The sequence below is a fragment of the Rutilus rutilus genome (assembly GCF_951802725.1).
Source record: "Rutilus rutilus genome assembly, chromosome: 5".
Taxonomy (NCBI): Eukaryota; Metazoa; Chordata; class Actinopteri; order Cypriniformes; family Leuciscidae; genus Rutilus; species Rutilus rutilus.
This window is the reverse complement of record NC_140213.1, coordinates 5,363,627-5,435,715: the sequence shown is the minus strand read 5'-3', so window position 1 is coordinate 5,435,715 and position 72,089 is coordinate 5,363,627. Positions and strand designations below refer to the sequence as shown.

Sequence of the window (72,089 nt, the reverse complement as noted above, 5' to 3'; positions counted from 1 at the left end):
TGACAGTTATTGAACCGAATTAAGCTGAATATTGATACTACTTTCTAGTGTAGAGATGCTGCTGTTTTACAGCTGAAACTGAATTTTGTTTCATAATTGGTGAACTTTGCAACACTGACTTATTGAACTGATTTGACACTACATTGAACTAAACTGAGCTGAATATTGTTATTTTCCTTGTTATTACAGTTAAGCTGCTTTAATAATGTGACAAATGCATCTAAAGGAACGTCACAGAGGGCTTGGGATCAGAAAAAACTACCATATGCATGTTGTTAATTCAGTTTTGCACCAATCCCTGGACATATTTCTGTGTATGAAATATGAGTGAAGATTAGAAACATTAAACAAATATTAAAGGGGTCATTAAAATTTACTATTATTAATATTTACTACTATTTAATATTAACTCAAGCCCTCCCTCCACGTCTGCATGTGTGTGTGTGTGTGTGTGTGTGTGTGTGTGTGTGTGTGTGTGTGTGTGTGCGTGCGTGTAACCTTTTACAACAATGTTTCCCATTCCTTTACAACACACTTTCGGGACCTCTGCTATGAAACGCGTTCTGGCTTCTTCTGTAGCGTTTATGGGCACAAATATTACAACATCTCAAAAGACAACATCACATGTTACACTTACCGATATAAGCTCTGCAATGTCTTGTAACAGAGGAAATACCCTTTTCAACACTGCAAAGAAGAAGGGAAAAAGAGAAAAAAGAAAATAAAGGAAGTGATCCATAAAATAGGCAAAGTATTTCATAATCATAATCTAGTGACTAAATGTATCTAAAGGTCCAAAAAGGTCAAAGCCAAAACATGGTGTGTTGAAAAATAATCAACACATCTGAGAAATAATATCAGTCTTAGTAGTGGTGTCTGGAAATGATTACTACTGCTTATTTTCAGGATTCTTAGGATTTATGGGGATAGTTCATCCAAATATTTATTTAAACATTGATCAACGCACATACTTTCTCACACGTCACACAAGCACGTTTGAGCTTCTACAAGGTTTGTTGTCGTGTGCAGTGTTGGGGTAACACATTAAAAGTAACACGAGTTATACCTAATCAGATTACTTTTTCAAGTAACGAGAAACGTAACGCATTACTTTACAATCATTAATAATTTAATCACTTACTACAAAATATCTGAGTTACTTTTTCAAATAGTTTTGCTTAATTTTCCCATTTATTGACTGACAGCTTTCCTGTCCCCATGCGTGAAATGTTGTGTGTGAACATGATGGTTATTGTAGTTCTAGACTAAATGTAAGCAAGCATTTACTCATCTCACTTGATCATCTCAAAATTAATGAAAACTATGAAATGCAAACCTGCAATAATGAAATATGTTAAATTACACAAATATACTTTGTGTATTTAATCTCACTTTCTGAACGAATGAATTTGCTGCTGACCTTCGATGATCCAGTTCAGCCATACTAATAAGCTGAAATGACTTTAGAAAAACATCACATTTGTTTCATTTTTTTGCTTTTATTGCTGAAGTAAGAGAGTTAAACTTCTCCAGTTCATCCCATAGACAGTAAAATAAATGGACACAGCGACACCCATTGGATTCAACGGAGAAAAGTGAAGTCAATTAGAAGCACTCACTTCCTGATGGCTGAGCGTACTGCGCAGACTCAAACTGAGCTTGACGACGTAGATGTGACGTGAGCAACCCGTCTGTCTTCTAGTAGCCGTGCCAAGAGAAATCTGAATCATTCTCTTCTGAAACTTGCAGAGACGGAGAGCGTGAGTAGGAGCTGTCCATGAGCTAGGAGCAGGAGCAACTTTTGCTAAGTATTCTGATGAATTATTTTGTCATTTTGCCTCCACGTCCCCCCGATTGCCCGCGAGCTTCTCCTCCTGTCCATACGGTAATCTCTCTACTGTGCGACAGAGAGTCGCGTGGTTATGACGCAATCGTTAGCCTATTTTTTACAAAAACTGCTTCTACGGGGCCATAACGTAAGCTACAAGGTAATGGAGCCTTTTATACATTTTCGTGTTTCTTTATAAATAAATAATGGACAAATGGAGTCTTTAAACGCCTCAGATGTAAAGTTATTTGCTGTCAAAGTGATGCCAAAATGAATGGGAGTCAATGGAATGCTAACAGCAGGTGATGGTCTGCTAATCAATGGCGGCGCCCGGGGAAGCTTCAGTTTCCGGCTGATAGATTACCCCCGTTTCATCCTCCTTCATCCTATTCTTCTGCAATCCAGAATGGCAGCAGAGCTGAATGGTTTGTTTCAGCTGCGCCCTCTACTGTACAGGCGTGAAATGGCATTTCCTTCAGTCTGAAGGCTGATTTATACTTCTGCGTCGGACCTACGCCGGAGCCTCTACGCTGTAGGCTATGCGTTGGTTTTCATTTATACTTCTGCGTCGTTGTCCGCATTGATGCGCAATTACACATGCAAGAGGGGGCATGTGAAACCCGAGGGAGCGGTTCTAGTAGACCAATCACAGGGCTTGTGGTTCGAGTAGAATTGACGCGTTGTTACATTTTTGGAGAGGTGCACGTCAGGGTACGCCGAAGGATATGCGTGCTACACACAGCCTACGAAGTAGCTACGGCGTGAATTCGACACAGAAGTATAAATTGGACTTGAGGCTCATTCATTTCACTTTTAGTATGAAAGGACCTTTGACATTTGCCAAAAATATAACAAGCAAACCCAGCCCAGGTGAGAAAAAGGAACTTAAGTTACATAACACATTACTTTCCTATAAAAAGTAACTAAGTAACGCAATTAGTTACTTTTTTAGGGAGTAACGCAATATTGTACCACATTACTTTTAAAAGTAACTTTCCCCAACACTACTCATGTGTCAGCTGAGCTTCAGAAAACTTTAATTAAACCACTGCATGCATTTGGGTTACTTTTACAATCTCTTTATGAACTTTTTGAAGCATCAAAGTTTTAATGGAACTGACTATTAAAGGAGGGACGGAAAGGTTTCATTAAAAAATATCTTAATTTGAGCTCCCTAGAATCTCACACCAGGGATTTCTTGGAGTTGGCGTGCCTAACACACTATCCCGACCACTCGCTGTGTGTGTTTTACATCTCCAGCCTCAGTGAGCAGTCCCAGGCACGCCTCCCAGAGAGCGGTCCTCTGTAAGATTTCGCCGCATGTGTGGAGTGGGTGCATTCACCATCGGCCTTGCAGAGCCTACCAACACTCCTCCACCAAATCCAGAGCCACGTCCCAAGATGGCCGGCATTCCTGAGTCTCTTCATGTCATGCCTGCCGATGCCTGAGTCTCTTCACGTCTTCACATCATGTCTGCCGAGCCTGAGCTTCTTCACGCCATGTCAGCTGCGCCTGTGTCTTCGGACGAGATGGCCGCCGTGCCTGAGTCGGCTACGGTGGATGCAGCGCTCATCATGGTCGCCACAGCTGTTTTGTGTGTGTGGGCAGCGCACACACCGGCTTCGGCAGCGCACACACCAGCTTCGGCCTCGCTTTTGAGGCCGCCGCCCTTCCAGAGTCTCGTTCCGCCACGCCCCAACCTGAGTCTTCGACCAAGATGGGCGCCACCGCGCCTCAAAATTCGCCTCTGGTCCCTGAGCCCGCTTCAGCTCACAAGCCAGCTCCAGAGCCCAAAACTTTTTTTGGGGGGGGGGGGGGGGGGGGGGTCTACCCGTCTACGGAGGCTGTCCCCAAAATGCTCAGCCCTGAAGGGTCATCTCCGCCCTGGCCGCCTGAAGGGTCGTCTCTGCCATGGCCGCCAGAAGGGCCGGCTCAGCCCTGGTCCCCCAAGCTGCCGGCTTCGCCCTGGACTCCTGAACCAGCGACGCCTTGGTGGCCCCCTGAACTGCCAGAACCTCCCTTGCTCCCTATATCACCGGTACCGCTCTGGAGGCATCCTGTCCTGCCTATGCCTCTCCTAGTCAGCCTCCAGGGTTTAATTTTTGCCAGCTCTATCCCTTTAAACAGACTACTTGCCTTTGGCTTGCTCAGTTGGGGATATTCTGGGGATATCTAATTTGATTTTATCAATAAATTCCACTAGAAACAAACCTTGTTGTATTATTTTAATTTAATACTGTGAAGCTGCTTTGATACAATCTGTATTGTGAAAAGCGCTATACAAATATACTTGACTTGACTTGACTTGACTACTACGGTTAGAACTTCAGTGCATTACTCATTTTGCAAGAGTTTGTGAATCATGGGGCTTGAGGACAGGTGTGTTATTGCTTTTCTGAGTGATCAGACTTGCCACAAGGACATTAGAAGGGCAAAAAATAGACTCCTCCAATAGACTTACACTGACATGCATACTGTATACAGAATACAGACATGAGAGTGCACCAGAACACAAATACTTTTGGTAAAATATTACTGGCAGATCAGATAGACTCTATTTACAACCAGAAAAGCTGAATTTATGTCTTTGGCTCCTTTACAAATACACCCTCATCAAGTAAGCCATGAAACGAAAACCCCACCTACGACTGAACATTTTGTCATTGATCTAATTCTAATGGTGTGAATGCACAGGGGAAAAAAAGGCAGAGTTAGAAAGGTTTATGGAGGGATTTTTCACTAAATGTATATCAAAGCTCAAGTGGTTCTCCGTGTGTGATTTTAAACATGCACAAGAGTATGCTTCTTAAAGTGTGCTTTGAGCTGACCTGGAGATAGTTTATGGGATGAGTGAGTGAGATTATCCAGGGTCTATCGAACTGAAGAGATTGCATCTCCTCAGAGATAAAAATCACAGTACAGTCACCACAGCAACAGATAGCAGGGTCCTAAAAACAGAAACACAAATCACTAAAGCTATTCTTTTCTCATGAATACATCTCTTTCCAACACATGTCCCTCTGTGTCATGTTGAAAACAAAATGACCTGGCATGCTCTAGGGGCCGTTTACACAACACCCTTCTCAACTAAAAATGTAGAAAAAGAATTGCGTTTTGGCCGTTTATTTACATGACAACAGTGTTTTGATGGCCTGAAAACGCAAGTTTTTGAAAATGGGTTTCAAAGTTCAAGTTTTTGAAAACAATAGTTTTCGCTCCATGTAAACTACAAAAACACGAATATGTGAAAACGGTGACGTCATGCACATACATATTACGTATTCAGTATAAAGGTGTGTAGTGTTTCTTTACAAAGTGCCACCAACCTGGCATGAATAATGCAGTGTTTTTAGTCGTTTTCGTGAATCCATGTGAACGGAGATCATTTTGACCATGTTGACGTCTATATGTGAAAAACAAAAAGGAATTTTGTTTTTGTTTTTAGTACTAATTGTGCTGTAAATGTACCCTAAATTCCAAAAGACCTTCAGAAGGAAAAGCATCTAGATCCTTATAAGACAACTTCATGTCCATGAGGTTAGTGGAGTGTGAAGCGCTTAGTTCTTGTTGTTCATCATCCGCCTATCTTAGCTTTAAAAGACTGCTATCTGACTCTGCAACAGCAGGTGCATGTGAGTCAGTCCACAGAGGATAAAAGGTCACAGATCAGCTGAGTTACAGTAAAGAAATCCACATCTTCACCGTTACACACCCACCACACAAAGTATGAGACATTCCATTAGAACTCGGACAAAAATTCATTCTGTGTGATTTCATCATTGCACATTCTGAACAGACAATTGGGAAATAGTGAATGTTGCCAGACCAAACACTGATTATTACCATCACTTTGTGCACTCTGTATTCTGTATTTGAATAGCAATTACCATCCATTTGGATTACAACATTTTAACATAAACTAATAAACTTACTGTAATGCATATGTGTCAGTGAATAAATGTAATACTAGTAAACCAAATGTGTTTTAAATACACAATAACCGGGTTTATATAAGTAGTGTCAATAAATAAAATGTGTTTCAATCTCCTGCATTTAACTAAATTAATATTGTTTGTTCCACTGCTAGTCATATTGTATCCATGTTTATACTTTTTAGCTGAATACTTTTTTTTTTTTTTTCACAATTAACAGGTTTATGCTGATTCTATGCAATTAGAATAAATGCATTTAGAAAGTAGAATAGATGAAAATAGTTAATAATAAACTATTCCATGTTTTTTTCATCTATGTATGACTGACATGCATCACAGTAAGTTAATGTTAAAACTGTGTAATCCAAATAGATGGACATTTTATATGCATTTTAAATAAATAAATCTTAAATTTAGTCCTAAATATTTTTTCAGTGTGATATCATAGACTAGAGTCTACTGAACTAACACTGAACTTGTGTCCAGAATAAAAAATGCATGCCAAACAGAAATGTTGAGTTTATGCACTGTGCTTCACACCACAAACCTATTGACAATAGTAAAATGGGCCAAATTTCACTACTGTGACCGCACCTTAAAGAACTATTTTTATTGAGTCAAAAAGACAAACAACCCTCAAACTCACTTGTAAGTTGACCTTGACTTGATGTCGATCCAAAATGAACCAAGACTTAGAAATATTTAATTATTTAATTATTATTTAACTCATTAATTATTATTTAACTCATTAAAAAAAAAAAAGTATATATTTTTTTAAATGCCTCTAAATAGGCAAAAACAGAGTGATATTTAGAGGTAAATTCAGGTATATTGAGACCCATTTTGCCATTGGGATGACTGGAAAAAAATGTCCCAATTATCCTGAATTAAAGGCAGGGTAGGCAGTTTGTTTTATAAACCCTTTTTGTTATAGGCTACTGGTTGAAGCTCTCTTCACATCCTCAATAATCAATAATAGAAGTGGTCTAAACATTAAAACATGGACATAAACTATCAACGCTGAAATTAATCTGCAGCAGTCATGTGGTGTAAGTCAGAGCTCTGTAAGTTGTTCACTTTCACTATTATTGTATGTGCTTTGAGACATGAGGTAATTTAACGCTGTCTCTCGTGATGTTTTGCTGGCACTGCTGTGTGCGTTCATGTGGTTTGGAGGAGGCGTGGCTTTGGAGACGCTCTGAAGGGAGGGTGGGATCTTATGCTTTCAAAGCTAGCTTGCTATTGCTAGCCTGTCCAAAATTGCCTACCCCACCTTTAACCCTACATGGTGCAAATACTATCAGGATCAAATTGGAAGTAATATGTATTAAATAGCTACAACTAGAAAACAGTAGTTTATAAAACTATAACATTATTGCAGTTATTGCACACTAAAACGCCGTCAACATCAGTGACTGTTGCTAAAGCAAGAAGCTTTGCAATCAAAGAACTGCAACTGTAATCGATGATTATGCAATTTTTCCATCTAAAAATTCATTTGTCTCCTAAACGTTTCATTTTAGGAACTCATGGTTCTCAAAAAAAACATTTCTTCATCTGGAGCCCTGCTTCGACATTTCAGGTTAATTGCAATGACAGAAAGATAATTTTTAGCGCAATTTTCCACCGGACAAAATTGCGATTAACAACTCATGATTTCTGTTCTGTTCTGTCTGTGCGCACCAATCTTGCACTTCTATCTACTCCTCAACCAGACCACCTAGAGACTTCGGGTTTTCGGCATTATGTTAAGGAAGGTCTAATCTCTGGAACGCCCAAAAAAAATCCAGGAAAAGATTTTGGATTTCCTGGAAATTCCAGAAAAAATTCAGTTTTTTGCAAATTTCTCGGCAACCATAATAGCTATCGAGTTGAAACAAATTGCAATCGATAGCTTCTAAAATTTACAATAATATTAGAAAAAAGAATTGATCAAAAATATTTCCTTTATGCTTCAAAAATTAATTAAAACTTTATATGAAGGGAAATAAGAAAAATATTGCCTTTTCACCTATAAAACTATTGTTCCACAGAAATACGTAAGGAAGGTATTCACAAGAGTCATGAGCACAATTAATTCCACTGAATTACGGCAAGAAATCAATGAAGGTATCGATCAAGAAAACGACAAGAGGTTGTTGCAAAATAAATGGAAGAACGTTCAGCAAAGCGACAAAAGATGGCGACATCCACACCAACGGCTTCCTCATCAGGCGTATCTGATTTCTACGATGACTCGTGGCTTTCAGAGGATGTTTTGGCAAATATCTCGAAAGCAGAAGAAGAGTTTACAAAGTCACAAGCCAATAGTCAAGCAGAAAAGAAGGAAGAATCTGAAGAGGACAAAGCAGAAAAGGAAGCTGATACAGAGAAAATCGAGGATATTGAGTGAACACAAGATGTAAAAAATAATGAGCTAATAAAAAAAAATGATGTTCAACTAGTCAAGTGATTGTGCCTGTTTTATTATCCATTGCTGATTTGATTTCAGAAAGTTCATTTGAATTTCAAGAGAAAGTTATATTCTCGAGCAACTTATTTTCTCTTTCATTTACTATCTCTTAGTGTTGTGATCCCATGACGTGAGAAAATTGCGCTAAAACACTCACTGAGTTTTTATTACTTGTTTACTTCTTCCTGAAGGATGGACAAGCACAGTGACTCCATTTCCAGCAAGAAAACACACTCACTCCATTCCCTTAACTGATAGGGTTGACACTCCAGTCATCTTACAGACATGTCATCTTACAGACATATACTGTACATGTTACCGAGAATTGATCCAGCAATATGTACGCACACTTTCTAGAGAAATCTCCCGTGCTGCTAATGCACAGTGCAGATTGGAAACTGTAATAATTCTGAAAAATTCTGAAAAAATGATTATACTCTAACATCGTCCCCCGTCCACACTCTTAAAAACAACCGTTCTTTACCTGCGTCTTTAAAAGAAACTGTAACATCCATGGAACCACAAAAGGGTTTTTATAGTGGAAATCGATTATTTTCTTCACAATAAGAAAAACTTATTCTTGTGCCATTGCTGCCAAAACCCCCTTTTAAAACCTTTATTTTTAAGAGTGTGGTAGTGGCCATTTGTCCCACATTCCTGTCCACCCCCCGTTCGTTCCTGCGCACCTAGAATCAAGTCACCCGGGGTGTGTGTGATTCGCTCAGGCGTTGCGCTTTCTGATGAGGTCACTGACCTTGCTGATAGAGGAGAGCGGTCCTGATACAGGGAGGAGAGGAAGGCGGTAACACAGACTGTGGGAACCAGAGTGTTGACTGTCTATTTTGTATCTGTTACACTAAATAGAAAAGCATTTTTTATCATAAGAAATCATCAAAAAGAGCCAGGAACATGTCTTTCAGTCTGGGGTGATCAAAAGCATCGTTAAGTAAGTTCCAACTTACTTCAGTGACTTGGTGCTTTCTGAAAACAGCAAACATTCGCAAACAACTTCACACAGTTGTGTGGTTTGGAACAGCTCTCCATCTGCATAGTTTCTTGATAGTTGCTGATAGTACGCCAAATGAGCAGAAAAAGTAAATGAATAGAAATAGTAGTTTCTTAAGTATTTTTCTTATTATGAATATATCCCAATTCCATCATTGAACCTTGTGAATAAATTGTAATAATCTCTTCAAGATTTAAACTCCTATGTTTATCCAACACAATCTCACAACATTTTGGCAAACTGGTGGCTAATTCGTATGAATTCATATTTGTGCGTTTTTGTCCGAGCTGCTTATGCCCTACTGACGGTTAGGGTAGGGGTGGAGCTTCATGCTCTATCTATCTATCTATCTATCTATCTATCTGTCTGTCTGTCTCTCACTCTATCTGTCTATCTATCTATCTTTGTATCTGTCTGTCTGTCTGTCTATCTCTCTATCTGTCTATATGTATTTCTGTCTGTCTGTCTGTCTATCTCTCTATCTGTCTATATGTATTTCTGTCTGTCTGTCTGTCTGTCTATCTCTCTATCTGTCTATATGTATTTCTGTCTGTCTGTCTGTCTGTCTGTCTATCTCTCTATCTGTCTGTCTATATGTATTTCTGTCTGTCTGTCTGTCTATCTCTCTATCTGTCTGTCTCTATGTATTTCTGTCTGTCTGTCTGTCTGTCTGTCTATTTATCTACCCGTCTTATCTGCATTGTAAAAACAGGTTACTTCAAAAACAAGAATTACAATTTTCAGGAAAAGTCAGGAAAAATAATAGTGCAAATAAATTCAAATAAAAATAAATAAAAAATGTGTTGTTTTTGAATCTATGGTTCCATCAGTTTTGGCTTGTGACACAAAAAGTGTAATGTTCTAAGTGGCATTCAAATTGAAAATAGAACAAAAGTGTTCCGTAGTTTTTAAACTACAGTGGTCTTTGATCCATTACTGTTATTTCCTCAATCTGTCAATGTTTCCACATTCTCTCTGGGATTGCGTGGAGGTCACTCATGTAACTTGGTCAGTATCTGCGACCGCTCCCTGTGACTCAATGTGAACAGCCAACCACACAGACCCAACATAAAATTGAAACTTTTACACCATTTCAGAAACAGTGAATAATCCTGAAAAGCCCCTAACACTCTTAGGGCAACAAACAACATGTCAATGATGCAAACTCTATTTCATTATTCCATGTTCAGCAAGATATTACATATCAGCAGTAACTCTAGCCAGACAATGGTGTATTCGCTCATTTAGACAGCTTTACTATATTTATAAGATCTGCCTCCTGTACCCCCAGCTTTGAGCTTTTCAAGAGAAAAACAGTAAGGAAAACCTACACCGCACTTAAAAGATATATTGAATTCCCAGAAGAAATATCCAAGGATTGGACAACGGAATTGCCTTGACCTGAGAGACACGCATAAATCCCTGGGTAGGAATACAACTGTCAAGGTGGTCCCATACTGGCGCTCGAAATGTAATACTATCATCTAACTTTCAAAAGACCATCACCCTTGTTGTTTTATGTGTCCAAGGTCAGGTTTGCTTTAATCTTTTAATTGCAAGATTGATAACCGGATGTTGGAAGAATTACACAGACACTGAGATAGAGCTTGTTTAGGGCCAGATGACTTACGTGACTCATAAACTTTAAACCCAGAATGACCTGCTGAATGCAGAATGCTTAAACTTTTACATACCTTACACTTGAATTCAGTGCCAGTAATTCCTGCCTGTACTTTTGGTTAGAAATGCAAGCATGATGTGCACCTAAAGGTTAAAAAATGTAAGCAATGCAATGCATTAAACACAGAAAATAACGCTGAACTGTAGAGTAAGATAAGATAAGATAAGCCTTTATTGTCTCCAATTGGAGAAATTCGTCTTGGGCATTCGAGAGAACAATGGCGACACATTACATATAACACACAGTTAACCTACACAAAACATGCTCATAATTATCCCATACAAAACTTCATTTAACATCCAACAACCACACACAGTAGGCTACTCCCCATAACTTTCCTCACATTCACAGCAACAGAAGAAACCCACATAGTAGTGAGTAGTCAGTCTGATCAGGTGTTCATCATATCTATGAGTGGGAAAGACATTATCTTTCTTATTAAAGGAAGTTCATATTTGCCTTGCTATGGTGCACTCAGCAAGTTTTTTCTCATTCAGTATGAAAAGAAATGAATAAGAAAATAAAAACTTTTGACATGTAACATTATCTCATCAAAACAATAAAATGTTATTAATAAGAGACAACATCTTCCAAACCATATATTTTACTTTACCCAAATACACTTTGATAACCTTAGTTATATAGGCCTAATAATGGTTTATATTTTAGATTTGTCCGGACGGATTTTGCATACGATACGTCATATGTTGCGTCACGTCAAATCCGTAGCTACACAGAGAAAAGGAGCTGAAGCTGAACGTTTTTTTGTCACAATGAATGAGGAACAATAAGCCATGGATAATTCAGAACGGAAACCCCTGTGGAATCACCTTTTGTAAAGAAAAAAATAATTTATTTGTCCATCCGCTCTGATAAGATGTCCTGTATCTGCGTTGCTACACCAGCGCCTTGAACCCTATGCTTGAACCACATTCTTCCGCGCAGAGGAGCAGAGCCGAAGCACAAACATGTTCTTCCGCGAGATACATGTAGTTTATTTTTTAACCACTAGAGGGCTACGACTGACGCAGTATGCTAGCTTTTTAACCGTGTTCACTGACACGAGATTTTTAAAGAAAATCCAGTCATTTCAGTAACTATGTTGAGATCACATGACCAGCCAAATTCTCCTCACTTTATGTTTAATAAAATGTGAGTTTCTATTCGTTTTTATTTACAATGAAAGCTGTGATCTGCTTTTGTGCGGTGCTGCTATTAGCAGTAGGCTATAAGAGCCATTCCACCGAATGGGTGACATTTCTGTCCCCAGAACATCATACTATATATAAAATTGCATGAAAATTAACTCTAAAATACAAATAAAATTAATAAAAACTACATAGAACACAAAAAAATAGCATTTTCTGCATGTCGCCACTCTCTGTCTCTAAACTTTGCCATGAAATATAATGATTAAAATCCTTTAGAAATCTTAATTTTGGGGGATTGTTGTGTGACTTTATATCCAATCTATGCTTTAAAATGTTTTTTGTTTGTTTTTTATGAGAAAAAAATATTTTATCTAATATTTTAGATAAAATACGCATTTTAGTCGTGTCCCCGGGTTTTCACTCAGTCCTGTTACCCTAAAACATTCCCCCCTCTGAAAAACTTGGAATATTCCACAAGACACATTTTCAACAGGAAGTTGCATCATCTTGATCTTCTAAAGGCAATGGGAAGACCATAAGTCCTCTCATTTAAATTTCTGTATATTTGATGAAATTGTAACTATGACTGAGACGGTCAATCTAAACATACTGTCCTGTTACCTAAATGATTTCTTAGAATTTATTTGTTTATTTTAAAAATATTAGCTTTTGTTAAGTTACTAGAATTTGCTCAGTGTCCTCATGCTATTAGCATGTACGCTATGTGGCCATATATCATGTATTTGATAACTTTTTGCTTAAAAACTCAATCCTGTTACTTATATAGTGAGTTAAAGTAACAGGAGTGAGTAGAGTCCTCTGTTCTGTTGATTTAATACTGTAAATATTAGTTGATATAATACTATTCACCTGAATTATGAGTTTTAAGGTTGCAATTACTTATATTGTAGACATGAGCATTAGTTTTACAATGTGAACACCGTACTTCCAGGAAGCCAGTCCACCACAAAGTGACTCAAACGTTTTGTCGTTGTCTTCCTTATATTTTGTAGAAGATGGGGAAAACCATGCAATGGAAGGAGCAAAACACACCCGCAACCCTCTCTTTTCTCCCTTTTTTGTCTTAACTTCCTCTTTCTCCCTCCCTCTCTCTTCTTCTCTCTCTCCTTCTTTCTCTTTCCACCTCATTTGCTGTGAAGTACTACTAGCACATAGTACATCACTTCAACACAGAAATCGTATGCACACACAGTCATGTACACTCTCTCTCATACACACACATGCACACACATATGGACACTCATTCCTGTTTCCTGTTCCTCATTCCTCATTCCTGTTATGAAATAGTTCATTCCTGTTACCAAGTGTTCATTCCTGTTACTATATATATATTTTTTTTTTAAATAAAGTTAAACCACTTTTTTTATCAGTTTTGTTGGTCCATCATTTATACAATTGTTTAATAAATTTAATTATAAAAAATATATTAACTTGAGGCTTCGGTCTTCTTTAAAATGAAATACACTTTGCAAAATACACTTTGCCTTAATATATATAGTGATTTTTTCCCACAAATATCAATTATTTGCACATATAACCAACAATTTCTTTAAAATAAACACTTTCTTGTGGAAAGGAAAACAAAGGAATTAATTGACATGCTTTTAAAATGCTTTTTAAATGTCACATGAGTTTCGGTAACAGGACTGAGAAAACATGTTTCCATCTTCTGCTTAGAAACCTTGTAGAAAATTAAATAAAGTTGCCTGAGATTGACCAATACACATTTTGAATAGTTAAATATTTGAGTATTAGATTCAGTGTTAAAAAAAATAAAAAAATAAAAAAATTAATTTTGCATTTTAGCCGTGCAACACTATAAAAATATATATATATACAAAAAACCACTAAAACCCTAACACCAAAAAGCACAATAAAAGTAGTCTGTAGTCCTTTCGACTTGTGCACTGTATTCCTCCTAGTCTTCTAATGTGAAACGCCATCTTCCCCAGTGAGCTCGACTGCTATGTACCGATTGTGACGTTCAACCCAGTAAGCTTAACTCCAGTTCAAAAACCAGCTCAAAAGAATGATTTATTAACTAATTCACAAGTGCAACCCACCCACTAAGCGAAATTATGTTCAAAAGACGTCTTTTCAACGTCTTTGTCACAAAAGCGTAGGCCTACGTTGAAAAGACGTCCACTGAGGAGCCAGAATGAAAGTTTTTATGACGTCTGTTTTTGACGTGTTCTGCACGTCCGATATAGACGTTCATGGCACCTCCGTACAAGGTTAAAAACTAGTTCAAATGTGGTCATTGTGGACATATAAGTCATTTAAGGTCTCATTTAGACAATTTATACTGTTTCTGGACCAAATAAACACTCTCAGGATGAATTAAATTAGAACTCACGTTTATTTCAATGTAATTTCCATCTGTAATTGCAAAGCAACTCCCAGATAGTGTGTGTTTGTCCAAAAATCATGAAAATAAAAGATACCACGCACCCCTTTAGACAACTTAACATCTATTTGAAGTCACCATTGTAGTGGGCTGTGTTTGCTTTATTGGTCCCTGTACTTCTTGTGTTAGCTTTTCTTTGGCTGCTGTAGCTGTGTGTTTGTAAGACACAATCAGGTGTTATCAGCTCCATGTTGATGATGATAAAATAATCACAAAATGAGCATCCAATGGTTTTTTTTTAATTTTGTGTTTATATTTGGCAATTATAGCAAGATTATGCATATGAATCACAACAATGACAATCAAAACAAAAAAGCATTGGAATCAGGGTATAAAGCCATACTATAAAGCCACCCATCATGCATTGCAGCATGAAGCTTTTTTTTTTGATTGTCACCGTTGTCGTGATTTATATGCAAAATCTTGATGTCTGTGTGTGACTACATGGTACACTTGCTCAAAACTTTATATCCACCTTCAGATAAGTGCAGTATTGGCACTAATAGCATTAAAATGATCAGTTTCATAAGGTTGGCAGCTATAAATGCCAAATAACACAAAATTAAAAACACAACATTTGATGCTCATGTTGTGATGATTTCGTCATCATCAACAAGGAGTTGACAACCCCTGATCTCACTTGATCTTGGCTTTCTTTGCCACAACAAATGTGTTTTACTCTTCAGAGCAAATACAGAGCGGTAACTCTCTCGAGGAATACTCGATTAACATCAGCCTTCTTGCAAACAGACAAGCGCCTAGCACTTGCCCCTCCCACAAGAACCAGATTTCGCCTCAGATGCACGTCAATTTCGCTTCAAACTTTTGCTTTTTACACGCGTCAATTTGGCTCTGGACGCGCAAATGGATTCAAAATGATCAAGCGTCCAACTAGACGTGGTAGGCGCGAATTTGACGCGCTATTCGCATTTGGTGTGAACGCACAGTTACAAACACACAGTTACAGCAGCCAAAGAAAAGCAAACATAGGGACCAAGATCCCAACTAATGCAAACACTGATCACCATAATGGTGACTTCAAATGAAACAAATATCAACATCTAAACCTCTGTTAATTCTCAGTAAGAACTTCTGTATCTGACTGAAATAGTCAAAGTATCTGTATTTTATGTCTGTGATTAAGAGCAGCATTAGTGGCTCATTGGGAAACACTGTCTGAGTCAGAAAGTCTTTCCTTCAGATCTGGTTTCTCTCACGATCCACAGATGTGTGAATTACAGATGCTAAGTTGTCTAAAGTTTTTAACCTATACTATCAGATTTCACTCTCTAAAATGTTGATTCTGTTTAAAAATACAACCTATAATATTCGACAGGCAATTTTCGGTCCATTGTATTTCTCTTTACAAATTTGCTTCCACAAATTCAGCAGTGCAAAATTCTTTTTCAAGCAGTGCAATTCAACAAGCTTCTTTGTTTCAAAAACATTTGTCATTATTTTACTTCCATAATTTTCACACGTATCAGATGTGGGCCAGATCTGGGCAGACACAATGTTGCTGTCTGGGAACTGACTCACTCACTCATCAGTGAATAAAGGCAAAGGGGAGTAGGGAGTCCGTGGAAATGTTTAGAGAAAAACGATGTAAAATAAATAAATAAATAAACAATTTAGATTAAAATAAACATTTATTATAAGAAATAAAATAAACAAAGAATAAAAACTGATTAAAACAAAGAAATATAGGCCTATAATACGTACACTAATAGTACTGTCTATCTATAGCCTAGTTAAAAAAAGATGTAACTTCATGAATCTAAATATTTTTTCAAATAATATTTAACACATTATTATACATAGCTGCCTTTTTAAGTTTTAGGATGCGGGTTCCTCACATGAGGATGGCCATATTGAGGGGCCTGTGGCTTCTAAAAGATTGTTATTCCACACCTGTGTTGGACAATATGATCTTGCATTGTATGAAGAAGATCCTTCTTTTGTGTTTCACTGAAAAAGTAAAATGGTAAACAAAAGTTTTTGTAATTGTTATTTTTCAATGGGGCCCATAAACTGTTTGGTTACCCATATTCTTCTAAATATCTTCTTTTGTGTTCAGCAGAAGAGAGAACTTAATACAGGTTTGGAACAACTTGAGGGTGAGTAAATGATGACAGAATTTACATGTTTGTGTGAACTATCCCTTTAAGCCTGTGACCCGGAAGTGCGTTAACATTACCGGCAAATATACAGATTCCCTTCCGGCCTGTGAAGCTAGGCTGCGAGCGTGGATTCTCATCTGTGCTCTTAAAATAGTAAAATAATGAGTGTGCCGGCGTTTATTGACATAACGGAGGAGGACCAGGTATGTTTAAGTAATTCACAAGCAGTTTTGCGTCGTTACACACGTAATTCAGCCAAGTAATAGGCCTACGGTTTAATCATGCTTTCAAATGCTAACATCTGTTAGCCTTTAGCTGGTCTCGATACCTACAACGGTCTGGTTCCGTTACTATCAATTTAACAGACATAAATAGATTTAAATTTGTGCATATTTATGATTCCTCGTGTTTGAGTTGGCGTGGATATGTGGCTTTGTTGAGGCTGACATCCTATTCTTAAACAGTCAGTGTGATATTGTGAAGCATCAGTCACGAATCTACAGTCTGACGACTGAAATCTCTCAACACACAAATATTACACAGTTTGTAACCTACTATGTCTTAAAGGGCTGGATGCTATTTTGGTCAGACATGCGTGTGTTTCCTGATGTGATTTAATGTCTAATAATGTCTTCATTTTTGTTGTGTCATTCATTTGTAGGCGTCAGAGCTTCGGTCCTATCTGAAATCTAAAGGAGCTGAGATCTCTGAGGAGAATTCAGAAGGAGGCCTCCATGTTGATCTGGCACAGATCATTGAAGCCTGTGACGTCTGCCTCAAAGACGATGATAAAGGTATGAATTAGCTGAAGTTAGAGCTTTAAGGCCTACATGTATGTGTGCCTTTTTTCAACCGCTCTTCTGTGTTCCTCTGCAGATGTTGAGAGTGTGATGAACAGCATTGTGTCCCTGTTGCTGATTCTGGAGACGGAGAAACAGGAAGCTCTCATTGAAAGTTTATGTGAGAAGCTGGTGAAGTTTCGTGAGGGGGAACGGCCCTCGCTCAGGATGCAGCTGTGAGTGCTTTTCACTCAGTTGTTGAGAACTTGCAATCTCTATCTTTCTAGTCTTGTTCATGTGCTTATATTAAACTCTTTGTTCAGCTTGAGCAATCTGTTCCACGGTATGGATGAGAACACACCCGTGAGGCACACTGTGTACTGCAGTCTGATTAAAGTGGCAGCCACCTGCAACGCCATTGCGTTCATTCCTACAGAGCTGGACCAGGTACAGACATCAGCGTGATGCAGAACCGATCTGTGTTTTTCCTTTTTCCTTAATCTACTCAAGATGTTTGGGGGAATCTCACAAAGAACTATCAATAAACGTCCAGCTCATATTTCATCTCAAACTTAACACAAAAAGCAAGTAATTAAACCCCCTTTCCCCAGTTGTCAGGAGCCCACTGTAAAAACTGATATATTTAAATACATTTGAACAATATGTTGTATATTATAAGATGTAGATTGTATCAATTTAATCGTTACGCCAGTAGCTGGCAACAAGTGAGTGTTAAAATATGTCATTGAATAGTTTCTACAAAGATTTGTTTGTCATTGAATCATTAATTTAACTCGTTTTTTTTTCTCTAAATAATGAATTCAAATCGATTTAAATATTTTTTTTAATGGACTGCTGCATTAACATAATCAGAATTGTGGGAGAATCATGATCTCTATAAAAACAATTTTAAAACGTGATTCTCATTTTATCCAGATTCGTGCAGCGTTAGTGTCCAGATGGGTGTGAATATTACAGTAAAGGAAAGGAGATTGTTTTGTGTGTTACCGTAATGAGAATTTGTAGTGGGAATGTGCTTAATTTCACTGAAAATAAGGTTATAATGCGATACATTTTGCCAGGAGTCAGCGAGAAATTAACCCATCTGTTTTCTAAATGCGTGTCATAGAACTTAGTGAACAATATATCATATGTTTCTTTTTTTTTTATGGACCTCATGATGATTAATCAAAATGTCACTTGGATCTTTTGGTGAGAAAGACTTCTCTCTGGTGATGTATGAAGGTCTTCTCCAATCATTTAATCTTAAATCCGCCCCTGCAAGATCACGTTTATCTGCCTCCACGTTTGACACCAATCAGAAAGTCCTGCCCTTACATTTTTTCTGCTTCAATAATGTTTCTCTCTGATGTGCATCACAAAATGAAAGAAAAGACTGTTTCATCATGACTTTGAATATGTATATTCGTTATGGAGGGTGGAATATGATCTGGAAACTTCTTTGTGAGATTAACCTATATAGCCATCATTAGCTTTAACCCTAAAACTGCTTATTTCTCTTAGTTCCACAGTGTTGATGTCATTATTCCTGACAATAAAAAGAGAAATCGTGAAGCTTGATTGGTGTTTTGTGTCGTGTGCAGGTGCGGAAGTGGATCACAGACTGGAATCTGAATACAGAGAAGAAACACACTCTGCTCCGCCTGGTGTATGAAGCGCTGGTCGACTGCAAGAAGAGGTACCCGTAGAAGAAGCACCTGCTCTTGAACATTTCAGGTCAGGGATTGTGTGTGTTTTGCTCATTTGACCTTTCTCTTGTCTCTTTCAGTGAAGCTGCAGCCAAAGTAATGGTGGAGTTGCTGGGCAGTTACACAGAGGACAATGCTTCCCAAGCCCGAGTGGATGCACACAGGTATGACTTTCTCTTTTCACTTCGCTCAGTTTTGATCTGTTGTCTTAGAGAATAACACATGCGGCCTGCTCTCCCAGGTGCATCGTCCGTGCCCTGAAAGACCCAAGCACCTATCTGTTCGACCATCTCCTGATTTTGAAACCGGTGCGTTTCCTGGAGGGAGAACTCATCCATGATGTAAGAAAATATATATATTTTTTTATTATTACATATTTAAATCGTTATATGTGTAGAAAGCCTCTGGAGTAAATGCCTTTTTCTCCTTGCAGCTCCTCACTATCTTTGTCAGCGCAAAGCTTGCTGCGTATGTGAAGTTTTACCAGAGCAACAAAGACTTCATTGAGTCTCTCGGTGAGTACAGTCTGAAGGGCTTTACAGTCATAACCGTGATGACACTCTTAACACCAGATGCGATTCGGCACGACAAATCATAGTTTTTGTCCTAACAAGCCACGTCAGTGAAACGCGATACTACTTTAGAAACAGTTGGTCACGGCTGGAACAACGACATATAAAGTGTGGCGATCTCAGATAATGTTTATGTGCTTAAAGTTCGAGTTTGAATATCATTTTGCGTGACCTTTTATAGCCACACTGAAAGCGACAATGGATAATTCAACTCAGATCTTGAAAATAAAGGAAACAAGAACCGTCTAATAATGTCTCTCAAACAGTCAACTCTGTATGTGTTTTTAATAATGTTAAAATGGTTATTTTTTTACCTTTCTGACTCGCTTGAATGGTGTAAATCTGAGTTAAAAGTGGTTGGGTGGGGCTGGTTACTGTATTATGATTGAAATTGTGAAATCTTTTTTTTGTAACATGCATACATTGTAATTTATCATGATTATTATTGATTATTTTTACAATGCAATAGATTATTGCAATACTATATTTCTTCGTTAATTTGATCAAATAAAGAATATTTTTTAATAATAATTATTAATATTCATTTTATAATGGTTCTATAATAATAAAATTATTTATTGTTTGTTAAATTTATTACTACTGTTAATTAGTTTTAAGGAGTGTTTATATTTAAAATAACATTTAATAAATTGTAATTTCTCTTCTGTCCGTCGCTGCTCCTCTCTAATTTGTTTTTAAATGCACTGGACTGTTCAGGCACGCACTCGCGTCTGGAGTCTGTGTTGCTGTTGTGTCGCTGGACTGGTGGAATTTGAGTCTCAGCAGTTTCAGTTCTTTTAAAAGGCAAACGTTAATTAGAGCAAAATCCTCCCTGCCATTGACCAGCGACAGCCAACTCAGACCAGTCCTGATGAAGTGTTGATCTAACAGTGAGAGCCCGCCGCACCTCCCTCTGAACCCTGAAGGAAATGGCTCATTTACCTTCTACTCATTGTGATTATTTTATAATTAATATAAACAGATTTTCTGTTGAGAGGGTGAAACCTGTTTACAGTCAACGTCAGCAGTAATCTTTTTTTACCTACATCCTATGACAAGAATAAGGTTAAAAAAAATCCCAAGTTGATTGATTACATTAAGACTCGCAGACTGAAATGGTATGTTTAAATATGCAAATGAGGCATTATCTAATTAAATATGCACCAATTTGAATAAGCTTCCAGATCAGATATCTGAACATTGGATAAAGCCATGGGATTTTTCACTCCATAAATTAGAGAATACTGTCAACATGTTTTCAGGAGTAGAATTTTTGTATAAAATCAAGCATATGAAGCAAACCTCTGTTAAAACTGTAAAGTTTGGTGTATGTGCTGCTGAAATGGATTTATGGCTCAGTGCAAGAGAAAAAACACTTTAAAGATATGTATTGCAATTGAAATCTACAGATGCAAATAGATAAAAGTACAAATGGATTTTGTATGTTTTCTTTTCCTCTAGTCTGAAACATGTTATGAAAAGCCAAATAGCCCAAAATATAAATTTGTTTTCTCCATCAGAAGCTTTGCGAACGATCTAATTGAATCACCAACTGTAAAATATTGTTTATTAAAAGACTACTGATTATAGTCATTGCCTATAAAATATAAATATTCAGTCAATATAGTTTAATTTACAGTTATTCATAATGCAAAAATGGCAAGAGAATGTTTTTTGTAACAATATTCAAAACAACTGTTACTAAGAAGTGCTAATGTAGAATTCTGTTCTTAATAAGTGTCATCATGTGACTTGTTCAAACCACACAAGTAAGGGATAATCCAGGGCTAGCAGTGCATTAAATTGTTTTAATGCACGACGTGGAGGAAAAGAACTGCCCGATGTGAAGCGGAGTTTTAATGCACAGCTAGCTGTGGATTATCACGCTTTTATACCATGGTCTGGGTGAATACTCGATTCTGATTGGCTGCAGGGTGTCCATTAAAAAGTGATAGAAGACACCTAGTAAATAAACCGTCAGGCGTAACCAGGGAAACCAAGTTATTGTTTGTAAAAACTTAAGATTTCGATTGTAAAACTAATTAAAATATAAACTGTTTTAAAAATGTATTATTTGGCAAGTGACCATGGTATAAGCGGGTTAATGCCCTTCGAGGTGTCCAATGTCAGGTATTAATGGACTTCGGTGGAGGCAACGCTCCGCTGCACGTTGGACGGTTCACGCCTCGCCGTCGTCCATTAATACCTGACAATGGACACCTCGTCGGGCATTAACCCTTACATACCATGTTCGTTTGCCAGCATTGACAAGTTAAAGCTGTTATTGATGTTTGCGGCGCATTGTGTGACTGGAAGGGTAAAAATTATTCAGTCAGTTATGGCTCGTTAGATCTAGCATTCTGCCCGCTTTGAATCAGACACAGAGATAAAGAAGTGCGTGAGATTACATTTATTTCAATGAATGATTACAGCATTTATTTGATTTAATTGTCGAGGGAGAGACAAAGAGAGAGACCTGCGTCTGTTCAGCGTCTCTCCCCTTGTTGCTGAAAAATACAATGTAGTGTTTCAGTACCGAAGCTATTTTATTAATAAAAGTCACGTTGAATTCACATGGGGCGTCTGTGTTAATGCATCTTCATTTACTTTGCTTGTGGCATTAGTTTTCAACTTTTCAAGCGCCAACGCAGGCGTCAGCCAATCGGATCGAAATACCCTAGCATGTTGCAGTCCAAGCTGGAAGTAATGGACTGGCTGGCATGGAATGGATTGGCTGTTGTCACTATTACGGTCACGTCAGCACCAGGCTTGAGTGCAGCGTTGATGACAAGTTTCTGTGCTCCTGAATGTTTCTGTCTGTGCGAAGCGTGACTTTGGTGTGCGCTTCAATGAAAACAGTGCATTAATATAGATTGCTGATTAAACTAACTGCACACCTTCCAGCCAATCAGAATTGAGTATTCAGACAGACCATGCTACTGTGCTTTAAGGATCAAACTACTGAGTACTGAATGCTTGGTGTTGTGTTTTCAGGTTTGTCGCACGAGCAGAACATGGCAAAAATGAGGCTGTTGACGTTCATGGGCATGGCGGTAGAGATGAAGGAGATCTTATTTGACACCATGCAGCAGGAGCTGCAGATCGGTGCTGAAGATGTGGAGGCCTTCGTCATTGACGGTATGTAAAATGAATGTTAAAAAAAGCTTGTTATTGGACAAAAACACACATCCTTTTATACATATTGTGTTTTTCTGTGAATTTCTAGCTGTTCGAACCAAAATGGTCTATTGCAAGATCGACCAGACACAGCGGAAGGTTGTGGTGAGGTAAGTCGGTACCTTCTTTCCGTTTCACTCAAAACAGGGGTTCTCAATTCCAGTCCTTATAAAATAGTTTAATAAAACATTTTTCATATAAAAAATATTAGGGCATATGATATTTTAAAAAGTCATTATTTTGTTTATTGGATGTAATAGAATAGGTTAACATGCTTTGATGGTCAAAACACATTATTTGTCACATGCCATACATTATTGCAGCTGCACTTTTCTGTCTGAAACAGCTGATTTCTATAAAGCCCCTCCTTCCAAAAGCACAGAGTGCTCTGATTGGCCAGCTGATCCAGTGCGTTGTGATTGGCCAAACACCTCGAGCGTGTCAGAAATGTAATGCCACTTATACCATAACCGTGAGTTTTAGCTTTTAAAGCAACTGTAAACACAAACAGGTAATAATGTTGTCAGTTTTATCAGTTCTAACCCGAATCAGATTCTGTAAATGCCGAAGCGTTTCCCAAAAACATCATTGGCCAACTATGATCACAAGTTCCATTGAATTGTGTTGTAACAACAATACTTGCAGCCACAGTTGGCTTTGGGAAATGTACCCCAGATCCATCGGTACCAACATTGGAACGCCACAACATGACGACAATACTACATTAATACGACTGAAGCTGATATCACATTGTGATGTAGAATATCTGGTCTTTAATCAGGGCTTTTAGCAGGTCTAGCAGTGTAGACCTGCCAGCTTTGTTACTTTGCAGATCTTATAACAGATGCACGCTAAAAGGAAAACATTAAAAAGCATCGTATGCAACAGACATTTATCGCATAGTTAAGCACTTTAAATATGACAATTTATGTGAATTAATTGAATAGTTATTTAATGTTTATATTCCAGGACTGGAATTGAGAGCCACTTCTCTAAAGGAATAAGTTTGTCTTGATCCGCAGCAGGTGTAGTGCTGATGTGATTGTGCTTCTGTCTCTCCTCCTGCAGCCACAGCACACACCGCACCTTTGGCAAACAGCAGTGGCAGCAGCTCTTCGACACACTGAGCTCCTGGAAACAGAATCTGGCTACCGTGAAGAGCAGCCTTCAGACGCTCTCTCCCACTGCCTGACACGGCAGCTTCAGTTTTATATACATCTAATAAAAGACTCATGAAGACCATTTTTGATTGTGCACCGTTTTTTCTTTTAATCAGTGATGTATAAAGGATGATGGGCAGTCAGATGGTCATCGTTGTAAAACCAACCCCTTTACGCTCCATGGAGCTTTTATCACTCTGAAAGGGTTTATTTATCATTTTGACCAGCTGAATGAACATCCCTCTTATCACAAGGCTACTCTTCAAATGAGTAAGTGGACATGCAGTATTGATTTGGTAATAAAAAATACAGAGCCTCTTAGGTGAGTTATGCACAAATGTTTAGCATTCAGTGTTATGGGTTTGTTCAAGTCCCTTAAATATGAGCAACAGGAATATTAAACCACTAAATATGACCTCATTTATCCTCTCGGACATTAACCATCAGGAATACACCTTGGCTGCATCCAAAATGGCATTCTTCTCTATGATATAATACGTGAAAAACAGGATGTGATGAAATGGTGTGCAAATAGTGTTTATAAATCAGCCGAAAAGAACCTACTACTTCCGGACAGTGTGCATCCGATGGACACTTTACTATCCCGTGAGGCCACGGGAGAGGATTTGTGAACTGTCGTAGGTCACATGACAATGACAACATGATGAATGTCGTACGTCCGGATTGACATTACAATCATTCATACTATATAGAAGATACTTTTGTTTTTAAAGTTGCCGTAAAATGTAAGTTGCAATAGTCTTTTATTCCCTATCGTGATGTTTATCTGAGTGAAACCCGAACAAGAAAAAATGTCCATGGGGAATTGATTGGATGGTTGTGGTGGTTTGCTATTGGTCGATCTTGTGAGTGACAGGTTGTCCCGCCCTCACACCAGTAAACATAATCAGAGAAGAGAAGAGATGTCGCTGCAAGAGGGAGGGGAAGATAATTTGATTAAAGATTACAAGGCATATGAATAAATAAAATGATGTGCACAGATAAATCATTTATAATAAATACTACAATATTTAATAAAAAAATAAAAGAATTGTCAGTTTTTACTTCTTTGTGACTTTAATGGTAATAATTTAGAAGAGATACCTACTCATAGAATATGCTTATTTCGGACGCAGCCTTCGAGTGTGAGACTGATGTAAATAATAAAGGATATCCTGGTGAAACTGGATGTGAATGTGAGAGACAGAATTCCCTGGTTAATGGATTCAACCAACCATTCAGTGTGTCTTTATTTAGCACAGGGGTGTCCAAACTCGGTCCCGGTCGCCACTGTCCTGCTGAGTTCAGCTCCAGCTTGCCTCTCAGGACAGTGGTCCACCAGGAGCAGGATTGGAGACCCCTGATTTAGCAGGACAAATATTAACTCTGGAAATTAGAGGATGATGATTAAGAAACTTTTTACCCTTTAGACATGTTAATAGTTGCATTAAATATTGTCAGATAAAAGTCAACACATTTTCAGCCCAGCTGATTTTGACGCTGAACACTGGAGCACGTGTTGAGCGAAAAACATGGTATATTAATGAACTGCAAGACTTTTCCTGTTCCTTCCCTTCTCCATTTGCACTCACTATCCCAGGTTAACAGTTCAGGCTCAAATGATGTGTTGTGTGAGATTTACCAGTTATCTCTCCTTCTCTCTATCCACTGTGTCCGATTTCACGACCCCGTTTTATCATGATCTGATACCGAATCATATTTCTGCTGAGAGAAGTCGTAGGTAATGTTTCTTATCTCTCTGATTAAATGGTGGCCCCACAAAGTATAAGCACTTAGAAATGGATTTCATTGCATTAGCGGATGAATGAAGTCTGTTTTTCTCAAGTTCACACAGGTGTAGTTCATCATAATCACATTAAAATAATATAGACACCACATGATCCTCTAATATTTGACAAGACATGTAATGAGGAGGATTGAGGAAAGGCCTGGCAACCTACCCCGGAAAAATCATCGGCAAGAAAATTTAATAACGCCATACGCGAGAGACTGTCCATGAAATTTCTTGGCAATGATTTTTTACAGGGATAGGTCCATAGAATCACCAAATGTCGGATTCGACTGAAATGGTCAATGAATGAAAAAAAAAATATATATATATATATAGCCTATATATATATATATATATATATATATATATATATATATATATATATATATATATATATATAGGCTACAGAAGTGATTACACGTAATCTGGATTACATAATCAGATTCCCAAAATTAAAAACAAAAAATATTTAACATATTATAAAAGAAGAATTAGGCAGAATCAACCAACTTTGTGATTATTGATTAATTTAGCCTAATTCTTCTTTTATAATATGTTAAATATTTTTTCTAAGAAAGCATATTGCTTATATCTTTTTATATTTAAAATATTTATTTTATTTGAAAATAATTAAGATTTAAATAATTATTAGCTTTTCATCTATTTACAAACCCCCGGTTTTGGGAAACCCTTGTGTAATGTAATGTAGTCACTTAATGTTGTTGATAATAAAGAATGGAATACATTTTCTTTCACTTTGTATTTGTATATCAATATAGTACAAATCAAGATTATCTTATTCAAATCAATGTGATAAATGATTTAGGTCAAAAGTAATCTAAAAGTAATTAAACAGTAGCCAGATTACATTACGTAAAATGTGTAATCTAATAGATTACATTACTAACTGCATTTTTATCATGGAAATTGTATTCAGTAATAGACTACAATTTGTAACTAATCTGCAGCACTCACTAATTTTGATATTCAGATTGATAAAATTAGATTTTGTGTCATCTACTGTATGTTCAAGACCTCTTGTTACAAACTTCTTTTTGCAAAATGTTTTGCTTTTTCTTTTCTTTTTTCTTTAAAATAAATTCCACTTGGTTTGATATTTTGTTAATGTAGTTCAATGACTTTCAGACTTTTTCAAGTTTATCTAAAGTGTTCAGAGCTCTTTTAGGGGGGGGACTCTGCATATAATTCATAACTTTATGTGTGAAAACACATTTTGTTTGTAATAAAATGCCTGCAGGCTGTTGAGTAATAGTTGGGTGATTTTCTGCTGAGCTTAAAACGCTTTGGCAAAGTTGGTGAAAAGTCGATATCTTAATTTCAGAGCATTATAAACAGAATAAATCATTTCCTCAGCGTGAGTTTATAAACTTGGCATACTTCCCCACACTATAAAACATGAATCTAGCAACATAGCAGGAGGTATTTCCCATTGTAGAGAAATTATCGCATTTCCAGCAGACCCTGCATGGTTTATCCATCATTATTCCTCCAGAGCGGAGCGCATGTTTCAAATCCTCAGGGGTTCTGACGAGTTCAACGTCGTCTGGTCTTACACAGCAGATAAAGACAGGAATGTGAGCTTTATATCAGCTCGGTGTGGACAGACGCTGCTTAACTGCATCAGCATTCTTGCAGCCGCTACAACAGTGTCCAGACCCCTGCTGAAGGACGGGGGAAATACTGAAGCCTATCACTGGTCAATTAGCACCAGTCTCCACGAGGAGCACAAATACATCACTGTTAAACTGGGGACTTTTCCAGGAGATCATCTGGGTGAGGCAGAAAATGAGTTGCTTTCCCCAGAAAGTTGTAAAGTGATGAGGTTTATCTGTGATGTTTGGTATTTTCAAGATGTTTATAAAAATGTAATTATTTTTTGTGGTCTCCATGGACCATTAAGTCATCTTGTCAGCTGCACCATGGATTATGTATGTTAATGCATTGCAAGCCTTGTTGATGTTAGATAAATGCCAAAAAATTGTTAAGTTGTGTCCTTAAACATATTACCATTAACGATATATACTCTTGGGAATGGTTTTTGGACTAGAAAAGGCTGAGATTATTACGAATCTGCGGCCTTTAATTATAACCCTGGACTCCTCAAAGGTCAAAAACAGCGCTTTAGTTTCCTGACACTGAACATGCCATCAGTTCAAGGCCTGTATGACTTACATAGAGGTTTTATGGGACAGCACTAAAGCAGCAGAAAATCAATCTAAATTTTAGTTTTACAGTTTTAAGATTTGAAACTCTAACCCCCTGGTTTCACAGACAAGGCTCATAACTGAAAGCAACTTGCACTGACAAACCTTAACATATGTCAGTGCCATTGTTTTGTCTCAAGAATAAATGCCCTAACTGAACTAAATCCCGACTTAATCTAAGCCCTGTCTGTGAAACCAGGCCTAAATGTTTGTTTTCTGTAGTGGTTATGTTGATCTCAGAATTCTTTTGTTTCTTCTGAACAAAAATGATATAAATTGTTGTAGTTGTTTGGTAAGCAAGGGAACACATTCAGATAAGAGTCATCTACATTATATGGACAAATGTATTGGGACACCTTGACCGTTACACCAACAGTGACTGTTATGAGATCTCATTCTAAATATAGACATTAATATGAGGCTGGCCTTTGCCGCTATAAAAGCTTCCACTCTTCTGGGAAGGCTTTCCACAAGATTTTGGAGTGTTTCTGTGGAAATTTTTGCCCATTCATCCAGTATTTGTGAGGTCAGACGCTGATGTTGGTCGAGAAGACTTGGCTCGCAAACTACGTTCCAGTTCATCCCAAAGGTGTTGGATGGAGTTGATGTCAGGGTTCTGTGTGAGTCAGTCACCAAACTCATCCAATCGTGTGTTCATGGACGTTGCTTTGAGCACTGGGGCACAGTCCATGCTGGAATAAAAAAGGGCCTTCCCTAAACTGTTCCCACAAAGATGAGAGCATAGCATTGCCTTGGAATGTTGCAGCATTAAGATTTCCCTTCACTGGAAGTACGGGCCTGGCCCAACCCCTGAAAAACAGCCCCACGCCAGTATCCCTCCTTCACCAAACTTTACAGTTGGCACAATGCAGTCAGTCAGGTAATGTTCTCCTGCTAATCACCAAACCCTGGCTCGCCCATCAGATTGACAGAAGTGTGTTCTGTGATTCGTCACTCCCCAGAACAGGTTTCCACCGCCGGCGTGTTAAACACACTCCATCCGACGCTTGGGATTGTACTTCGGGATGTGAGGCTCGCATGCAGCTGCTCGGCCATGGAAACCCATGAAGCTCCCGCCGCAGTTTTTGTGCTGATATTAATGCTGATTCTGATTAGGAAGTTTGGAACTCTGTGGAATCGTCAGAGAGCTGATGACTTTACGCACCATGCGCCTCAGCACTCAGTGACGCCGCTCTGTGACTATACGAGCTGCGTCCCGATTCAGAGGCTGCATCCTTCAAAGGCCGATTGCGTCTCAGCGGTGCGACGAAGGCTGTCCCAATTTGAAGGCTTCTTCAAATGTGGCCTCCAAATGCATCCTTCGTTTCCCGTGCAAAAGGACACAACAGATGGATCCTTCATGGCCTTGCCTACCCCAGAATTAATTGTGTGCCAGCGACGACAGGAGAAATTGCTGAATTACACCTTTAAGCGCAAGTATTGGGTTTCAGCTTACTCAAATATCAATGATACAAATGTAAAAATGAAGAGCTGTTCAAATGTTGACATAATATCTTACTAAGATGCAATTATATATAGTTTGTACTCTTTATTATGAACAGAAATGGACCATAGTGGACATATTTAGACAGTTTGTGAACCCTGTTTTGTTTTCAGACAGTTTAATATAACTTTCAAAAAAGTCTAGTACTCATCAACAACAGCTGTCACAGTTGCTAAATGACAAGAACAGTCCTCCATGCGCTAGACCGTCCTATTTAACAACACTCAGTCCAACCTGTGCCTTCAAAGGACACAGCCTCTGGATTGGGAACAGCTATGGTCGTCCTCTGAGTTGCTGCTGTTCCTAAATGTGTCCACTTTCTAATAATACCATTTACAGTTGACCAAATATCTAACAGGGATGGAATTTCTCAAACTGACTTTGGCACCCGGCATCCTATCACTGTACTAAGCTTGAATTCAATGAGCTCTTCAGAACGACCCACTTTATTCACAAATATTTGTTAATGTAGACTGCATGGCTGTGGCAATCTGATTGAAACACCTGAATTCAATAATTAAGAGGTGTATCCCGATATTTTTTTGTCCATACAGTGTATAATATAAAGATCTAAAAAGTTGCTCTCAGGACTGAGGTGTTTCTCGCCCAGTTGGGGCAAGTTTTCACATGCATTTTACATTTTGTAACTTTATACAATTCATTAGGCTAATTATTAATTTAATACTTACCTTTTCCATTGTGGCTGTCCAGAACAATAACTTTGGAAGTGTTCAAAATGTTTTATACAGAAGTTATACTGAACAACAAGTCCACTCTGAGTATAATATTCTCTGGATTTTAAATTGTGACAACTAGCTTCAATCTCCCCTATATTTTGGAAACTCTGTTAGTGTCAAATGAATAAATGAGAAGATTATGAAACTGAAATTTAACTTCTGCACAAGAACTGTGGACAGCAAGTTTTCACTGCCATCTAGTGGTTCATGTAAGTAACATCAACCTGTGGCTCAAATGCCTCTGCTATGGTTTAAAGTCCCCATGAAATCAAAATTGAACTTTTATTGGCTTTTAGTGTGAATATGTTAGCCTTATTGTTATAAGCTAGTGTGCTCCAAAACTACACGACAAAATTTGCGTTTAGAAGATATAAGCGTTCAAAACTTAGTCTCTCACTTCCACCAATAAGGATCAATGATTTGATGACATCATGCTGCACTTCAGCTTCTTATCAGATTTTCTGTCCAATCAAATGCTCTCTAGAATCTGAAGCTCCACCCCCTACATTATAAATAAACGCTGAAGCGGCGACTAAAATCAGTCATTTGTGGTGAATGGCACACACTGCACTATATAGGCGATTCAATCACTATAACGATTCAGACAGTGTAAATATGCTTTCCATTGGGGTGAATGAAGTCTGGTTTCACGTTAGTGTCACGCGAACCTCCACAGCTCGGGTCTAGAGACACGACAGCACAGAGTGGACGCAGACCAGAAAACATATCGGACCCATTTGAATTCTGCACAGAATGCTATATTTTAAAGCGATATAGAGGAGATTAGGAGGAGAAACGGTTAGAGATTAGGAGGAAACTGCAGCTTTACCGAGCTCAACGGCTCTGGCCGAGCTGTGATTTAAACGAAAAGCTATTGGCTATTTTTAAAAAGGGGAGGAGCTGCTCGATATGCCCCGCCCTGTCTTAAGACCCTTTTCACATTTCCAGGTTTCTCAGAACCGGAAGTCGTCATAGTCAGATAAAATGATATAGCAGTGAATGAGAGAATACATTAAACATATCTTTTGTGTTCCCATTTGCTCAGATAGCAAAAGAAAAACTCAACAACAGTGTTTTCACAACTTTCAAACAGAGGAAAAAAAATAGAGAGAGATTGATAATGGCAGAAGAGAGAAAGATGTCAACTTTACTTACTCTCCAGATAACCAGCTTCTTTTTTTTTTTTCTTTTTTTTGATGCAAATATAATAAAATACTAAGTAGGCTATAGTGTTATAATAGCCTCCTTTTTAAAAATGAAAATATAAAAAGGTTTGTGAGATTTATGATGCCGCTGACCGTTAAAACGCATCAACACAGCCTGTGAAAAGGTTTCAAGGCACTTCAGTGGGCCTTTAAGGGTCACAAATTTTTTAAAAACACTATATGAGGATATTTAATAAAATCAAAAACGATTAAGTATCTTCAGAAAATTTTAGTTGCGCAGCTGTCAATGATGGGAGAGACATTTTAAATTCTTCATTGTAACGACATGAGGGTGAGTAGCTAAATTGATGATTATTTTTGTATTTATTTTTTCATTTTTGAGTCAACTAACTCTTTAATTCCTCATGAATAGATTTGAAAAGTATTTTATGAATATGAAATTTGGCCAACAAAATAAAAGTTTAATATTCCTTGTCCTGCTTTGTTTTCGTAAAATATAATAATCTCACAGTGGTGAATAGGCTACATATTTCCCAAAGTTAAAATCAAAATATGAAATATAAATATGTTTATCAAAATTGTAGTCATAATTACATACATTAGCCTACAAACATCATGAATACCAGCACGTTCAGCAACCGAGGCGCTGGCAGCAGAACTTAAACTCATTAGCAGCAATAGTGAAGCCAGCCCAGGTTTGCGTGGGAAATTGGAATATATTAGGAATTCTACTATGGCGAGGCCAATGTTCTGAATATTCATAGACAAGTTCCCAAAGAATCCAACCAGTATTCATAAATGAGTCACAACGTCTGCCTTTCGTAAAACCAGGTAGGCGTCCTGAGGGAACGTCATGAAACTTAATAAATATTCATGAGCTAAGCCCTCGTCATAGTAGGTCTGGTGATGTGGTGAAGTCATTCGGGTTTGTTCTCTACTACTCTCTGACTCCTGGTACGACGATCGATTAGTCGGGTCTGAGCAGGTGTTTTTCCAACTCACCAGTTTGTGTGTGTATGTTGTAAACAGAAATTCATTTCCTGGAACACAACAAAATGGCATTTCGTCCAAACCATAAATGCCTTTAGGTGCTCTCTGGGAATTAATAAAAGTTGAACGCTAAACTTTGGAGATATACACTAATATTGAAAGGTAAGTCATCTGATAGCGTCCTTCACGTTCTTTCGATTTTGACTACCAAAGCTGAGGTCCATTTTTCCTACTAAAATGTAATTTGTCTTAGTGAAATTAAAACTAACACCGGAAGGAAGAACTGAAACTAGTGAAGCAATTGTGACTGATTTGTTTACTATAAATTCAGTCTGAGTCTTCTGAATTCTGAGTCTAAAATTCAGTCTGTCTGTCGTTCCTTGTCTTTGAGAAGCCTGATTTTTTTGTCCTTTTCCCCCGCAGTTGACTAGAAATGCTCATATTTATCCTCCTACTGTGTAATTTCACTTTATGTGGACACTGTGCTTGTACGAGAAAAACCCTTCAAGTACAAGCAGGTCAAGACAGTGAAGGTGGGCAATGCTTTTTCTCTCTCTCTCTCTCTCTCTTCTCAAACACTGATAAAAGCACATGCTCTTATTAAAATGCCATCATGATCTGGTGTCATAAGTGCACATTAATGAATTTTATAGTCAGGTAATGATTGTTTGTTTATGTTAGGTCATTATGTTTCTGTCAAATGATGTTGTCTAAGTCAGTCATCTCCATCTCTGTTTCAAGCTATACAGTGATATAATATTACTAATGGTTATTTCTGGATTATATATTTTTAGTCACATGTGGCATTTTGTTTGTGGCGTGTAGTGTTTGTTGTGGACCAGGAGGCCAACACTTTTTTAGGACGCCACCTGTTGTACAACCGCTTCGACTTTGAGATCTTCACCCCGGGTAATCTGGAACGGGAGTGTTACGAGGAGATATGCAACTATGAGGAGGCTCGGGAAGTCTTTGAGAATATCCCTGATACAGTTGAGTAATCCCTTAATTATTGTTATTGACTAATGAATCAACATTTAATTCATTACACAGCCTACGACAACCACTCCCAGTTAAAAGACATCGTCATATGTACTTACCCATGGGTTGGATTTGGGCAGATAAGTCTTATTTTTATTAAATGAAAATATGATACCAAAGTGTGTTTGGAGCGACACACTCCTTGCACTCCCAGCATCTGATGATCAGTTCTAAATATGTCTGCATTAACAAACACCCATTTGTTGATTTCATACTGGACATTAATTTAATTTGCATTTAATTTCTGTTTTGACAGAATACCTTTTGGAAAAGTTATACCGAGGGTAAGTTTTTGACGCACATACATACAGCTGAATAATTTGCCCTCAACAGAAACTGCAAGAAAAAACACTGAAAGCTTCTCATGCAGATGTTTATCTACTGAAAGAAACTTGTTCATCCAGAGTTGTTAGCATACTATTTTAATATTACCAGTTTGCCAAAGTTCCACTTCTTTTTAAACAGCTTCTGGATTGTGTCCTTGTGTTTGTCTGAATAAAAGAAAGAAAATGCTGTCATTTTTCTGTATATGTGGAATCCTTTCCTTGTACACTACCGGTCAAAAGTTTGGAATAATTAAGATTTTTTTAGGCCTGGTTTCACAGACAGGGCTCAGATTAAGCCAGGATTAGGCCTTTAATTTAGGTAGCTTTTATAAACATGCCTTAGAAATAAACATTACAGGTGTGCATCTTGGGACAAAATAACAATATTTTAAGATTTCAGTGCAAGTTGCTTTCAGTTAAAACAGCGCAGACATGCATTTTAGTATTGGACTAAACTTAAGCCTTGTCTGTGAAACCAGGGGTTAATGTTGTTGAAAGAAGTCTCACCACAGCTGCATGTATTTGATCGAAAATACAGAAAAATTATTTCAATTTGAAATAGCTGTTTTATTTATCTATATATATTCATCATTACTCCAGTCTTTCGTGTCACATGATCCTTCAGAAATCATTCTAATATGCTGATTTAGCACTCAAGAAACATTTCTTATTATTATCGTTGTTGAAACCAATAATATTTTTGTGGAAACCATGATATGCCAGTTAGGGGTAAGAAAGATTTAAGGGAAAAAAAACAAAACAAAAATTATACTTTTATTCAGCAAGGATGCATTAAATTAATCAAAAGTAACAGTTAAGACATTTATAATGTTAAAAAGATTTCTATTTCAGATACACTGAACAAAATTATAAACGCAACACTTTTGTTTTTGCCCCCATTGTTCACAAATCTGTCTACATCTGTGTTAGTGAGCACTTCTCCTTTGCCGAGATAATCCATCCACCTTTACAGGTGTGGCATTTCAAGATGCTGATTAGACAGCATGATTATTGCACAGGTGTGCCTTAGGCTGGCCACAATAAAAGGCCACTCTAAAATGTGCAGTTTTACTGTATTGGGGGGGTCTGGGGGGGTCCGAAATCCAGTCAGTATCTGGTGTGACCACCATTTGCCTCACGCAGTGTAACACATCTCCTTCGCATAGAGTTGATCAGGTTGTTGATTGTGGCCTGTGGAATATTGGTCCACTCCTCTTCAATGGCTGTGCGGAGTTGCTGGATATTGACAGGACCTGGAACAAGCTGTCGTATACGCTGATCCAGAGCATGTCCGGTGAGTATGTTGGCCATGCAAGAACTGGGATGTTTTTAGCTTCCAGGAATTGTGTACAGATCCTTACAACATGGTGCCGTGCATTATCATGCTGCAACATGAGGTGATGGTCGAGGATGAATGGCACAACAATGGGCCTCAGGATCTCGTCACGGTATCTCTGTGCATTCAAAATGCCATCAATAAAATGCACCTGTGTTCATTGTCCATAACATACGCCTGCCCATACCATAACCCCACCGCCACCATGGGCCACTCGATCCACAACGTTGACATCAGCAAACCGCTCACCCACACAGCGTCATACACGCTGTCTGCCATCTACCCTGTTCAGTGAAAACCGGGATTCATCCGTGAAGAGTACAGCTCTCCAAAGTGCCAGACACCATCGAATGTGAGCGTTTGCTCACTCAAGTTGGTTACGACGACGAACTTCAGTCAGGTCGCGACCCCAGTGAGGATGACGAGCACGCAGATGAGCTTCCCTGAGACGGTTTCTGACAGTTTGTGCAGAAATTCTTTGGTTATGCATATTGGTCCCCCGGACCCCCCCAATACAGTAAAACTGCACATTTTAGAGTGGCCTTTTATTGTGGCCAGCCTAAGGCACACCTGTGCAATAAGCATCTTGAAATGCCACACCTGTGAGGTGGAGGGATTATCTCGGCAACGGAGAAGTGTTCACTAACACAGATTTAGACAGATTTGTGTACAATATTTGAGAAAAATAGGCCTTTTGTGTACATAGAAAAAGTCTTAGATCTTTGAGTTCAGCTCATGAAAAAGGTGCTAAAACAAAATTGTTGTGTTTATAATTTTGTTCAGTGTAAATGCAAATGCTTGTATCACAGTTTCGACAAAAATAGTAAGCAGTTTTGAACATTTAATATCAATATTTGGTCACCAATAATTACTGATGAGAATAATTGAGCAGCAAATCAGCATATTAGAATGATTTCTGAAGGATCATGTGACACTGAAGACTGGAGTAATGATGCTGAAAATTCAGCATTGCATCACAGGAATAAATTACATTTTAAAATATATTACAATAGGAAACGGTTATTTTAAATTGTAATAATATTTCACAATATTACTGTTTTACTGTATTGATCAAATAAATACATAACCTTATATATTTTTTATATTGACCGGTTGTGTATGTACTTATTATTTCTGTAGTATTATATTGTAAAGAATGAACGTACAAAGCCCTGTCAGATATTTGTACTGTCAGAACCCTGTCGGAACCAAATTTTTTATTTTATTATTTATTTGTTTTCTTTTATTTTTAGATTTGATAACTTTTGGGCTTATTTCCACCTGTACTCACAGATAAAGGTGAATCCCAATCAAAAGTTGATGTAACAGCGCTGCTGGTTGGCATTATCTCCGCTGGAGTCTTTATTATAATAGTTGGCCTTGTTATCTGGTACTTCTGCCAGGGGAGGAATAAAGACCATGGCTTCCGAGGGTAAGGCTTTATAATAACAAGTGTGAACAACATTCTGCATGTTTGAGACAATTATCCTAAGAGTTGGTGCCTGAAGAGACTGAGAACAACGTTTTGCCTTTTAATTTCAGCTCCTTCAGACGTCGATCCAACCGAAGCAATGCCTCCGTGATAATCCGGAGACTGGAGGAGGTTTCTCTGCATCCTATTCCTCACACAGACTCCGATGGGAACCCAGGTGCTCCTGGATTACCTTCTTATGAACAGGCCATCGCCATCACTGGACCACATGATGCCCCACCTCCACCATACCCTGGGTACAGACACACAATTTCATTTCATGTGTTCCCTTATGTAACCTCTGTGTCATTTTTATAACACCTCTATTATGTCATTTAGTTATTTATTACCGACCATTTAACTTTTCTTAAACAATGTCAAAAACAATTTACAGTACACTAATTGCCATACCAGCAAGCAACTCATGGTTAATTGTAATCACTGTCGGTTTCTAATTACTTTCCAAAGAGAAAGTTGCTGCCTGTTTTGAAGTCTCTTCTACACCAGTGGTTCTCAATCTTTTTGATTTCAAGGCTTCCCATTGTCCACAGCAATTTTCAAAGGCCCCATGGGTCATTCTGTGTCAACTCAACTCAATCATTTTTTTTTTAATTTGTTAATATTTTTTCTTAACATAAATAGTGATGAAAGTGAAAATATTAAATGCCATGGAAAAATATTTACTGAGTGTCACTGTGTCACCTACAATTTAAAGGAACACTCCACCGTTTTTTTAAATAGGGCTTATTCACCTTCTTTCCTACATTTAGATAGGTGGGCAAATGCATTTTTGTCTCAGTGCATGCGTTGTTTTAGTTTGACAGGGTCGGCGTGAGCTTAGCTTAGCACAATGGATGGAATCCTTTGTTGCCAGCTAGCATGGCCTGAGTAAAAGTGATCTAAAAAAAAATAAACCCCACCTAATTACTTCTTGTGGCCTGCGTATTCACAACGAGTACAAATAGCGATGCTGATTAACACTAGGCGATTTCCTAGGCAGATATTAACTTGGGACTATATTAGGGGGAAGCACAGGCGAAGCACTGCTGCTTAGGCGAAGCACTGCTACTTGGGCGCAGAGATATCACGCAACACATGAAATGTGAATATGTGGTATAATATGTGAATGTGAATACAGGTATAATATGGGTCGATCTATACATCTAGAGAGGCCGCACTATGCTTAAATATATTTTTATTTGCACAGACGCGTTTCGCCGCGTGCCTTCTTCAGTGTGCACACTGTGAAACGCGTCTGTGCAAATAAAAATAAAAATATATTTAAGCATAGTGCGGCCTCTCTCCCACTTCATGTATTATAATTATCTAGGCCAGCACTCTTAAAATTGACAAGTGTACACATTGAGTGAAGCCTGCTCATATCCACATTTACTTTTCGATCTATACATGCGTCATGTTTAAAATAATCACTTACTCTGTGGACAGTTGTCCATTTGGTCCATTCGGCGTGGGGCTTTTTTTCCAGTTCACTTTATCACACCGGGAAAGAAAATAGAGTAAAAGTTACTGCAGAATGGATCAACGCCGTGAAATCCTCGGTAGCTGTGACACAACTGCCGGCACGCTCATCTTGATCTGACGCGCTGAGCCTGGTCATCGATGGATGGCAGAAACTTGTCCCACTCTCTACAGCACAGACACTATTTCAGTCGGGATAGATTGGCATATTCCCCCAGATTCACACCACCAGTTCGTGTTGGCTCTCATCCTCACGTCCTCCAGCTGTTGAGCGATCGCAACCTCCTCCTCCTGTCATTCTATTTCCAAAGCACGCATCTCGTCTTCTGAAAACTCAGGTATGGTTCTGGCTCTGGCTCTTGACTGTCTGAGAAGTCACCCTCTTCGTCTCTCTCAAAATTAGCCATGTTCATTGCCATTCATGTACTGTAGGAAAAATAGCCAGCTACTATTCACGCCGGTATGTTGACATTTCATGTGTTGCGTGATATCTCTGCGCCCAAGTAGCAGTGCTTCGCCTAAGCAGCAGTGCTTCGCCTGTGCTTCCCCCTAATATAGTCCCAAGTCAATATCTGCCTAGGAAATCGCCTAGTGTTAATCTGCATCTCTATTTGTACTTGTTGTGAATACGCAGGCCACAAGAAGTAATTAGGTGGGTTTAAAAAAAAATTTTTTTGCACTTTTACTCAGGACATGCTAGCTGGCAACAAAGGATTCCATTCATTGTGCTAAGCTAAGCTAGCGCCGACCCTGTCAAACTAAAACAACGCATGCACTGAGACAAAAATGCATTTGCCCACCTATCTAAATGTAGGAAAGAAGGTGAATAAGCCCTATTTCAAAAAACGGTGGAGTGTTCCTTTAAAGCCAAATTACAGGGGGGAGAAAATGTCTATTAGTAAATTCTGTTGTCTTTAACAATCCATGTGAAATTGTTTATCAATGCTGACAGTTCATGGGGAGAAGCTCTTTTCTTTTCTTTTCTTTTCTTTTCTTTTCTTTTCTTTTCTTTTCTTTTCTTTTCTTTTCTTTTCTTTCCAAAGTTGGCATGCCTGTAACTCAAAAAGTAATAAAGAGATCTCAATGTTTTTTTAGGTTTTTTTCTTCTGGTTCTTAACAAACCTTTCTTTTGGTGTCTTAATTTTTAAGGCTATATATGGTTCAATACCAGAGATATGGGGATCTCAATGTGGCTCTAGGAGTAAATTGTACATATTTTCAGTGGTCCAAAAAAATGTGGGTCACTTTGCAAACAGCTGAAAAATTTTTTTTTTTTTTTTTTTTTTAGAGGAATGTCTAAAGAACGTCTAATGAAGAATGTCTAAACATACTTTTAATAATGTTAAAAGTTAAAAAGTGCCTATATGTATTCACATAAAAAGATTAATGTGCCTCAACTTTGCTATTTCAGTGTTTTTTGGCTCTTAAATATTGTTAAAATTAGCATGTTCAATGCAGTTGTTTTGATAGAAGAAAAGAAAAAAACATTTCTAGTTTTTTTTCTTCTTCAGACATTCCTCAAACAGTATCAGCTGGTTTTCGACCATTGAAAATGGTAAAGTTCAACAGTTTGCAGATGGAGCCGCATTGAGATCTCTATCTCTGGGAATTAACCATATAGGGTCTTAAAACTGAACAAACCAAAAGAAAAGTTTAGGATAAATATCTAAAAAGATATTGAGATACTGTATCTTTATTACTTCTTGAGTAACAATCACACAAACTGGAAAAATGATATGTATGGCACTCAGACAGGGATGTTCTACACAATTATTTCGATAGAGGGAAACAGTTTTAATATTTTTTTTTTGTTATTTAGACATTTCTCTTTAAAAGAAAAAAGTATCAACTGTATGCAAAGTGACCCACATTTGTTTTTTGACCACTGAATGTGTGTACAATTTACTTACAGAGCCACATCGAGATCCCAATATCTCTGGGAATTACTCATATAGGGCCTTACAAATGAGCATACTAAAAGAAAAATTTGTTAAAAACAAAAATCTAAAAGGATATTTAGATATCTTTATTACATCTCGAGTTACAGGCATGCAAACTTGCCAAAGTCAACAGATTTTTACGAATTTGGCTCCAAATCTCAGGTGAAAATTGTCATTCTGACCCCCCTCTATAGTGGATTAGTAAATACTCATCCATGGCATTTAATATTTTGGCTTTCATCACTGTTTGTCTTTCTTCAGGAAAAAAAAAAAAGGACAAAATTGAAAATTTTAACTGGGGTCCCCCCCCCTCTCTCTGATTTGACACAGATTGACCCCTATGGCTTTTCCAGTTTTTCATGATTTACTGGATAAGGATTAAGGTTACATAAAAAAAATTCTATTCAAAGTATTGTAGAGCTTTGCTTAACTAGAAAAAATTATGTTCATTATAGATGTCCGTGGTGTTAAGAGATTGTGTTACTTTACATAACTTTTCCAGGTCTAGAAATGTTCAAATTGAAACTCCTCATATCTATCTATCTATCTATCTATCTATCTATCTATCTATCTATCTATCTATCTATCTATCTATCTATCTATCTATCTATCTATCTATCTATCTATCTAAAAGAAAAAATTAAATAAGTAAATTCAAATAAGAATTATCTAGATTTTTAGTTGTTTTGGCTCATTTTAAATCATTTTATGTCATAATGTCAGAAGTTTGAGACCCACTGGTCTACGCAAGAACGAAACAATTTTGCAATCTATTTTTAACTTTCAGTTCAAATGGTCACAAATCTAATTCCGCACATCTAATATCTGTCCGCAGTTCCAGGCCAGGCAGCACCAGAAGATAACCATTCATCATTTGCCAAAACTAAATCAGGATGGACTGGAAAGATAACTTTCTAAATCTAATCACTTGTTGTAAATTCTTTTTAATTGTGTTTATTTAAAGCTATAACCATTGAAAACCAGTTTTGATATGAATTATTTTATTATAACAATAAAAAGTTGATCGTTTTATTTAACATACTGGTTTATTATGAAGGACATACAGATACAAGTATACACGTAATTTTATCATTTTGTTTAAGGTGTTATAGATTGTAATAGAGATCTAGTAGAGTGTGACTTACAATTAGTGTATTTACTGGATCAATATTTGGTCTACATTTGTGAGAAATAATTCTGTGATCAGCACACCAAAAACAAGATTACCTCCTCTAACGTTATGACACTCATGCCAGGCGGTGTTGTTTGCACTTAACCTTGAGCATAAAGATAAATCATTTCTGTTGCTTTCATCTTAAGTCATGTCTTTTCGTTCTATTGGCAGATGTAGAGCATGCACACCCAGCAAGGCTGAGTCATGTTTCACAACGCGACTGACAGACACAGTTACTCTAGAGGTTTCTGGAGTCTCTTTGATGCATTTTACATGATAGGCTCTGGTGTTATCATCATAGGGATATTAACAGACTTTATAATAAAATTTCTGCTTTGACTATTTTTGTATCTTAGTGTTGTCTTGTTACATTTTGGTGCATGATGAAAACTATTGACATATTAATTACTATAGGTGATAGAAGTAACTTTTAGGTACAGTATTAATACATTTTCACACTCTGTTTGGAGATATCAAATATTGTATGCAGATGTTAGGCAGATTAGTGGGAAAGTGTCTGCTTGCAGTAAGCCTATTTAAGGGGGCGTTTTACACAACACAGTTTTCAACTAAAAACGGAAAACTTTATGCGTTTTGGTCGTTCATTTACACGACAACGCCATTTTGGGCGCATGAAAACGCAAACTTTTAAAAAACGGGTTTTTAAAATGCAAGTTTTTGAAAACGATACCGTTATCGTCTCCATATAAACTACAAAAATGCAAATTTGGGAAAACAGTGATGTCATGTGCATGCGTGTGTCACATGAACATTTTGTTTATATCATTTTATATCATCTGCTTCATTCCTATTTGCCTGGGTTCTTATTAGGGTGAATTTCAAACAGTGTTTTTGCACCCTTGAAGGGCACTTCGGGAAGGGGACGCCATTTGCAGAGGTGTTCCTAACGAAAGTGAACAATTGAATCCCTTCGTGAAGGGAACATGCGATTTAATCGTTCATGGTCATGTGACCCAGGGTGGCGAATCCTCACGATTCATTTTAAATTTAGATATGGCAGGAGAGTTGGAGTTAACATACAAACAGAATGTGATATATAGACACATTTGTCATGCATTTCATTTTTAGTTTCATAGGTAAAAATGTGTTTAATGCTTAACTTATAAAGTTAAGAGCAGATCGAGAACACGCACACATAAAGCATATTTTAAAAACTTCATTATAAATGTACATTTATTTGTATTTCGGAGTGATTAGGGCATAGGGATGCTCATTTCCGATTGGAAATTGCCCTTAGTCTTCTTGGTTACTCATTAGTCCCCTTGTTTGCTGCACTGTTTGTATGTCCAATCATCTTTGTCTAGTATTTTTATGCCTGTGTTTCTCCTCTTAGTTGTCGGTTCTCGTTAACGTTATAGCTATACTATAAGTTTGGTTACGTTATCTTCTGTTTATTTGTTAATAAAGTATTTTGCATTTATCTTCTTTGTCGTGTTGGATTACCTACACCACCCCTTGCTACGCCTGACAGCATGTTACGTGTTCAGGCTATAGGTGTGTATAGTGTTTCTTTACAAAGTGACATCGCCACCTACTGGCCTGGCAGCATAATACAACGTTTAGTCGTTCTTGCGGATCCATGTAAACGGGGATTGCTTTGACAACGTTGTCGTCTGTACAAACAGAATGTTTTGTTTTGTTGTGATATATAGACACATTTGTCATGCATTTCATATTTAGTTTCATAGGTAAAAAAAGTGTACTTGAAACTTTTCAAAAAGGCTTTTATTCATGTATGGATGAAATCTGAGAGCTTTCTGTCACTCCATTGACAGCTACGCAACTACCACTTCGATGCTTCAAAAAGTTCATACAGAGATCATAAAACTAATCCGTATGAATTCAGCGTTTTGTCAAAATTTTCTGAAAAGACTTGATCGCTTTGTATGATGAACAGATTGAATTTAGACTTTATTCTCATATAAACATTGATCAGCGAACACAAACAAGCTCAACTGAACCTGCTTGATGCACGAGAACAAACCTCATTGGTTCTCGCTGAAGCTCAAACGTGCTGCGTAACACGAGAATGAACATTAACTTTGGACAAAACTGCTCAAATTATATGGATTAGTTTTACGAAATGAAAGACTGTACATTTTTGGGTGAATTATCCCTTTAAATCAGCCAAACCACTTGGTATTCTTCACAAACCACAGCTTGAGAACCACTGTACTAACACACCTGTCTGAACTTGAAGGAAACTGTCTTCTTAAAAAAGACTTAGACAAACAACAAAATAATTTGATATTTAAATGCAATGGCATTAAGACATCATTGGGGCCCACTGTGTGTGAACATAAACATTTAGCTAATGCTGAGGTACACAGTTATCTAAATATCCTCAGAAGGAATGATCAAACGTAGCGTATAAGAACAATTGGGAAAAGTAGGGAACGTCCTGTACAATTATATTGACAACTTCTCCTGATGACTTTGTTAAGGTGTATGTAAAGTTATCGACAGGGAGAAGGTATAATAATTATGGTCACACTTTATATTAGGTGTCTCTTTACTACGTACATTAAAAAAACAAAATCATGTACAATGTACTTACTGCGTTCATGTTGAATTGCGAAACAGTTTGATACGGTTAGGACAGGTTTGATGGTTAGGTTTAAGGGTGGGTTAAGGTGTAAGGGAAGGGTTTACTACAGTGTAATTATAGATGTAATTACATAAATTAATAATAATGATATAAAAATAAGAATAATGTAAAAATTGGCTATGTGTACACAATAAGTGCATTGCATCAAATTATTAATTTAAATGTTAGTACATAGTAGTTAAAGACAGCACACAGACAGTTTATAAAGTGGAACCATATTAATGTTAGCAACAACAACACATACAAGTCTCCACAGGGATACACGCTGCGCGCGCGCGCGTGTGTGTGTATGTGTGTGAAGAGAGAGAGAGAAAGAGACAGAGGGGGGAGAAAAACAAAAAAAACTTCCATCTAAAGTTTGTCGGAACTCGGAAGTGAATGTTTGGGAGAAAAACGTCAATATGGGGACTCGATGCAGCAGCGCTTCTGACTCTGTGTGATTGTGTTCGGGGGCCGCGAGCAGTGATTCTCGCCCTGCGCTTATTAATCCACAGCACAAATCAGCCGTCCGACCCCCGGGACCAGCGCTCGGATCACCGCGGGGCCAACAACGTTTGGAGGAATATGTGATTTTGTCACGCTTGGTTGAATGTGTAGCTGTATCAGGGGACGCGCGTCATTCCCGATCCAAGGCGGATGATGGAGAGGAATTACCCGAGCTCCAGCTTCACAGAGCCGGTCAGCGCGGCGGCTCAGAGCGCGGGCTGGGCCTACAAACCCAGGTACGAGAGGGCGGGTCGCTTCCCGAAGAAAACTCCGGTGATGGAAGGCCTAGCGAAACAAACACACATGCAAAAGTGTCAAGACACATATCAAGGAAGTTTTAATATAGCTAACGCGTTTATAGCTTTAGGGACTCGTGCAGTAATACACCGTGATGCTTTTTGTAAATCTCACGAATGTGCTCAAATCACTGATCACCTTTCAATCCGCACTGCACTCACACCGTAATTCGTTATTATTCACTATGGTATGTGTTTTTTGTGCATGATTGATCAGAAAGTGCAGGTTAAGAACTGTGTCAGCTTGGTCTCTCGTGTGTAAACTTGTACACTGCAGTCACAGTGTGTTTGCAGACATGTAAACAATTGATCGATCAGTGTTGCAGAACACGTGTCTGCAACTTTACACAAAAGTGTCTTATTTAGGTCTGTCTGTCATTAATTAGCTTAATTTACACATTTATGGTGCCAATGCATCGTATTTATATGCATAAATTGCTTCAGTTTATCAGATCTACAGTTTTCAAGTCATTTAACGTAATCAGTATAACTGTTCTGTAAAATTAATTTAAGTGCAATAACAAAACCTAGGCAGGGTAGTTAGTCAGCAGCTCACTAGATTGTGAGATATGGCCTGTGTCTGACTGTGGACAGGCAGCAAACATCAAGAAAACATTATAACTGACCCACTATTAGAATTAATTAGTGATCTTATTTTGAAAATTCTCATGAAGTGTCTTTATTTACTGCATTGTCAACTACTGTTTTTTTTTCACACCTAAATGTTTCTAACACATCAACTTGGAAACTATGAAAACATAAAAACCACGGTTTCCCCCGGTTTCACAGACCAGGCTTAAGCCTAGTCCCAGACTAAAATGCATGTTTGAGCTGTTTTAACTGAAAGCAACTTGCACTGACATATCTTAAAATATGTCACTGCTATTCTATTGTTTTGTCTCAAGATGCACACCAGTAGTGTTTTTCCCCAAAAAAAGGAAAATTTCTAAAAGCTACTTAAATGTCCTAATTGAACTAAGGCCTACTAATCTAAACCCTGTCTGTGAAACCGGGCCTTAGTGTATTATTTATCACTATGATTATAATTATGATAACTTATTAGCTGTGTTATAATGCATTAGGAATGCATTTATAAAGCTTTTCGTTATGATATAGCCTACAATCCTGCTCGTCTAATAGTGCATGTTATCTTGTAAGAAATAAAAGCACCAGGTGGTGTGGCAGTCAGAACCAGGGACAGTTAGTTTATTACACTGTCGTAGCATGCAAATAATTGCCCGGGGAGCTCTGTTTACTCAAAAATCTGAAGTTCCCATCTTCTAACTTATGGTTTTGAATGGTTCTGTAGAAATTTACATTGACACCATACATCAGAAATCAGTGACGTTCATTTTATGGCTGGTGAAAAAGTACAAGATTTTGTGTTTTATCATAAGAAAACATGAATTGAGAATTAATAAATAAATACATATATTATTAACCTCCAGATAAATATTACCTGTGCATATCAGACTGGTGGCTAACGAAAACCTTGGTGGGAGCTGAAGTCTGTTCAGTAGTAGTTTGGATTCACTAGTTAAAATGATCAACTGTCTCCTTCAATAATTAAACATCCGAGTGTAAAACACTAGTCATGGACACTAAAGTCTTGTTTATTTTTCTGATCCTCCAGCGATGTGTTGCCACTTTAGTTTTCTGACTACTATTAACTGAAATAGATCATTTAACTGACTAGAACTAGCTGATGGTTATCATCTGTTAGTTTATGTAATATCTGTGCACACATCCATCAAAAACAGCTAGGAAACAAACTCAAAAATGAATCTTGTCTGGTGTGACATTTACTTATGCAGATGTTTATTTGGCAAAATATATTATGTAGTCAGACTTGCCTCTATTTAACAAGAGATGTGGCTTTGCTACAATCTTACCAGACAAACCAACTAAAATATTTTCCATGTGCTTTCTCTGTCCAGACTCTATAGTCTTTGTAGCTTGTGACTTTTTTGTCTCATTTGCTGTGAAGTGTGGCTATTTATTTATGACGGAGAACTTTTATAATTCACTTTAAATATGCAGACCATATAACTACCCAAACTATGCTACTTCTACCAGCCTATTATGTAGGCTACTACTACCAAACTAGGCTGCTTCACAGAGAACATGTGTGATGTCTGCTATTATGTTTAAAATAGTTTGTTTTTGTTATACTAAAGAGTTTGGTTTGCGTGTGACGTGTACAGAACCTCAAGAATAGGTTGCGTGTGAAGAGACTGTATACAAATGTGCCTGTCTTGTGTGAAGATTAAAGATCTTTGTGTGAGCTCAGTGAGAGGTTGTGGTCAGTTTTTTTATGTACTGTCTAAAAGTGACATTTGTACTTTAATAGTTCAAGTTATGGTTCTACACAATTGGACTCTGAGATCCTCCAACGGCAGACCTTTGCCTCTAGTCACCAGCCTACGTTTACCACCACCCACCACCCCACAGGTGAGCAAACGGTTCAGGCTGTAACGAAATATAGTCACTCATTTAAGTCACTGACAGCCTGTTATCTGTGTATGGTATCTCTCTCTTTTAGGAGTGTTTGACTCAAATCAGCACAGCACAGCCAGCAGCAACACTACTGAATCATCAGTCATGAACTTCCTCTCCGCTATCGAATCCCGAGGCCTTCAGGCTGGACCTGCTGGCTCTACTCTTCTCCCTCCATTTAGAAGCCCCTCTTGGCAAACAGGTAAATATGCATTAGGTCTCTGTTTTAGAGGAACCACTGAAGTTTTGGCCGCATCCTTTTTGCCAGTCATCCTTAATGGGTCATTAGGGCAATAGTTGGGGTCATATCATTGTGTTTTCTTTTCATTAAAATAAAATAAAATGTTATTTTTCCTAATCTCTATGTATAATATGTCATAATTTAGTTGTTCATGACCATTTACCACCCAAATTTATTTTTTATCTTTTGTAAACTCCCTCTTAGCATGTGAAATCAATTAGCGCAGTGCTGCACTCACGCATAGACTGCACCTTTTTTGTCTTTTTTGCACTGTCCCATCCTTCAATTAAATTGTATGACCCCCTTAAGTGTTGTTGTTACAGACCAAAGGCGTATTTTAGTGCAAAAGTAAATTGGTTTAGAGATGACATGTAGTTTAAATACTGCCTGCAGTTCATCAAACTTACATTTTTTCTGCTACAGGTGCAAACACTTCAACAGAACTTTTTCTCACCGGAGCCCTGCATTCATCGGGAACGTTCCCAACACCTTCTGCGCTCTCCTCCTACCAGCACCCTAGTGCCTTTCCTACAAGAAGTTTCACCACTACATCAGCACTTGCTGTTCAGGACAGCACTTTCATCTCTTCGAATGGCCTGCTATCCCCTAATGACCCTCTGCTCCAGTTCAAATCCTCCCAGAACACTGTGCCAACTTCACTTGCTTTTGGTGGTACGTCTCTAGGGGTTGGCTTGCCACCTCAGTCCTCCACGTATCGCTCAGCACAAGAGTCAGCCCCACACCTCCTTCAGCCTCAGTTCAGTCTGCTGTCCACATCTTTGGGCAGCTCCCAGCAGGCCCCTCAGCCTTACGGTGGCCCGGTTTTCTCAGGCTCCATCGAACGAGCACTTCAACGTGAATGTAGTGTGATCAAGCACCATCAGCGGCCTTCTAGCACCCAGCCAGTCCAGGAGCAGCTGGCTAGCAGTACTCAGCACTCCCTACAGGGTTACCTGCATGACGAGGATGACATTTCATATCAACAGGACCTTTCCCCGCACACACCTGTACCCTGCAGTCCTGCGGGTGACCCTTCACCCCTAAACGGCACTGCACAACAGAAGACTTCTAATACAGCGCTGCAGCAAACTCAGGCCTACGCTTCTTCTGTCCCCTCCCCTGGGTTTTCCAGCACATCTGGAGTAAAGGTTAAAGACGGTTCTTCCAAAATAGCTCAAAATCCCAATGAGAACACAGACACTCAAGCCCAGACAAGCTCTCCAGGCCTGCAGCTGCCGAGCTACTCTTCCTCACCCCAGAAACAAAGTTCAGTGATCGCTAGCCAATCACAACCATACACATCCACGCAGCTTTCAAGCCTGGTGTCCGTCAGTGCCTCGCATGCTTATATCACATCTCAAAGCCTGACGAGCAACCTGAGCCAAACACAGGCCTTCTCATCTAGTTTGCCTGAGAAGCTTCCTTCCATTTACAAGACTCTCTTGTCATACACTAGCCAATCTGAAGCAGAGACATCTGTGAGCCAGTCTCTTGTTTATTCCTCCAGTCAGCAGCAGGAATTGCCACATGTAGGAAACAGGGATGGGTATGAGACACCAGTGCAAACTCTTTGCATGGGAAGTCCTTCTCAAAACTATTCTTCCAGCCACTCTCAGGGCCTGCCAACCATTAGTTTCTATACCCAGGGGCCAACATCTGCTAGCATACCTTCACAGAACTATGTGTCAAGTCAGTCCCTATCCTCTGTCTCTTCTTTCTCACCCAGTCGGGCCCGAAGCTTATCATCCGCTAACCCAGGCCCTAATGCAGACTACATCCTAATGCAGTCTTCCCCTGTTAGCAAGACAGACAGTGCCCTGTTACAGCAGAAGTACTTGGTATCTGTCCAGTCATCAACCTCCTCTCCTGCCACCCACACCCAAGCCTTGCCAACTGACCAGTCCTCAGTTGAGTTAAAACCACGTCAGCAAGATGAACGAATCTTTCTTTCCTCAAAAGAGAGCTCTGGAGAGCTTCCTCTTGAGGATGTGCAGGCATTACAGAAAGGATCTATGGGGACCTCTCCCCAAACCCTTTCAGCCACTGAAATCGGAGCACTCAACAGCACAAAAAATGACATTTATGTAGTTTCAAAGATGGAAGACAGGCATAACACCCAAAGTGTAATTCGCAGTAACTCCCGATCTGAGGAGCAGATCCTTACGCATTTGGAAACCACAAAGGAGCTCGCTACTAGTGCCAATACTCCCTCTGACCCCAAGAGTAACCCTTTGTTGATGCACTCCACCCATGCACCCTTGAGTGCCGACCAGCTGAAACAGCATACTTTAGTTCTGAAAGGGTCCATATCTCAGCAGCAGAATCATCAGGGTCAGATTATCCGAGTTCAACCGAGTGATCCCAGACAGCTGTCTGAGGACCAAACACAGTTCATCCGGGTTCCCAGTGCCCAAGTGCTCCTCGATCCCTCTCACATGATTGTTCTGCAGCAGCCTGTGCTCACCTCAGGCCAGAATCAGCCCAAGCAGACTATGTACATGCAGTCCGTACCAGTCCAATATCTCCAAATGAACAGCGACACTGTTAATTTGACAGTTAATGGGCGTCACAACCACCAAATTGTCTCTCACCAAGTGCCCAACTCGGCAGAGTCCACTAAACAGGACCCAACACAAAAAGACAACTTCAATCATTCAAATCCTCATGACACAAAGCAGAACTTTACTCTCAGTTCTGTATGCTTTCCTGACTCCATGCTATTGGCAGATGAGAGGAACATCCTCTCAAATGTCGATGACATTCTTGCTGCTACGGCAGCCGCCTGTGGCGTCACACCACAGGATTTTGTCAAATCCACATCATCTGATGGCGACATGTCATCGGTAGCCAACTCTATAGATTCCAAGTGCAATTTTCAGTCCTCTGAGAACAGACTAAATAGTTTCCCATCTCAGCATATGATAATCGCTAACTCACAAGCGATGACTATAATTGGTGCTCAAACGACATACTCCAAAGAAGAAACGGAGGGACACCAAGTGTTTACGCTCTCAAACTCCCATAACCAACCAGTGGTAAGAAACAACTCTGCACAAGAAATATCTGACAAGGTAGCAAACGCTCATGAGAAGAATGATGTGTTACCCAAAGGACATTTTGTTAACTCTAGCAATGGATCTGCTTTGAATGCTAATGGACTTGCTATCAATAATACAACCTCATCTGACTTTCAGTTGGCTGGCCAGGAACAAAGTCAGTCAGGACATCTGAATATTGAAAATGTGTCAAATAATAATATAAGCCAGCTGAAGGGATCGAAAGGCCTTAAAAACAATGACGGTCTTATTGAGCGTCCTACTGATGGCCTTCCAAAAAAACGATCCAGATCGAAGGGTTCATCTAAGCAGTCTGTTGAAGATGAAAATGGTCAATCCAAATCTCAGAAGAAAAGCACACAAGTTAAGCGCCAGAATTCACGTGCCAGTGAGTCAAGTTCAACTTCCACCGCAGAGATTTCCCATGACAGCTTCCAACAGCAGGAGAGGATGCGTCAGAAGTTAAGAGAGGTTGAAGAAAAACAGCCAGAGGTTAAAACTGGATTCTTGGGCTCCTTCCTAGACTTCCTTAAATCCGGTTCCAGACAAAACCTATCATCTCCACCAATACGGTCACCCAGTCGCACCAGAAAGCCTTCGACCTCCAAGAGGCCTCCTAATCCATTACTTATTCCTTTTAAACCTCCCCTTCCTTCAACCCCATTGATATCTCCAGAGCCTCATAGTGTCATTTCTACAAAGCGACTTGATGAAGAGCTCCAGAGGAACCTGGAAACACTGCCATCCTTTTCCTCTGACGAAGATGATTCAGTGGGGAAAAACCAGGATCTGCAGAAGAGCATCACTTCTGCGCTTTCATCTTTAGATGAGCCCTCAGAAAAAAAGCAGAAGTTGGGTATGAAAGCTCCCTTTTTGAAGACATTTTCTTTAATATTTAATATTGCATTATGTGCCCAGGTCATTATATTATAATATAATATTTAGGATAGCTTCAAGGACTATATGTAAAGGTAAAGCATGTTGCTATAGTATTCTATTTTGTAAATTAATCATTAGTATTGAGAAACTGAAATTAAGGTATTATGACAACCCTAGTTAATCTTCTCCTGTTTCAACACAACATATGTTTAGGTGACAATACTAAGCAGCTTCAGGCCTCCAGCATACAGCCTATAGTTGCCAAGCCACAGGAGCAACCGAAGGCTGTACAGAAGATGTCTGCGGAGGAGCTGGTGAAGGATGTGCCTCCAGACAAGCTAGCTGTCCAACTGACCGCAGTTGCTATCGAGGGTCTGATGGACGAGGAGCTGTCAGATAGTGGAGGGGAGGGCATGTACCGGGAGCGAGATGAGTTTGTGGTTAGGAATGAGGACATCGAAAGGATGGAGGTATGCTGAGATGTGCTTTTTGTGCCATTTATTTATAAAAGTCAGCATGAAATCAACACTTACATGTTACTGGTCTTATTGTGCACAATTTATTCTGAATAAACAAACAAACAAAAAAGCTAACCGCACACTGAATTCAGTCCAGACTAGAGAAAGTCTTGCACAAATATTTTATTTTATAAACTGCATGAAGCAAAATGGTTCAAGTGAATAAAAAGTTAGACAAGCACGAGCAGAGATTTCAGCACATTGTCTCACATTACAACAAACATTCACCCTTTTCTTTTTAGATGAACAATTATGGATAATCAGCTGGATTCAATTAGCAAGAGTAGAACTCAAAGGCTCTGTTCAAAATCGCTCCCTATACCCTCATTCACGATTCCCTACATTACTCCGCTAATATAGTCCACTTGAAGGAGTGAATTCAGACACTCAATGCGCTGGAAGGGCTGCCGATTTGCATACTTTGTCCTTGCTGTTTAATAATCATTTGACACACAGCAGAAAACTGGCTGCTCCAGTAGTAAAATAAAAAACCTTTTAAACTTTTTAAAACCTTAATTAAACAATTTAATAATCAAAGTATGATAGTCAGTGATGGAAATAACGGCGTTATAAATAAACGGCATTACTAACAGCGTTATCTTTTTCAGTAACGAGTAATCAAACGAATTACTGTTTCCCCCGTTACAACGCCGTTACCGTTACTGACAATAAAATGCGGCATTACTATAATTGAGCTCACTGAAGCGGTTTTCATCTGACTAGGCTCTCTCTCAGCCATAGGACCTGCAGAGCTTTTTCTCTGATGTGTGTGTGTGTGTGTGTGTGTTTATGAGGCGCCGGACTGGACAAAAGCGAAGCAAACGCCGCGAGCGCCCTCGACAATGCGCGAGAGAGACAGAGGGTGTCCGAGCATTATACAGTATAGTTTGTATAAAGTATATAGTATAAAATAAATTACAAATTTCAGCATTAGAATAATCTCTGTAGCCTATTGGTATCATCTGCAACGTTTTAATTAATTTACATGGTTATAAAAATAAAATCTAAAAATAACCTGCAGGGAACGTTCTGGGAAGGTTCTGTTTAAGTTATAAAAATAAAACCTAAAAATAACAGGGAACGTTCTCTTTAGGTTATAAAATAAAACCCGAAAATAACCTGGGAACGTTCCCAGAAAACATTGACCGGTTGTGAACACCTGCGTTTTATTGTTCTACTATAGTAATGATAATGTTTAAAATAATATATTGAATTTAATAGGTGTCTCTCACATTGTCCCACAGCAACATTAAAATAATGTAGATTAGTGTACAATGTTTTATAATAATAATTTATTCTATTTAGTGTCCATTTCATTCATTTTACATATTTAATATTGGGGGCATCCAAGTTATTTGACATATTTGCATTTTTTGTATATAGTAACGCAATATTTACTTTCCCTGGTAATTAGTTACTTTTACAATAATGTAACTCAGTTACTAACTCTAAAATACTACAATTTGTGAGAAGTAACTATAACTAATTACTTTTTTTAAGTAACATGCCCAACACTGATGATAGTACCCTGTACCCACATTGGACCAGTGGCTTGTAAAGTTAATGGCTGGATAGTTGATTCAGCTGCGGCGCCATCTTCTGGTCAGGCGTGTGAATTAATTTGGCGCACAACTCTCATAGTGCGTTATGGATAACTCTCTCTAGCCGTTGAGCGCACATCAGTTGTACACTCATTATTGCGGTTCATTGTGGGATTGAATGAGTGCACGCGATAACATCCACTATGGTTTCGGACACCACTACAAATGGCTGTCCCTCAAATAGTGCTCTATTTAAGGGTATATAGTACAATTTCCGACACAGCCAAAGAGAGCATGGTAGTTTACATGTATGGCACAGAACATTACCAATATACAACTGCAGCAAATAATAAAGATATTACAAATATGCAAAAAATACAAATACTGCAAACAATGCAAAGACATTGTATGTAAAACATTTTTTATCCATTTGGAGTGCGACAATGTCTTCTAGCACAATCTATTCTGGACATTATTATAATGAAAAAAATGCCTGCCTTCGTAACCCTTTCACTACTGGTCGCTACTGGTTAACTTGAACCAACTGAACTAATGGAACAACCGCCCTTCATTCTATTTGCTTCCAAAATAATTCATATTATGGAAGTAAAATGGGTTGTTAATGCCGTTTCATGTTGACTCTAAATTGTTAAAATTACATTATGTGACGTATCTGTTGTTGCTGAGCAGTTTGTGATGTTTTCACCAACCTCCTGTCAAATATATGAGACATAGCGCAGAGTAGACCGCCTGACTGTGTTTCATCAAACCCTTTGTCTCTGTAAGCCTTTGATGTGTGTTTTGGGTGTAGATCACAATGATTGCTGGGGTTGAACCACCAGCCATCTGGAAGGTCCAGAAAGCCCTGCTGCAGAAGTTTGTACCTGAGCTCAGGGACGGGAAACGAGTGTTCTTTGCCACCAACAGTGTAAGTGTCAATACAAAACAATATATGTATGTGTAACTAGGGGTGTAACGGTTCTCGGTAAAAAAACGTAACCGTACCATTCGGCACGCACTTTCATCTCAAATCTAACGACGCTTACTCGTTTATAATGTGGTAAAAACAGATAGAGTTAGGCTAATGTATGTTTTTGTTGATGGATATGCTTTCTGTCTTCCCCTAAACTTTGTTCAATGCGAGTGCCGTATTCTTTAATATTATCATTTACGCCATCATCACCCGGGGTGTCGATAGCGCGTGAGCGCAGGCGAGACCTGAACAGCACACGTTGCTATATGTAGCCGTGTTTCCAGTACCCTTCAAATTGCGCAAATTGAAATTGCGAATTGAAAATACGCCCAATGGAAACACGTCAATTTCGCAAAAACTCGCAAAAAAGTTTTTACGCTCGTATGAGGTGGTTTTTCAGGCAATCCGAAAAAAAGAAATACTTCGCAAAACTGCAATGGAAACAGTTTTTGCGCATTTACAGTCACCTGACGTAGATGACGTGGTGTGTTTGGACAGAATACGAGGCAGAGTTCTTTATTAAACTCATAAAAGACAAAAGAATTACAGGAATAATGGATTCTAAACCTCAAAGAAATGCCACAATCAAGACCTCGAAGCAGAAATGAGTGAGAAACACCCAGAAACACCTCATTATGTGCCGCTCTCAAGTAGCCTATAAGGGTCTTTCCTTGCCATTAATGATTGGATAGCACACATACGTCTCCTTCCATTAATAATAATGGCCAGTGCGGTGGCTGAGATACATAAACCTACCAACGTCTGTTGCTATGATTTTTGGAATGACTTATCGCAAGAGGAAAAAATTGAGTTCTAGTCGCATAACATCGGTTAATGGAAACGCCGTCATTTCGCAATAGTTTTTTGTCGACATTTAGAAAAAAAATCACAAGATTTTTGCGCAAATCTGTAATGGAAACGCGCCTTGTGTTAAAACTAAACTCATTTAAGCCTTGCCAATTTAAACATTCAAGTGCACTCATCTTCTCAGACAACGAGCAAATACTGAGTTCTCTTTCAAGTCTTGTGCTTAAGTGGACAAATTCACACAAAAATTGTCAACATGCCCATCTTGGCGAGTATCTTAGCAAACATAGTAGGTTATGTCTTAAGTGAACATATGCAGTTGAGAAAGACAACGCATGTGTACATTATCAGTATTTTGGATCCGTGCATCTCTTAAAGTGACAGCAGCCTAATATTCCTGCAGCTGTCTGTGTTTTTAATGCTAATCAAACAACAAAAGACAAGAAAATCACTCCCTGCTATTGACTGAAAAGCTTTTGTAACTTTAAAAATGATTGATCCTAATTATATGCAATGTTGTTTTACATTTGTTTACTGAAAACTACTGTTAGATACTTAAATAACCTTAAGAGCAACGTTTATTTCATTTGTATCTTTGCTCTATTGTATTTATTTGTGCTGTTGCTGGTAGTTTGATTATTTGTTCTTATTTTCCTTATTTTTATTTGACAGTAGTCCTTTTTTCCCTGAACAGCACATACTGAACTATACTGAAATCGCGACCCTAAAAACATAATATAACCGAACCGTGAGTAATTTGAACCGTTACACCCCTAGTAGCTTCCAGTGTATATATCAAAATGCTGTGAACAACACTCAGTGTCATATACTCTTTACAGTATTTGGGGTACTTTGGTGATGCGAAGTCCATGTACAGGAGAGTACATGTCAAATTTCTTGACACTGTCAACAAGCGGGAGTATGTTCGGGTTTGCAGTAGGAAACCACGATGCAAGCCCATGCATTCAATGAGGTACAGGCCGTATCTGCCTTACTCTATTAGCGTGAATTCAGCTCATTTAGAATTACGTTTATTGTGAACAACTCATCTGTGCACTTGTTTCATTTTAAACTTTTTTTCACCTTGTAATGTGTAATCAAAATGTCATAACTGGATCTTCTGGTGAAAACAACAGACTTCTCTCTGGTGACATATGCAGGACTTCTCCAATCATTTAGTCCAATTACGACTTTAAAGAGACTTTGGCCTCACCTGATTGTCTTTGAACACAAGAATGTGTCCTGTGTGCAACCCCTATGTAAATATATAAATGAATCGCATAACGAAAATAGCTCAGATGAGTTAGCAGTATCATGTTTTTCCTATTCTTCTCGAAAATGTCAAGCTGAGCCACAGGCCTCTATTGTGCAATCCCACTCAGCCAAATATTTTTCCATAGTACATCAATCTCCTGCCAGTTTGTTTGAAATCTCCAACATCAAACTGATCCCACACATTACTCTATTCCAGCCAGCTAGCACAATATTCACAGGATTTCGGTTGCGATCAGAACCGTTCCATTAGCTACGCTATTGATAATGTACATATTAGACTCCGTAAGTGACTAATTAATTTATCTGTGATGTATGTTTTTCCCAGAGGCTCTCAGGCTAAAGCTCTTCTGGCCCAACGATTCACTGCAGTGACTGTGTCGGACTCTCCCACGCAGAAAACGACACAACAGAAAGCTCTGTCTAAACCCAGACCCAAGCAGACGAAAGCCAAGGCTGAACCGCCACCCAAAAAGAGAAAGAAATGGAAAGAGGAGTTCACGACATCTCCCTCCGACTCCTCACCAGAGGCTGTGAGTGAGGATGACGGTGAGACACGTGACAGCTGGAGAAAACTGACCTTGTAGCTTAGATGTGTGCACATCAGTGATGGGAAAAGCATGCTTTTAATTGAACCAATTGTTTCGAAAAAAATATTCACTTTTTTTTTTGAAGAGCTCAAAACTACTACTCACTAAGGACATCTTCTGGATAAAGCTGTGTAAATGCAATGGGAACACGGCAAAAATATGTTCAGTGACATTTTCTACAAAATCCAAAATATCAGTAAATACCATTAAATATTAATTATTATCATATATTTTAGTAAGTTTAATTTTATAGTACTTATTTTGTGTACCAACAAGTGTGTCAATCTTACAGATTTTAAGAAATGTATAGAAAATTCAACTCAACTTGTATTAATAAAAAGTGATAAAACTGAATATATCAATTACAACCATATGTGTGTGTGTGTGTAATACTAGCATCAGATATTTTAAAGAAATTGCTGAAATTTCTTTTAAATTGGAAAGTGCTACCTTCAAATTAGATTGATTTAAACAAAATAATTCAGTTTGCACTGGCTAATATTTTCCTATCCCATGTTTCTGCAATATAATATCTCATGGGGGATCAATCTGTCCATCGTGTTGCTGTTGTCCCACACTCATGCTTTGTCCAATCCCATTTCTCGTTTTCAGAGTTTACGCCTCCGGTTCCGTTCGCTTCCCGTTTCCTGAACACCAGAACAATGAAGGAGACCTTTAAGAGCTTCGTAGAGCTGCTGATCAGCGTCGCCCTGGACACGGATGTCATGAACGCGCTTGAGCGAGAGAACGGTGAGAAGTTCTGTCTGTTTTGTAACAGGAGTGTTAATAAGTGGCAGATGGTGAAGCTGACCTTTGTGGTTGATCTGGTCCTGCATTCAGACGAGCTGCTGCTGCCGCACATGAAGAGGGTGGATGGGATGATCACAGACAACAGGCGGAGACTGCTGCCCAAACTGCGCATGGGTCAGGTCTTCAAAGTGAGTCACGAGTCACCGTTTCCCAGAGTCCTGCTTCAACTCACAGTAATAATCACATTTGAAGCTGGGACTAATTGTTCAATAAGAATCAGAGATCTTTTTATATTTTTTGTCTTTTTTTACTGTTTCTTATTTTGTATCTTTAGTATTGTTTGGTTTTGATTCCGTTGTCGTTATTTAAAGTAGGGAAGAGTCAATATAAATCCCTATTCGGACGGGTCTAGTTTTCGTAGAGTTTCGATGTTAAAGAAATTTGTGACCTACATTTTTTAGACCTATCTGAGCTCCAGGGGCCGGTTTCACAAAGATACTTTAGACCGGTCTATAGTGTTAGACTAGTCTAAAATGTGCTCATAGACTAGTCTAATGCAAGGTAGACTGTTTCACAAAAATAAAGACTGACTTAATTTAGACCAAAGAAATTAGACCCCTGACCCCCAGGCTAACTTAGGTCTAAGACTCTATAACCAGCAGTAACAATCAGTTACATTACAAACAGCCAAAAGAAAAGGGGAAATGGCTCATAATTTGTGGTTTGCTGACGACGTTATGGAGAGAGCTATGAGAAGGGAATATTTCCTCTTAAATAGGAAAAAAACTTGTACCATGTTTTTGTATCTTTTCTGTACGTCTTTAACGCTCGGATTAACGCTGTTAACTGTCGTAGCAATCCTTTTCCAAATTAAACATTTCTTCTTGTTATTACATTCTCTGCTAAATTTCCCAAGTAAAATGTCCCTGTAACTGTTATACTCCTCCAACAAACACATATTTTCCGCTGGGGGTAAACTGCACTGAGCGGTTGAATGCGCTTACTCGATCCGCCATGTTTTTTTGTTATGAAAAGTGTCTTATTTTACCCAGAATGCATTGCAGTGTTGTCCTACTTAAGATAGTCAGAGTCTTAAGTGCTTTGTGCAACGGTCTGATTTAGATGTCTATCTGAAGTCTGACTATCTACTATATCATATCTAAGCCATAGTCAAAGTCTATCTTTGTGAAACCGGCCCCTGTTTGCCCACCAATCTTTTGTATGCTTTCATTTCATTTCAATATGGATGATATCCGATGAAAAAAATGTAATTATACAATTAATAAATAGAGCCAAATCGCAGGAAACTGTGAAGACTGCCCATTTTAATATCAGCGTCAGGTAGGATAATTGTATCGATTTTTTCGGCACTTCTAAACGATACTGATAATGTATTCAATTTAGATATGTTAAAGTAGTGAACCATTTATTTATTTATTTTCAACAAATGAAATTTTCTGGTCAGTTTGCACCAGAAAGCATTGTTAAAAAAATCATGATTTTAAAGTGATGATGCCCCCAGATCCCTTACAGGGATTTTTTTCACCTCTTGTGAGTTTGCGGGTCTGATAATAACAATACCAATATCGATACTGATTATTTCATTTCATGGAATGTGATTTTTCAAAATAATGTTCATTTTTAGAAAAAGAAAAAGAGATTATTACACATTACATTTGTCGGCCATATGACATTAGTCTGCATTAATACATTTATTACAAAAGCAAATATGAGCACAATTAAGTAAAACATTTCATACCAATAGGTGTATAAATATTGTGATTAAATAATAATAATAATAATAATAATATAATTTATTACAATATAAATATGAATAAATTAAGCTAAAATACCAACAACATTGAACATGCACTTTCTTTAAAGATTTCTCAATAAAAATTTTCGCTGCACGCTCACTTCTCATAGTCATGTGACGCAGGCCAGCTAAATATGTCAGGTGGGTTTTGGCACAATCATTAGAAAAAGTACTGAAAACATTTGATATTGTTTCAGAAACTGACATTTTGTATTAATATCATTTTAATATTGATGTTTTTTTAAAGGAATCAATACCAAATAAGTAGCTTGTGAGTATATGGATACTGCTGTATCAATGTGCCCATCCCTATTGGAGAAGTCCTGCTTACATCACCAGACAGAAGTCTGTCGTTTTCACTGGAATTTTTATTAAAAATGATGAGGTAATTTTCACTAACTTGGATAGGTTAAATGCATAGGACAAATTCCAATTATGGGTTACCATACTTGGCCTTCAAATGTCACTTTCTTATAACATCAATTTACAATATAGAATTGTCAATTAATGTTGACTTCAAAAGTAAAGTTAACAACATGAGAAGAATGCTTTCCTGTATTTATTTATTTTTTCAGATGGGATGCATCTGGTGAGCATGACCCTAAACTAGCCAAACTACATGGCTTCCTTTAAACCAACTATTTGACTAGTCATTTAGACAAGCCGGCAACTTTTAAACATCCTTACTAGAAAGGCAAAATGATCAAATACCTGAATTCTTTAGTTAGCCGACTTGATCATGACTCTGACACGGCCGGTGAAAGAAAGTGCTGCTCTTCACACGCACAGGCATTTTGTTCAGAATATATGTGATGCATACATAGTGAGAAAGTCAGATTAAATTGATTAGTACTAAAGAAGATAGATCTAATGTGCATTTAAACATAGTCACTGTATTTGCATAATACATTCTTGCATGTTATTTTATCTGGCAGAATGCATTAGACAGCTTTCCTGAGCTGTCCGTGGTCACCGAGCTGAAAACAGACTGCGAGACTCCCGTTTTTAAAGTAAGGTTAAGTGGGAGGACTTACAACAGGAAAACCATGAAGCCCTCGAAATCCCCCAGCAAACTTCCCTTGGTGAGTATTCCAGGTCTAGTAGTCTGGTGTTGCTAATGCCAAATATCCTGATACCTACTAGTTTTAATTTTTTGACCACTAGGAGGTATACCATACTGGCTTTTAGATCACTTTCGATGCACGGTTAAAGTCTTTACTTCTCTGTTTTTCCCACTCGATCAGGAATACACAGTGGATCAGCAGAAGACGAAGTGGTTTTCCCTGTACCACTCTCTACAACACTATAAGTACCACACATACCTGATGTGTATGGAGGAGGTGAGGAATCAGTGTGTTTGTTTGTGTGAGTTTTTGGAAAGATAACCAATCTACTAGTCCTTGCTGACAAGCTCTAGGAATCTTTGAAGGAATCTTGTTTTGACTGGCAGTGTTCATGTCAGTATCAGCTCTGACGTGTCTTGTTTTATCCTCTGGTAAAATACTCACTCTGTTTGCCTATTCAATATAAGGCCTGAACGTTGGCCTAGTGCAGGGTTTTCCAAATGGTTGAACTGCGGGGGTTGAGTTGATGACTTATTAAAGGTACAATATGCAAGAATTTTGCATTAAAATATCCCATAATCTCAAGGCCAGTGTTATATATTTTGTTAAGTTGATTACTTACAATATCCCAAATGTTTCCAACTATTTTTAATTCGTGAGAAAATTGCGATTTTAACCAAGGAAACGGGGCGTTAGAGCAGGGGGGAGCTGGGAGTCGCCAGTCAATTGCGTCATATCCGCGTTACCCTCGGTTTCCGCTCGCACTGCGTGGAGTCCTGGACAAATGCGGAAGTTGTAGTTGTAGCGTCTATCAAGCAACAGACGTTAGCTTGTTTCGTGCAGTCGTTATGGAACACAATTATTCTTTACCGATTGCAGCTGGTTCTGTCGACAAAGCATGCTTAATTTTATATTTTCCTAATGTAGCATTCGGTAATAGTTATGTTTATGTAAGGGAAGTATTATTGCTTTAGATTTGTGTTTAGTTTATTGATATTGTTTATCACGTCTGGTGTTTATGGCCATGTAAATAAACATAGCATGTGTTATACATAAAGATTAATCAGTATTTTGGCAAATGATGTGGGTATGTTCGAATGTACTTTTACAACAATTGTTTAGAACACGTAAAACTGCGCAGCGTTATCACAACAATGAATTCGACATACAGTAACATCTATGATAACCAATTTAGTATTAAACCTTACTTTTCTTGCGGTTAATTCATTTTAATGAAATAAAAGTGTGATGAGGTTCAAGAGTCAGGAAGGAAGAAGACAGGGGTCGGCGTGACTGGGACTCGTACTTTATTAAAATAAAGCAAAACAAACAAAAGTCGCGCACAACGCGCATTCACCGTGGCAACCGCGACGGCACAAAACAGTTCAAAAATGAGAGCTCGGATCCACCGGTTTTTTTTCTCTGCGTCCAATTTTCTCTCTCTCTCTCTCGTTCCAGCGCGCGGCTTATAAGCGGTCTCTCCACGCGGATCACAGCAATAAGACACAGGTGTTCGTCATTTGCACTTGACCTACTTGCTCGTCTCTTCTCTCTCCCATTACAGACCGCGCTGAGCCACGCCCCCCTCGCCACAAAAAGCATATCATTATAAAAAAGAATTTAGCCTCATCCATGAACATGATTTTTCGATTCCCGTCTGACTGATTTACATCCATGGTTAAAACGACAGTTCCCATCATTCCACGCTCCTTCACATTGTCATCAAGCTACGCCGTTGTTGTTGTTTGGAATGTAGCGCCCTCTAGAGGCCAAACATTCTTGCATATTGTAGCTTTAAATCTAAGGTAAAATGCAAACAAAATAAAATCATCGAAAATAAAACAAAAATTGTGATATAACTTGGTGCAATTATCAAATCAAAGGCTGCGATTTGAATAAGCTTTATAGTCTGTTGCATCTCGGTTCTCAGTAAACTCCATCTCCAACCAGTTTAACGTGCACTAGGTTCACTTTATTTGCACATTCACAGTTTCCAACATTTTGGGATAGAAGTTTACAGCATTTCACGAGAATTCCACCAAAATAAAAACTTGACTATTTGAACAGTTGAAAGTTAAAGTCTGTGCTCATCATTTTTGTACAAATAGTCATATGCCCAAAATAACTTCCCCTTGCAGCGGCATCTCTTCTCTTCTCTGATGAAGCATTTATTGGTGTGAGGGCGGGACAACCTGTCACTCACATTAGGTCGACCAGTAGCAAATCACAACCATCCAATCAATTCCCCATGAACAAAATCAAGACCCACCCTACATTTTTTTCTGTTTAGAAATCATTTTCACTCGGATTTACGCCACAATAAATAAATAAAAAGCCTATCGCAACTTTAGTTTCACGCTGACTTTAAAGTATAAATGTTAGTATTGTAATCCTCATCTGGAATGCAGAATCCCTGACAACATTCAAAAGAAAACTGAAAACTCATCTCTTTTCCCTTAATCCTCCCTTATCGGGCTTATGCTACTCTGAACAATGCCTGCACTTCGTATTTTGAGCACTTCTTGCGTTGTTTTTGTCTCTTCACAATGACTCGCTTATTTTAGTCCTAATTTGTAAGTCGCTTTGGATAAAAGCGTCTGCTAAATGACTAAATGTAAATGTAACTTGCAGTGTAAAATAATATAAAATATTTATTTTATAGGACAATTGACCCTTCGCTAAGCCCCGCCCTCCTTAGTTACTGTTGCTACGCCTGTCAAGCTTTTGCGCCTGGCACGTCTATTACAGTATGTATGCACCGGTTTCAGACATTCCCAAGGAGATAATTAGTCATTTTTGGCGAACAGGTGAAAATCTGAGAGAGCAAGACTGTATGTATGCATTCGAGGGATATATCCACGACATAATATGCAAACGATTAGAGAATAATTTCATCAAAATTGAAGCTAAAGCCTAGATCGTTAGGTCCCAGCGCAAGCAGCAGCGCCTCATACGCTGACCATTCAAATGGGAAACACACAAATTGAGGAACAGCTATGTGCATGCACAGCAGGGTGAGTGAAATTTGAAAATCTAATATTTATAAATCAAATCAAACAGCTTATCCATAAGTATTGTGGAATAAACACAAGACATTAGCCTGACCACTTTGCAATGATAACATTCTTCCGCTTATAGTTTTAGCGCGCCAGGCTACAGCTCACACGTCGTGGGTCACATAAGTGACTAACGTTACTGTTATGAACTGATTAAGTTTGCATACCAACCTTTTCCTTGGAGATCTCCGGCAAGCCCCCTGATGTTCCCTCCTTTTACTAACTACCTTTTACTTATTCTAGAACTAACACCGGGAGAGTCGCGATCGGATTGGGGTACTAGTTTAGCCGTCGATTAACAAAATGCTGAAATATATTTTTAAGTAACGTTAAGTTATGTCAGTGAGCCTCCGTCTTGCCTTTAATCACACTGCTTGATCCACGAGCTGGACAATAACTTTATTCTAGAGCTGCTATAAAGCCAAAACACTTTACTTTTAATTTCCTATTATCAATGTAAAGCTGCTTTGGAACAATCTACATTGTTAAAAACGCTATATAAATGAAGATGACGCCCGGCATTTCTCCCCTTGGGTTTTAGGTTTCGGGAAGGGAACAAAATCCACCACCCCGTCCAAACTTTTAGGATACCGGGTATCAGATTTGCACAATCCATACGCATAACGCTTGGGCATGTTTCCCTCGCTCGAAAGCTTGCCAGACCTCCCGCGCCTAGTTACGGTTGCTAAGCCACGATTGGCCAGTGGTGGTTTTCGGGCGTGGCTTAGCGAAGGGTCAATTGTAATTTACAACTATAATATATTTAAACAAGCCCTATACGTGCAGCCCTGTATATAAAGAAAATTTAAATAATCAATATTTTATCTGTTTACTTGCATGTCATGTGACCATTAAAGGGTTTGTTCACCCAAATATTCTGTTATTTATTGCTCACCCTTATGGTGTTCCAAACATGTAAGACTTTCGTTCATCTTCAGAACAGAAATGAAGATCTTTTTGAAGAAATCTGAGAACTTTCTGTCCCTCCATTGACAGCTACGATTGAATTTAGGCTTTTATTCACATATAAACATTCATCAACTCATACATCAGTTGTGGTAAACGGAAGCTCAAGCATGTTTTCTTAAAGTGCGAGAACCAATGAGGTTCATTCTCGTGTTACGCATCACGTTTGAGCTTCAGCAAGAACCAATGAGGTTCATTCTCGTGTTACGCATCACGTTTGAGCTTCAGCAAGAACCAATGAGGTTCATTCTCGTGTTACGCATCACGTTTGAGCTTCTGCAAGAACCAATGAGACTCATTCTCGTGTTACGCATCACGTTTGAGCTTCAACAAGAACCAGTGAGGTTCATTCTCGTGTTACGCATCAAATTTGAGCTTCAGCAAGAACCAGTGAGGTTCATTCTCGTGTTACGCATCACGTTTGAGCTTCAGCAAGAACCAATGAGGTTCATTCTCGTGTTACGCATCACGTTTGAGCTTCAGCAAGAACCAATGAGACTCATTCTCGTGTTACGCATCACGTTTGAGCTTCAGCAAGAACCAATGAGGTTCATTCTCGTGTTACGCATCAAATTTGAGCTTCAGCAAGAACCAGTGAGGTTCATTCTCGTTTTACGCATCACGTTTGAGCTTCAGCAAGAACCAATGAGACTCATTCTCGTGTTACGCATCACGTTTGAGCTTCAGCAAGAACCAATGAGGTTCATTCTCGTGTTACGCATCAAATTTGAGCTTCAGCAAGAACCAGTGAGGTTCATTCTCGTGTTACGCATCACGTTTGAGCTTCAGCAAGAACCAATGAGGTTCATTCTCGTGTTACGCATCACGTTTGAGCTTCAACAAGAACCAGTGAGGTTTATTCTCGTGTTACACATCACGTTTGAGCTTCAGCAAGAACCAATGAGGTTCATTCTAGTGTTACGCATCACGTTTGAGCTTCAGCAAGAACCAATGAGACTCATTCTCGTGTTACGCATCACGTTTGAGCTTCAGCAAGAACCAGTGAGGTTCATTCTCATGTTACGCATCACGTTTGAGCTTCAGCAAGAACCAATGAGACTCATTCTCGTGTTACGCATCACGTTTGAGCTTCAGCAAGAACCAATGAGGTTCATTCTCGTGTTACGCATCAAATTTGAGCTTCAGCAAGAACCAGTGAGGTTCATTCTCGTGTTACGCATCACGTTTGAGCTTCAGCAAGAACCAGTGAGGTTCATTCTCATGTTACGCATCACGTTTGAGCTTCAACAAGAACCAGTGAGGTTCATTCTCGTGTTACGCATCACGTTTGAGCTTCTGCAAGAACCAATGAGACTCATTCTCGTGTTACGCATCACGTTTGAGCTTCAACAAGAACCAGTGAGGTTCATTCTCGTGTTACGCATCAAATTTGAGCTTCAGCAAGAACCAGTGAGGTTCATTCTCGTGTTACGCATCACGTTTGAGCTTCAGCAAGAACCAATGAGGTTCATTCTCGTGTTACGCATCACGTTTGAGCTTCAGCAAGAACCAATGAGACTCATTCTCGTGTTACGCATCACGTTTGAGCTTCAGCAAGAACCAATGAGGTTCATTCTCGTGTTACGCATCAAATTTGAGCTTCAGCAAGAACCAGTGAGGTTCATTCTCGTTTTACGCATCACGTTTGAGCTTCAGCAAGAACCAATGAGACTCATTCTCGTGTTACGCATCACGTTTGAGCTTCAGCAAGAACCAATGAGGTTCATTCTCGTGTTACGCATCAAATTTGAGCTTCAGCAAGAACCAGTGAGGTTCATCCTCGTGTTACGCATCACGTTTGAGCTTCAGCAAGAACCAATGAGGTTCATTCTCGTGTTACGCATCACGTTTGAGCTTCAGCAAGAACCAATGAGGTTCATTCTCGTGTTACGCATCACGTTTGAGCTTCAACAAGAACCAGTGAGGTTTATTCTCGTGTTACACATCACGTTTGAGCTTCAGCAAGAACCAATGAGGTTCATTCTAGTGTTACGCATCACGTTTGAGCTTCAGCAAGAACCAATGAGGTTCATTCTAGTGTTACGCATCACGTTTGAGCTTCAGCAAGAACCAATGAGGTTTGTTCTCGCGCGTCAAGCAGATTCGGTTGAGTTTCTGTTTGTGTTCGCTGATCAGTGTTTAAATGTGAATAAAAGACTCAAGTCAGTCTGTTCATCATATAAAATGATCGAGTCTCTTCTGAAAATTTGGACTAAACCGCTAAATTCATATGAATTAGTTTTACGGTCTTTTTATGAACTTTTTGAAGCGTCAAAGTGTCAGTTGCGTAGCTGTCAATGGAGGGACAGAAAGCTCTCAGATTTCATCAAAAAAGATCTTCATTTGTGTTTCGAAGATGAACGAAAGTCTTCCGGGTTTGGAACGACATGAGGGTGAGTAATTAATGACAGAATTTAATATTTTTGGTTGAACTATCCCTTTAACCAGCATCACAGAACCATGAACATGCGAATGTGTCATTAAATTATTGAAATATTTATGTCTAAGGGGCTTTGGGAACATCTGGCCTAGCGCTTAGCACATGTGCTCCATGTTGAGCTGTGGTGCTCATATGGGAGATCCAGGTTCGAATCTGATTGCTACAACCTAACAACCACTCGAAATCCTTTGTTTTCTTTATAAAATGTTAAAATCTTCTTTGTGTTTACAATACTGATGCACTGTGATTCTCTCTCATATCCCAGATTCAGTTGTTGAAGTCGCGAGGTAAAGACCTGGGGCAGGAGGAGACGGTCCAGACTTGCATGGGCAACAGGACATGGGTAGAGGGCCTGTTCGATCGCTTCGGGGAGCTTCTGACACAGGTGCAGCAGGCCTGCCTTTAAACAGAAGCCTAGATTATGCTGATAGACAAGTATATACTGGAATAAGCATTCATAAACCTGATGAAATGCTTTAAAGCACCATTGAGGACAGACATCAATACGAAGAGACTGTAAGGGTTTTAACAAATGGAATTAAATAGACCAAACAGCTGCCTTTTTCTGACATCCACAGAGACGATGGACTTCGAATGTGGTTTTACATGTAAAAATGCTTTGGTTAAACTAGCTGTAGTTGAGTGTTTTCTGTGCTGAATCAATGTCGGCATCCTTTTATCAATAAGGAGGACCAGAATTGATGATCTGTTATGTGATACAGAGTGTCTTGCTGAGAAGTTTTAAACCATCTTTGGTTTAAAAGAATAATATCAGTCTGTAACTGCGGTTAGGGGGGCAAGGTGATTATAAAAATGAAATTATACATAGATATATATGTAAAACATCACTTTTTAAGACTGAATGCCAAATTTATATATGTACATTTTGTATAGAGAGCTTGTTTGTCAAAGGATTCTCATGACATAATATAGAACACTTACCCGATGTGCTTTTGAAACTCTGTTTTAACGGAGTTGGTGCAATTCTAATAATGCTTTTGTGATATATTTTGTTGTAATAAAAGCATTTACTTAAACTATTTTTTCTGAGGTAAAAATCTCTTTATACTCTTTTGTCCTTTTTTTTCCTCAAAACATTTATTTTATCTCACAGATAGATGTATTTTTCACAGAAGGAAATATTGTGGTCATTTGTCATACATTTGTAGATGGCCTGTACGTTTATGTCATATGCACATTGTATAAAACATTTAGAAAGTTCCTTTATTTGGGGATTTTGCTGGTTTTCCACCATTTTAAGCAGATTACTGTGCCGACAGCATTGGATTAGTTTTATGCTTTTCAGGTGTAGCTGTGTTAAACACTACAAGTACAATGTTTTTGCTGACATGTGAAAATAAATTTCCTATTAAATGAGAACTTTGAGTGAGTACTTAATTTATAAATGATCAAAGTTGCTGCTTGCTTTTTTCGGCTGTCAAATGTCGAAGCCCTTTCGTGCTTTTATGACCACTAAGCTTTGTGTTTTGTCTATATATTTGAGTCCACTTCAGATTTTCCTGCTATCAGTGTTAGTGAAACGCCGTCACAGGAGCAATTGACGCAGGCAAAACAAAGTCTGACGGTGTATGTTAGATAACGGGACCAAAAAAAGAAAAACATTGTAAAATCATATTACTCCGCTTCATTATCATGAATCAAAATACAAGGACTAACTTGCACACTGACCTTAAGTTGCCAAATACATTAAGCAGTTGAATGTGTTGAACAGTAAGGCAGCTGCAGTGAAAGTGTTTCAGCCACATGAGCCTCAAACAGGAAGTTATATTCTCTGATATGTTTTTTTTTTGTCTTGTCTGTTGTCCTTGTTCCTCTTTCTGCAGAGCAAAGCAGTGATGCTGCAGATTTGCAAGTGGACCTGTGGATCGGGGTGATTTATCACTCCGCGTACTCGCATACTTCCACAGGGAGAGGCTGGTTAATCTTTAGCCTGTCTTCACACAAATTCACCAGAGGAATTGTGAAGTGCATTGTCTGTGAATTTAGAGCAACCAAATCAAGAAGCACTTATACAGTCTGCAGTAGTTTTCATTGATGTGATTGATGTATTATTAGAAAACAAAATTTCAACATAATGGAGTGGAACCAATTAATCTTATCTATTTTAGATCAAGTTAACAGCAAACATGGCACATTCTAAATGTGTTTAGCATACACATGTAAACAACAAGATATGATTTGTCACTGGCATTAGTGTAGTCATTGCTCATGTGGTCAGTGTAAAACTGCATGTAGCCACAAACAACCTCATCACAATCTCTACACTGTAAAGAATATTGTTGGTTTAACTTAAAAAAGTAAATACTCTTCAGCACAATGGTAAACACAAAAAATTAACATAACAGTTAAATGTCAGTCGTAACAAATTTAAACACTAGCAGGTATACAAAACATAAAATATCACTCAGTTTAAAAAAAATAAAAAATCTCCTTATCCACTGTTCAATTTCCAAATCCAAATCCTTTTTTAAAGTTATCAAGACAATTTTATTGTTACTACAACTTTTAATGATCAACACTGATGTAATAATCAACATTATGTCAACAGAACTCGTCAAAATAGTGTTTGAAACTTAAAAGTTTTAAAGTGCCCCATTATGCAATTTTAAAGGTTCCTAATTTTGTTTTGGACGTCTTCTACAACAGGTTTAGATGCATCCAAGAGCAAAAAAAATATACTTTAATTTTCTCATAACATGCATTGTACATCACCTAATTTGTCAAAGAGTCTGAAAACGGTTTGTTCGAGGATTCAGTCTCTCCAAATCCTTCCTTTCCAAGAGCATACTCTGCCCAGATGGCCCAGTCTGCTGTGATTGGTCTACTCTACCCTGCTCTGATTGGTCAGATGGCCCAGTCTGCTGTGATTGGTCTACTCTACCCTGCTCTGATTGGTCAGATGTCCCAGTCTGTTGTGATTGGTCTACTCTGCTCTGATTGGTCAGATGGCCCAGTCTGCTGTGATTGGTCTACTCTGCTCTGATTGGTCAGATGGCCCAGTCTGCTGTGATTGGTCTACTCTGCTCTGATTGGTCAGATGTCCCAGTCTGTTGTGATTGGTCTACTCTGCTCTGATTGGTCAGATGGCCCAATCTGTTGTGATTGGTCTACTCTACTCTGATTGGTCAGATTTCCCAGTCTGTTGTGATTGGTCTACTCTACTCTGATTGGTCAGATGTCCCAGTCTGTTGTGATTGGGTATGAAAGGAATAAACAGGAAGCGAGTGTGGAATTACTGATGACTCATTTCAGCAGTTCAGAATCGATTCTTTCCTTTAGGAGACAATAACTTTATTTGTTGTACACTTTGATCTTTAAACCTTTGCAGACCTTTTACATTCCCAAACAGCTATGTTACACACTGCATGAAAGGTAGTATTCAAAAAAGCATAATGGGGCAAATTAATAAAATCAGTTAATTAGAATCTTTGTTGCGGTAATAGGTCCCATGAATTTCTTTTGAGAGTGCATGCATGTGCCCTTTCAGGAATACAATCAGAATCCCTAAGCAATTTCCTATACGCATATCCTTGCTGTTCTCCAGTTGTCTCATGGAAAAAATATTCAGTCATGTGACTGAGACAGTGTGACTTCAGTCCGGCTGGGTCAGTGGACTGTTGAATAAAATATGATTGTTGCGAGCTACAATGCTGCAAACTCGAACATCTCTATGGCTGAAAACAAAGGCTTCAATGTCTACAAATGGCCCGTCATGAAGGGAGCCACTGTATAGTTCAAGCAGTGAGGGGCGTTTGGTAGATTCCAGCCTGCATATTGCTTGGAGAACTGGATGTTTGTCCAGTCCCAAATGCTGAGACACATGAATATTGATAGGAACATGGTTTTGGGCTTGTGTGGGAGCAGATCTGAGAGGACTCTTTGACGCTGGTCCACGCAATGTTCTGGTTTCACTGAGACTGGTATTTGTTTATGGGGACAGTTGATGGGCAATTGATACAATCCACCCGCTAACCCTCCGTCCTGGAGATACTTGCAAATAACAGACAGGAACTTCAAAATGCAGCGTAAATGGTTTCATTATAACAAGATAATATTTGACCAAGCCAGCTGTATTTAACATTAAGTCCATGAAAGTTAGATAGCTGTCATCTATCTATCTATCTATCTATCTATCTAGATAGACAGATAGATAGATCTAGATAGCTAGCTAGCTAGCTATCTAAAGAAAACTGTCAAAACAAAACAATCTTGGTTTTGTCCCAAAAAGAGTCAATAGTCAAGTACCATTTTCTTTTTAAATTCTTTTGATTTTAGGGGGAATGTGACCTGGACAGTTCTTCAAGAGATCCAAACATTCCAGAAGACATTCCATTCCTGGGCTGTGATGTGTCAGACATGACCAGACCAATGAACCTGACAAAAAGTATAACACCTGGTCATCATTAATGACCATTGCATGGCTTATCAAATCGCATGTGTTCCCATAAAGCCAGGTGATAAACCACCTTCTACATACAGGGCTCAGATGGGCAGTTTATAGGAAGGGAAGGTGACTCCGGATACTTGATAAGAAAACCGGAACAAGAGCCAAGTACAGTGACCTTGCCAACAGGTTCTTCAGCATGACTTAACCCTGAGCTGTAGGGCTGTGTGTAATCAAAGGAGAGAGAAAATGCTTTAGCTTGCGACACAGGTTTACACAGCAACATCACCACACACGAGTAGGACGCAGAAGTGACAGAACCAGTTCTGGTGACACACGTGTGTGTGTGTGTGTTTTTGGTGGTTGGAAGCGCCACTTTTACGAAGAACTTATTTTCTTTTTATAGATATTTCATATATTATATTTCGCATAACTTTGGATACTTTTCATTGTTTGGTCTGACCAGGTAAGTAAACTTTCCCAACCACCTTCTTATATCTTCTTGTACTACCATATGTAGCTCTCTGTAAAATTAGGAAAACTGTTTATTTATGTCTTTTAAAAGATTTTATGGGCCAGTTAATTACAAAATATGAAGCTTATAGTTAGTTGGCTCATGGAAGATTTACATTGT

General features: G+C 38.5%; 3 protein-coding genes across 4 annotated transcripts; all 3 read left to right on the top strand.

Annotated features, from left to right (window-relative positions):
* Window positions 1-16,650: 16,650 nt before the first annotated feature.
* On the top strand, window positions 16,651-24,080 carry eif3m (eukaryotic translation initiation factor 3, subunit M). The gene is made up of 11 exons (XM_084409283.1): window positions 16,651-16,802; window positions 17,261-17,393; window positions 17,476-17,614; window positions 17,702-17,825; window positions 18,983-19,077; window positions 19,168-19,251; window positions 19,329-19,428; window positions 19,521-19,602; window positions 22,654-22,797; window positions 22,886-22,946; window positions 23,905-24,080. The coding sequence occupies exons 1-11, from the start codon at window positions 16,761-16,763 to the stop codon at window positions 24,026-24,028; spliced, it is 1,128 nt and encodes a 375-aa protein (XP_084265409.1). The 5' UTR covers window positions 16,651-16,760; the 3' UTR covers window positions 24,029-24,080.
* Window positions 24,081-32,314: 8,234 nt separating this feature from the next.
* prrg4 (proline rich Gla (G-carboxyglutamic acid) 4 (transmembrane)) lies at window positions 32,315-41,516 on the top strand. The gene is made up of 7 exons (XM_084409055.1): window positions 32,315-32,572; window positions 32,834-32,943; window positions 33,236-33,399; window positions 33,705-33,732; window positions 36,404-36,542; window positions 36,653-36,838; window positions 40,836-41,516. Exons 2-7 carry the CDS (start codon window positions 32,844-32,846, stop codon window positions 40,861-40,863), a joined length of 645 nt encoding a protein of 214 aa, XP_084265181.1. The 5' UTR covers window positions 32,315-32,572; window positions 32,834-32,843; the 3' UTR covers window positions 40,864-41,516.
* Window positions 41,517-44,074: 2,558 nt separating this feature from the next.
* qser1 (glutamine and serine rich 1) lies at window positions 44,075-68,428 on the top strand. 2 transcript variants are annotated; one of them, XM_084409275.1, is made up of 13 exons: window positions 44,075-44,525; window positions 46,936-47,036; window positions 47,128-47,283; window positions 47,746-51,234; window positions 51,471-51,727; window positions 54,128-54,244; window positions 55,936-56,069; window positions 56,697-56,917; window positions 57,571-57,708; window positions 57,799-57,896; window positions 60,460-60,606; window positions 60,769-60,864; window positions 67,316-68,428. In XM_084409275.1, exons 1-13 carry the CDS (start codon window positions 44,440-44,442, stop codon window positions 67,454-67,456), a joined length of 5,181 nt encoding a protein of 1,726 aa, XP_084265401.1. In that variant the 5' UTR covers window positions 44,075-44,439; the 3' UTR covers window positions 67,457-68,428. The 2 variants fall into 2 exon arrangements, with proteins under 2 accessions (XP_084265401.1, XP_084265402.1); XM_084409276.1 differs by lacking the exons at window positions 60,460-60,606; window positions 60,769-60,864; window positions 67,316-68,428 and adding an exon at window positions 59,772-59,924.
* Window positions 68,429-72,089: the final 3,661 nt, after the last annotated feature.

Bases quoted from the DNA above. Each gene is read 5' to 3' on its own strand.
- prrg4 (XM_084409055.1), top strand. From the start codon at position 32,844: ATGCTCATATTTATCCTCCTACTGTGTAATTTCACTTTATGTGGACAC. The intron at 33,733-36,403 runs GTAAGTTTTTGA...CTGTACTCACAG, and splicing joins TTGGAAAAGTTATACCGAGG to ATAAAGGTGAATCCCAATCA. The intron at 36,839-40,835 runs GTACAGACACAC...ATCTGTCCGCAG, and splicing joins CCACCTCCACCATACCCTGG to TTCCAGGCCAGGCAGCACCA.
- qser1 (XM_084409275.1), top strand. From the start codon at position 44,440: ATGATGGAGAGGAATTACCCGAGCTCCAGCTTCACAGAGCCGGTCAGC. The intron at 56,918-57,570 runs GTGAGACACGTG...TCTCGTTTTCAG, and splicing joins GGCTGTGAGTGAGGATGACG to AGTTTACGCCTCCGGTTCCG. The intron at 60,607-60,768 runs GTGAGTATTCCA...CCACTCGATCAG, and splicing joins CCCCCAGCAAACTTCCCTTG to GAATACACAGTGGATCAGCA.
- eif3m (XM_084409283.1), top strand. From the start codon at position 16,761: ATGAGTGTGCCGGCGTTTATTGACATAACGGAGGAGGACCAG. The intron at 17,394-17,475 runs GTATGAATTAGC...GTTCCTCTGCAG, and splicing joins CCTCAAAGACGATGATAAAG to ATGTTGAGAGTGTGATGAAC. The intron at 22,798-22,885 runs GTATGTAAAATG...GTGAATTTCTAG, and splicing joins GGAGGCCTTCGTCATTGACG to CTGTTCGAACCAAAATGGTC.